Source organism: Chiloscyllium punctatum, chromosome 44, assembly GCF_047496795.1.
Source record: "Chiloscyllium punctatum isolate Juve2018m chromosome 44, sChiPun1.3, whole genome shotgun sequence".
NCBI lineage: Eukaryota > Metazoa > Chordata > Chondrichthyes > Orectolobiformes > Hemiscylliidae > Chiloscyllium > Chiloscyllium punctatum.
Window position 1 is genome coordinate 1,913,466 of NC_092782.1, and position 72,089 is coordinate 1,985,554.

Consider the following 72,089-nt stretch of genomic DNA (forward strand, 5'->3'; position numbering starts at 1 on the left):
TACAGCTGGCTCCACACCAGGTCAGTAATGGCTTTGATCTGTGTACAGCATCAAGATCAAAACCTATTTGTGTTGCCGTAAAATCCAGGTAAAGCTAAGGTGATACTTAATTCTTCATATATAATGCATCCAATCTTAATAACGTGAGTGAGTTGAGAAAATAATAACTTGTATTAAGCTCAATCAGCGTCATAAGGTCTCATGTACATGAGGACAAATGTGGTGACCATGGTTATGGACGCCTGCACAATTATCGGAACTTGTCAAAGGATTTCTCTATTGAAAGGTTGTGTTCTTTATTTTCACAATGTTTCTACTTTGGACCAGTTGCCTGAAGTTATTTCCTGAAAACATAAAAAGTTTTCCACATGTTCACTTTGATATTCTTTTGCAAACATTTTCAAGTTTTTAATTTAACTGCACCAGTTGAGATGCATCCATGATTACTCATTCTGTAGGTTTAATAAAATTCACTGTGTTGGTCTTGCCCAAGCTGAGGGATTTGAAATTGGAAATCAATCACATTGATTCATGTTGTTCCTTCTTCAAAAGTGACAACTTCACCAAAAGAAATGACTACCCCGACAGTTACTACTGAAAGCACCACAACAGGTGAGTGAGATTCTGTATGAATACACACCAGTGCACATTCTCCCAGTTCAGGTTTCCCCCTCAGTTGGGTCTTCTGCATGGTTCTGTTGGATCAGTATGGTTTCTCAGTTCATGACCTCTGAACTGAATACTCTTTAAATAGCATCTGTATCCCAACAAAATAAACAGAAATAGACCTAGATCGTGCTGGGGAAAAAGCTCGTAATAATTGGGGCATTGGAGTATACAAATATAGAGTGGAATACATACAATATGAAAGGCACAGAGGGCAACAGCATTTCTCCTGCATTCAGGAATACATATCCAGCCAGCACGTGACAGCACCAATAAAAACAGCTGCAATTCTGAAGTTTCTTTTGGAACATTAATCTGAGCAGTTGCTTTCAGTCACAGGGAGTAACCATTTTGGACATGGTTGTGATCGTAAAGCTGTAATTGTCTTCAATGTGAAAAGGATGAATTTTGAACAGGAGTAAAACATCCAAACGAGGGATCGGAAAATTTATAAAGCTACAATCAAAGAAAGCAACTTTCACTCCGAAAACTCCAGTTCGATTTCGAGAGATTTGTTGTAAAATTCTGAAAATGCTGGGAAATAACATGCATTGTTTCATTCTTATTCAGAAGTGACATTTTCACCAAAAGGAACAACCACCACAACAGTTATTGCTGAAACCACCACAAAGGGTGAGTGAGATCCTCTATGAATAAACCTCAGTGAGTCTGTTCACTTTCCACCAATTCAGATTTCCATCAACGATCATCTGTTTAGCCATTCTGGAAGACACTGTGTATTGGTTGAATGTTTTCAAACATTGATTCACATTACAATGCAGTGTTCCATTTGAGAAACACACAGTAAAACAGTCTAATGACAAACCACTGCAGTAATAGGTAGATTTTGAAGTGGATGGACAATGTGTTTGATGTTTGCTCTTGTTCTCCCAAAGGACTCACAGCAAAACCAAAACCAAGTACAACCACGTCCAAAACTCAATCCACATCAGGTCAGTGATGGCTTCTTTTGATAACCAATTGTAGAATCATGAACATTAATCAATGTTTCCCAGTTCCCAGACCTCAGTAGGACATGATACTACTGTCCGTAGATAGTTTTCCCAGACCTCGCAGAGACTTGAATTATGCTCGAACAGTGTGCGAGAGAGAGAAGAGGAGAATTGTTATGTTTCATTTTTGTAAATGTCTCTGCTTATATGAGGCTGTGCTCCCTTCCCAAAATTTGTTGTTTAGTTTTGAAACAATGTCCACACATTTAAAACGAATGAACAATGTACATTTCAAGATGCTAATTATCAGAATCTTAAAGATGCAATGTATGTTCTTGTGAAAGAATGATTCTGTTGCCTTTTTGGGTTGGTTTTACATTTCCTGTTGTTGTGTTTGTCATGAAATGTTTTCTTCTTCTTTACTAATGTAATTAAATCCTTACTTTGCTATTCACTTCAATATTCTCTTTCAAAAATGGAACATTGATTTTAATTGCTTTGGTAAAATGTACTTCACCTTACCTAAATCTCCAGATCCATTTAAAGAAACTGTTATTGAAATTCTCACTGCTGCAGCGTTTGAAATCAGAAATCCGTCATTTTGATTATTTCCCTTCTCTTCTTCAGAGGTGACTGCGACACCAAAGGAAACAACAGGCACAACAGTTATTGCTGCAACCACTCCAACAGGTAACTATTGTCTTCTTCCAGTATAATCCAGCAATTCTCTTCACACAACAATATCACCTTCTCTAGAAATACCAGAGAAATGATCCGACTTGAAACTCTTTGACAATAAGATTATGTTATGAGGCATTAATTGGATTTTTTTTAACTTCAGAAAAACTCACTACAACAGTGAAGCCAACACCAACAGGAACCACAACTAGTATCAAACCGGGTGAGTGAAACAATAGAAATTCACAAAAATGAATTAGTCTTTGGATTGTATTGTAGCGAATTTCACGATTCCTCCAATTTTTCATTAGAGCTCACGACAACAGTGAAAGAAATTACAGCTGGCTCCACACCAGGTCAGTAATGGCTTTGATCTGTGTACAGCATCAAGATCAAAACCTATTTTGTTGCCGTAAAATCCAGGCAAAGCTAAGGTGATACTTAATTCCTCATATATAATGCATCCAATCTTAATAACGTGAGTGAGTTGAGAAAATAATAACTTGTATTAAGCTCAATCAGCGTCATAAGGTCTCATGTACATGAGGACAAATGTGGTGACCATGGTTGTGGACGCCAGCACAATTATCGGAACTTGTCAAAGGATTTCTCTATTGAAAGGTTGTGTTCTTTGTTTTCACAATGTTTCTACTTTGGACCAGTTGCCTGAAGTTATTTCCTGAAAACATGAAAAGTTTTCCACATGTTCACTTTGACATTCTTTTGCAAACATTTTCAAGTTTTTAATTTAACTGCACCAGTTGAGATGCATCCTTGATTACTCATTCTGTAGGTGTAATAAAATTCACTGTGTTGGTCTTGCCCAAGCTGAGGGATTTGAAATTGGAAATCAATCACATTGATTCATGTTTTTCCTTCTTCAAAAGTGACAACTTCACCAAAAGAAATGACTACCCCGACAGTTACTACTGAAAGCACCACAACAGGTGAGTGAGATTCTGTATGAATACACACCAGTGCACATTCTCCCAGTTCAGGTTTTCCCCTCAGTTGGGTCTTCTACATGGTTCTGTTGGATCAGTATGGTTTTTCAGTTCATGACCTCTGAACTGAATACTCTTTAAATAGCATCTGTATCCCAACAAATTAAACAAAAATATCACTAAATCGTGGTGGGGAAAAAGCTCGTAATAATTGGGGCATTGGAGTATACAAATATAGAGTGGAATACATACAATATGAAAGGCACAGAGGGCAACAGCATTTCTCCTGCATTCAGGATCCATATCCAGCCAGCATGTGACAGCACCAATAAAAACAGCTATAATTCTGAATTTTCTTTTGAGCAGTTCTTTTCAATCACAATGGGGAACCATTTTGGACATGATTGTGATCATGAAGTTGTAATTGTCTTCAATGTGAAAAGTATCAACTTTGAACTTGCATCAAACTTCGAAATGAGAGATCGGAAAATTTTTCAAGCTACAATCAAAGAAAGCAACTTTCACTCCTGATACTCTAGTTTGATTTAGAGAGATTTGTTGTAAAATTCTGAAAATTTTGGGAAATAACATGCATTGTTTCATTCTTATTCAGAAGTGACATTTTCACCAAAAGGAACAACCACCACAACAGTTATTGCTGAAACCACCACAAAGGGTGAGTGAGATCCTCTATGAATAAACCTCAGTGAGTCTGTTCACTTTCCACCAATTCAGAGTTCCACCAACGATCATCTGTTTAGCCATTCTTGAAGACACTGTCTATTGGTTGGATGTTTTAAAACATTGATCACATTACAATGCAGTGTTCCATTTGAGAAACACACAGTAAAACAGTCTAATGACAAACCACTGCAGTAATAGGTAGATTTTGAAGTGGCCGTGCAATGTGTTTGATGTTTGCTCTTGTTCTCCCAAAGGACTCACAGCAACACCAAAACCAAGTACAACCACATCCACAACCCAATCCACATCAGGTCAGTGATGGCTTCTTTTGATAACCAATTGTAGAATCATGAACATTAATCATTGTTTCCCAGTCCCAGAGCTCAGTAGGACATGATACTACTGTCCGTAGATAGTTTTCCCAGATCTCGCAGAGAGTTGAATTATGCACAAACAGAGTGCAAGCAAGAGGAGAATTGTTATGTTTCATTTTTGGAAATGGCTCTGCTTATTTGAGGCAGTGCTCCCTTCCCAAAATTTGTTGTTTAGTTTTGAAACAATGTCCACACGTTTAAAACAAATGAACAATGTACATTTCAAGATGCTAATTGTCAGAATCTTAAAGATGCAATGCATGTTCTTGTGAAAGAATGATTCTGTTGCCTTTTTGGGTTGATTTTACATTTCCTGTTGTTGTGTTTGTCATGAAATGTTTTCTTCTTCTTTACTAATGTAATTAAACCCTTACTTGGTTAATCACTTCAATATTCTCTTTCAAAAATGGAACATTGATTTTAAATGCTTTGGTAAAATATACTTCACCTTACCTAAATCTCCAGATCCATTAAAACAAACTCTTATTGAATTTCTCAGTGCTGCAGCATTTGAAATCAGAAATCTGTCATTTTGATTATTTCCCTTCTCTTCTTCAGAGGTGACTGCGACACCAAAGGAAACAACAGGCACAACAATTATTGCTGCAACCACTACAACAGGTAACTATTGTCTTCTTCCAGTATCTACCAGCAATTCTCTTCACACAACAATATCACCTTCTCTAGAAATACCAGAGAAATGATCCGACTTGAAACTGTTTGACAACAATATGAGGCATTAATTGGATTTTTTTTTAACTTCAGAAAAACTCACTACAACAGTGAAGCCAACACCAACAGGATCCACAACCAGTATCAAACCGGGTGAGTGAAGCAATAGAAATTCACAAAAATGAATAAGTCTTTAGGTTGTATTGTAGCGAATTTCACGATTCCTCCAATTTTTCATTAGAGCTGACGACCAAAGTGAAAGAAATTTCAGCTGGCTCCACACCAGGTCAGTAATAGGTTTGTTCAGTGTACAGCATCAAGATTCAAAAACTATTTTGTTGCCATAAAATCCAGGCAAAGCTAACGTGATACATAATTCCTCGTACGCGATGCATCCAATCTTAATAACATGAGTGAGTTGAGAAAATAATAACTTGTATAAAGCTCAATCAGCGTCATGAGGTCTCATGTACATGAGGACAAATGTTATGGTTGCCTGCACAATTATCGGAACTTGTCAAAGGATTTCTCTCTTGAAAGGTTGTGTTCTTTGTTTTCACGATGTTTCTACTTCGGACCAGTTGCCTGAAGTTATTTCCTGAAAACATGAAAAGTTTTCCACATGTTCTCTTTGCCATTCTTTTGCAAACATTTTCAATTTTTAATTTCACTGCACCAGTTGAAATTTAACCTTGATTACTCATTCTGTAGGTGTAATAAAATTCACTGTGTTGGTTTTGCCCAAGCTGAGGCATTTGAAATTGGAAATCAATCACATTGATTCATGTTGTTCCTTCTTCAAAAGTGACAACTTCACCAAAAGAAATGACTACCCCGACAGTTACTACTGAAAGCACCACAACAGGTGAGTGAGATTCTGTATGAATACACACCAGTGCACATTCTCCCAGTTCAGGTTTCCCCCTCAGTTGGGTCTTCTGCATGGTTCTGTTGGATCAGTATGGTTTTTCAGTTCATGACCTCTGAACTGAATACTCTTTAAATAGCATCCGTATCCCAACAAAATAAACAGAAATATCACTAAATCGTGGTGGGGGACAAAGCTCGTAATGATTAGGGAATTGGAGTATACAAATACAAAGTGCAAAACATACAATATGAAAGGCACAGAGGGCAACAGCATTTTCCTGCATTTAGGAATACATATCCAGGTAGCATGTGACAGCACCAATAAAAACAGCTGCAATTCTGAAGTTTCTTTTCGAACATTAATCTGAGCAGTTGCTTTCAGTCACAGCGAGTAACCATTTTGGACATGGTTGTGATCATGAAGTTGTATTTGTCTTCAATGTGAAAAGGATGAACTTTGAACAGGAGTAAAACATCCAAACGAGAGATCGGAAAATTTATAAAGCTACAATTAAAGAAAGCAACTTTCACTCCAAAAACTCTAATTCGATTTAGAGAGATTTGTTGTAAAATTCTGAAATTGCTGGGAAATAACATGCATTATTTCATTCTTATTCAGAAGTGACATTTTCACCAAAAGGAACAACCACCACAACAGTTATTGCTGAAACCACCACAAAGGGTGAGTGAGATCCTCTATGAATAAACCTCAGTGAGTCTGTTCACTTTCCACCAATTCAGATTTCCACCAACGATCATCTGTTTAGCCATTCTTGAAGACACTGTGTATTGGTTGAATGTTTTAAAACATTGATCACATTACAATGCAGTGTATCATTTGAGAAACACACAGTAAAACAGTCTAATGACAAACCACTGCAGTAATAGGTAGATTTTGAAGTGGTCGTACAATGTGTTTGATGTTTGCTCTTGGTCTCCCAAAGGACTCACAGCAACACCAAAACCAAGTACAACCACATCCACAACCCAATCCACATCAGGTCAGTGATGGCTTCTTTTGATAACCAATTGAAGAATCATGAACATTAATCATTGTTTCCCAGTTCCCAGAGCTCAGTGGGACATGATACTACTGTCCGCAGATAGTTTTCCCAGACCTCGCAGAGAGTTGAATTATGCTCGAACAGAGTGTAAGCAAGAGGAGAATTGTTTTGTTTCATTTTTGTAAATGTCTCTGCTTATTTGAGGCAATGCTCCCTTCCCAAAATTTGTTGATTAGTTTTGAAACAATGTCCACACATTTAAAACAAATGAACAATGTACATTTCAAGATGCTAATTATCAGAATCTTAAAGATGCAATGTATGTTCTTGTGAAAGAATGATTCTGTTGCCTTTTTGGGTTGATTTTACATTTCCTGTTGTTGTGTTTGTCATGAAATGTTTTCTTCTTCTTTACTAATGTAATTAAACCCTTACTTTGCTATTCACTTCAATATTCACTTTCAAAAATGGAACATATTAATTGCTTTGGTAAAATGTACTTCACCTTACCTAAATCTCCAGATCCATTTAAAGAAACTGTTATTGAAATTCTCACTGCTGCAGCATTTGAAATCAGAAATCCGTCGTTTTGATTATTACCCTTCTCTTCTTCAGAGGTGACTGCGACACCAAAGCAAACAACAGGCACAACAGTTATTGCTGCAACCACTACAACAGGTAACTATTGTCTTCTTCCAGTATAATCCAGCAATTCTCTTCACACAACAATATCACCTTCTCTAGAAATACCAGAGAAATGATCCGACTTGAAACTCTTTGACAATAAGATTATGTTATGAGGCATTAATTGGATTTTTTTTTAACTTCAGAAAAACTCACTACAACAGTGAAGCCAACACCAACAGGATCCACAACCAGTATCAAACCAGGTGAGTGAAACAATAGAAATTCACAAAAATGAATAAGTCTTTAGGTTGTATTGTAGCACATTTCACGATTCCTCCAATTTTTCATTAGAGCTCACGACAACAGTGAAAGAAATTACAGCTGGCTCCACACCAGGTCAGTAATGGCTTTGATCTGTGTACAGCATCAAGATCAAAACCTATTTTGTTGCCATAAAATCCAGGTAAAGCTCAGGTGATACTTAATAGCTCATATATAATGCTTCCAATCTTAATAACGTGAGTGAGTTGAGAAAATAATAACTTGTATTAAGCTCAATCAGCGTCATGAGGTCTCATGTACATGAGGAAAAATGTGGTGACCATGGTTATGGACGCCTGCACAATTATCGGATCTTTTTTTAGATTAGATTAGATTACTTACAGTGTGGAAACAGGCCCTTCGGCCCAACAAGTCCACACCGCCCCGCCGAAGCGTAACCCACCCATACCCCTACATCTACATTTTTTACATTTACCACTTACCTAACACTACGGGTAATTTAACATGGCCAATTCACCTGGCCTTCACATCTTGGACTGTGGGAGGAAACCGGAGCACACGGAGGAAACCGACGCAGACACGGGGAGAACGTGCAAACTCTACACAGTCAGTCGCCTGAGGCGGGAATTGAACCCGGGTCTCAGGCGCTGTGAGGCAACAGTGCTAACCACTGTGCCACCGTGCCGCCCACCCACTGTGACACCGTGCCGCCCACTGTGCCACCGTGCCGCCCACAAAGGATTTCTCTCTTGAAAGGACGTGTTCTTTGTTTTCACAATGTTTCTACTTTGGACCAGTTGCCTGAAGCTATTTCCTGAAAACATGAAAAGTTTTCCACATGTTCACTTTGACATTGTTTTGCAAACTTTTTCAAGTTTTTAATTTTACTGCACCAGTTGAAATGCATCCTTGATTACTCCTTCTGTAGGTGTAATAAAATTCATTTTGTTGGTCTTGCCCAAGCTGAGGGATTTGAAATTGGAAATCAATCACATTGATTCATGTTTTTCCTTCTTCAAAAGTGACAACTTCACCAAAAGAAATGACTACCCCGACAGTTACTACTGAAAGCACCACAACAGGTGAGTGAGATTCTGTATGAATACACACCAGTGCACATTCTCCCAGTTCAGGTTTCCCCCTCAGTTGGGTCTTCTGCATGGTTCTGTTGGATCAGTATGGTTTTTCAGTTCATGACCTCTGAACTGAATACTCTTTAAATAGCATCTGTATCAAAATAAACAAAAATATCACTAAATCGTGGTGGGGGACAAAGCTCGTAATGATTGGGGAATTGGAGTATACAAATACGAAGTGCAAAACATACAATATGAAAGGCACAGAGGGCAAAAGCATTTTCCTGCATTCAGGAATACATATCCAGCCAGCATATGACAGCACCAATAAAAACAGCTGCAATTCTGAAGTTTCTTTTGGAACATTAATCTGAACAGTTGCTTTCAGTCACAGTGGGTAACCATTTTGGACATGGTTGGGATCATGAAGTTCTAATTGTCTTCAATGTGAAAAGGATGAATTTTGAACAGGAGTAAAACATCCAAACGAGAGATCGGAAAATTTATAAAGCTACAATCAAAGAAAGCAACTTTCACTCCTGATACTCTAGTTTGATTTAGAAAGATTTGTTGTAAAATTCTGAAAATACTGGGAAGTAACATGCATTGTTTCATTCTTATTCAGAAGTGACATTTTCACCAAAAGGAACAACCACCACAACAGTTATTGCTGAAACCACCACAAAGGGTGAGTGAGATCCTCTATGAATAAACCTCAGTGAGTCTGTTCACTTTCCACCAATTCAGAGTTCTACCAACGATCATCTGTTTAGCCATTCTTGAAGACACTGTCTATTGGTTGAGTGTTTTAAAACATTGATCACATTACAATGCAGTGTTCCATTTGAGAAACACACAGTAAAACAGTCTAATGACAAACCACTGCAGTAATAGGTAGATTTTGATGTGGCCGTGCAATTTGTTTGATGTTTGCTCTTGTTCTCCCAAAGGACTCACAGCAACACCAAAACCAAGTACAACCACATCCACAACCCAATCCACATCAGGTCAGTGATGGCTTCTTTTGATAACCAATTGAAGAATCATGAACATTAATCATTGTTTCCCAGTTCCCAGAGCTCAGTGGGACATGATACTACTGTCCGCAGATAGTTTTCCCAGACCTCGCAGAGAGTTGAATTATGCTCGAACAGAGTGTAAGCAAGAGGAGAATTGTTATGTTTCATTTTTGTAAATGTCTCTGCTTATTTGAGACAGTGCTCAATTCCCAAAATATGCTGATCAGTTTTGAAACAGTTTTGAAACATTTAAAACAAATGAACAATGTACATTTCAAGATGCTAATTGTCAGAATCTTAAAGATGCAATGTATGTTCTTGTGAAAGAATGATTCTGTTGCCTTTTTGGGTTGATTTTACATTTCCTGTTGTTGTGTTTGTCATGAAATGTTTTCTTCTTCTTTACTAATGTAATTAAACCCTTACTTGGTTATTCACTTGAAGATTCTCTTTCAAAAATGGAACATTGATTTTAATTGCTTTGGTAAAATGTACTTCACCTTACCTAAATCTCCAGATCCATTAAAACAAACTCTTATTGAATTTCTCAGTGCTGCAGCATTTGAAATCAGAAATCTGTCATTTTGATTATTTCCCTTCTCTTCTTCAGAGGTGACTGCGACACCAAAGGAAACAACAGGCACAACAGTTATTGCTGCAACCACTCCAACAGGTAACTATTGTCTTCTTCCAGTGTACACCAGCAATTCTCTTCACACAACAATGTCACCTTCTCTAGAAATATCAGAGAAATAAACCGACTTGAAACTTTCTGACAATAAGACAATTTATATGTTATGAGGCATTAACTGGATTTTTTTTAACTTCAGAAAAATTCACTACAGCAGTGAAGCCAACACCAACAGGATCCACAACCAGTATCAAACCGGGTGAGTGAAATGATAGAAATTTACAAAAATGAAAAAATCTTTATGTTGTATTGTAGCGAATTTCACGATTCCTCCAATTTTTCATTAGAGCTCACGACAACAGTGAAGGAAACTACAGCTGGCTCCACACCAGGTCAGTAATGGCTTTGTTCAGTGTACAGCATCAAGATCAAAAACAATTTTGTTGCCATAAAATCCAGGTAAAGCTCAGGTGATACTTAATTCCTCATATATAATGCATCCAATCTTATTAACATGAGTGAGTTGAGAGAGAAATTACTTGTATAATGCTTAATCAGAGTCATAAGGTCTCATGTACATGAGGACAACTGTGGTGTCCATGTTTATGAACCCCTCCATCATTTCCGTATGTTGTTAAAAGATTTCTCTCTTGACAATGTGTTCTTTGTTTTCATGACATTTCTGCTTTGGATCAGTTGCCTGAAGTTATGTGCTGGAAATATGAAAGGTTTTCCACATGTTCTCTTTGTCATTCTTTTGCAAACTTTTTCAAGTTTTTAATTTTACTGCACCAGTTGAAATGCATCCTTGATTACTCCTTCTGTAGGTGTAATAAAATTCATTTTGTTGGTCTTGCCCAAGCTGAGGGATTTGAAATTGGAAATCAATCACTTTGATTCATGTTTTTCCTTCTTCAAAAGTGACAACTTCACCAAAAGAAATGACTACCCCGACAGTTACTACTGAAAGCACCACAACAGGTGAGTGAGATTCTGTATGAATACACACCAGTGCACATTCTCCCAGTTCAGGTTTTCCCCTCAGTTGGGTCTTCTACATGGTTCTGTTGGATCAGTATGGTTTTTCAGTTCATGACCTCTGAACTGAATACTCTTTAAATAGCATCTGTATCCCAACAAAATAAACAAAAATATCACTAAATCGTGGTGGGGAAAAAGCTCGTAATAATTGGGGCATTGGAGTATACAAATATAGAGTGGAATACATACAAGATGAAAGGCACAGAGGGCAACAGCATTTCTCCTGCATTCAGGAATCCATTTCCAGCCAGCATGTGACAGCACCAATAAAAACAGCTATAATTCTGAATTTTCTTTTGAGCAGTTCTTTTCAATCACAATGGGGAACCATTTTGGACATGATTGTGATCATGAAGTTGTAATTGTCTTCAATGTGAAAAGTATCAACTTTGAACTTGCATCAAACTTCGAAATGAGAGATCGGAAAATTTTTCAAGCTACAATCAAAGAAAGCAACTTTCACTCCTGATACTCTAGTTTGATTTAGAGAGATTTGTTGTAAAATTCTGAAAATTTTGGGAAATAACATGCATTGTTTCATTCTTATTCAGAAGTGACATTTTCACCAAAAGGAACAACCACCACAACAGTTATTGCTGAAACCACCACAAAGGGTGAGTGAGATCCTCTATGAATAAACCTCAGTGAGTCTGTTCACTTTCCACCAATTCAGAGTTCCACCAACGATCATCTGTTTAGCCATTCTTGAAGACACTGTCTATTGGTTGGATGTTTTAAAACATTGATCACATTACAATGCAGTGTTCCATTTGAGAAAAACACAGTAAAACAGTCTAATGACAAACCACTGCAGTAATAGGTAGATTTTGAAGTGGCCGTGCAATGTGTTTGATGTTTACTCTTGTTCTCCCAAAGGACTCACAGCAACACCAAAACCAAGTACAACCACATCCACAACCCAATCCACATCAGGTCAGTGATGGCTTCTTTTGATAACCAATTGAAGAATCATGAACATTAATCATTGTTTCCCAGTCCCAGAGCTCAGTAGGACATGATACTACTGTCCGTAGATAGTTTTCCCAGATCTCGCAGAGAGTTGAATTATGCACAAAGAGTTGAATTATGCACAAACAGAGTGCAAGCAAGAGGAGAATTGTTATGTTTCATTTTTGGAAATGGCTCTGCTTATTTGAGGCAGTGCTCCCTTCCCAAAATTTGTTGTTTAGTTTTGAAACAATGTCCACACGTTTAAAACAAATGAACAATGTACATTTCAAGATGCTAATTGTCAGAATCTTAAAGATGCAATGCATGTTCTTGTGAAAGAATGATTCTGTTGCCTTTTTGGGTTGATTTTACATTTCCTGTTGTTGTGTTTGTCATGAAATGTTTTCTTCTTCTTTACTAATGTAATTAAACCCTTACTTGGTTAATCACTTCAATATTCTCTTTCAAAAATGGAACATTGATTTTAAATGCTTTGGTAAAATATACTTCACCTTACCTAAATCTCCAGATCCATTAAAACAAACTCTTATTGAATTTCTCAGTGCTGCAGCATTTGAAATCAGAAATCTGTCATTTTGATTATTTCCCTTCTCTTCTTCAGAGGTGACTGCGACACCAAAGGAAACAACAGGCACAACAATTATTGCTGCAACCACTACAACAGGTAACTATTGTCTTCTTCCAGTATCTACCAGCAATTCTCTTCACACAACAATATCACCTTCTCTAGAAATACCAGAGAAATGATCCGACTTGAAACTGTTTGACAACAATATGAGGCATTAATTGGATTTTTTTTTAACTTCAGAAAAACTCACTACAACAGTGAAGCCAACACCAACAGGATCCACAACCAGTATCAAACCGGGTGAGTGAAGCAATAGAAATTCACAAAAATGAATAAGTCTTTAGGTTGTATTGTAGCGAATTTCACGATTCCTCCAATTTTTCATTAGAGCTGACGACCAAAGTGAAAGAAATTTCAGCTGGCTCCACACCAGGTCAGTAATAGGTTTGTTCAGTGCACAGCATCAAGATTCAAAAACTATTTTGTTGCCATAAAATCCAGGCAAAGCTAACGTGATACATAATTCCTCGTACGTGATGCATCCAATCTTAATAACATGAGTGAGTTGAGAAAATAATAACTTGTATAAAGCTCAATCAGCGTCATGAGGTCTCATGTACATGAGGACAAATGTTATGGTTGCCTGCACAATTATCGGAACTTGTCAAAGGATTTCTCTCTTGAAAGGTTGTGTTCTTTGTTTTCACGATGTTTCTACTTCGGACCAGTTGCCTGAAGTTATTTCCTGAAAACATGAAAAGTTTTCCACATGTTCTCTTTGCCATTCTTTTGCAAACATTTTCAATTTTTAATTTCACTGCACCAGTTGAAATTTAACCTTGATTACTCATTCTGTAGGTGTAATAAAATTCACTGTGTCGGTTTTGCCCAAGCTGATGCATTTGAAATTGGAAATCAATCACATTGATTCATGTTTTTCCTTCTTCAAAAGTGACAACTTCACCAAAAGAAATGACTACCCCGACAGTTACTACTGAAAGCACCACAACAGGTGAGTGAGATTCTGTATGAATACACACCAGTGCACATTCTCCCAGTTCAGGTTTCCCCCTCAGTTGGGTCTTCTGCATGGTTCTGTTGGATCAGTATGGTTTTTCAGTTCATGACCTCTGAACTGAATACTCTTTAAATAGCATCTGTATCCCAACAAAATAAACAAAAATATCACTAAATCGTGGTGGGGGACAAAGCTCGTAATGATTGGGGAATTGGAGTATACAAATACGAAGTGCAAAACATACAATATGAAAGGCACAGAGGGCAAAAGCATTTTCCTGCATTCAGGAATACATATCCAGCCAGCATGTGACAGCACCAATAAAAACAGCTGCAATTCTGAAGTTTCTTTTGGAACATTAATCTGAGCAGTTGCTTTCAGTCACAGTGGGTAACCATTTTGGACATGGTTGTGATCATGAAGTTGTAATTGTCTTCAATGTGAAAAGGATGAATTTTGAACAGGAGTAAAACATCCAAACGAGAGATCGGAAAATTTATAAAGCTACAATCAAAGAAAGCAACTTTCACTCCAGATACTCTAGTTTGATTTGGAGAGATTTGTTGTAAAATTCTGAAAATGCTGGGAAATAACATGCATTGTTTCATTCTCATTCAGAAGTGACATTTTCACCAAAAGGAACAACCACCACAACAGTTATTGCTGAAACCACCACAAAGGGTGAGTGAGATCCTCTATGAATAAACCTCAGTGAGTCTGTTCACTTTCCACCAATTCAGAGTTCTACCAACGATCATCTGTTTAGCCATTCTTGAAGACACTGTCTCTTGGTTGAATGTTTTAAAACATTGATCACATTACAATGCAGTGTTCCATTTGAGAAACACACAGTAAAACAGTCTAATGACAAACCACTGCAGTAATAGGTAGATTTTGAAGTGGCCGTGCAATGTGTTTGATGTTTGCTCTTGTTCTCCCAAAGGACTCACAGCAACACCAAAACCAAGTACAACCACATCCACAACCCAATCCACATCAGGTCAGTGATGGCTTCTTTTGATAACCAATTGAAGAATCATGAACATTAATCATTGTTTCCCAGTTCCCAGAGCTCAGTGGGACATGATACTACTGTCCGCAGATAGTTTTCCCAGACCTCGCAGAGAGTTGAATTATGCTCGAACAGAGTGTAAGCAAGAGGAGAATTGTTATGTTTCATTTTTGTAAATGTCTCTGCTTATTTGAGACAGTGCTCAATTCCCAAAATATGCTGATCAGTTTTGAAACAGTTTTGAAACATTTAAAACAAATGAACAATGTACATTTCAAGATGCTAATTGTCAGAATCTTAAAGATGCAATGTATGTTCTTGTGCAAGAATGATTCTGTTGCCTTTTTGGGTTGATTTTACATTTCCTGTTGTTGTGTTTGTCATGAAATGTTTTCTGCTTCTTTACTAATGTAATTAAACCCTTACTTGGTTATTCACTTGAAGATTCTCTTTCAAAAATGGAACATTGATTTTAATTGCTTTGGTAAAATGTACTTCACCTTACCTAAATCTCCAGATCCATTAAAACAAACTCTTATTGAATTTCTCAGTGCTGCAGCATTTGAAATCAGAAATCTGTCATTTTGATTATTTCCCTTCCCTTCTTCAGAGGTGACTGCGACACCAAAGGAAACAACAGGCACAACAGTTATTGCTGCAACCACTCCAACAGGTAACTATTGTCTTCTTCCAGTGTACACCAGCAATTCTCTTCACACAACAATGTCACCTTCTCTAGAAATACCAGAGAAATAAACCGACTTGAAACTTTCTGACAATAAGACAATTTATATGTTATGAGGCATTAACTGGATTTTTTTTAACTTCAGAAAAATTCACTACAGCAGTGAAGCCAACACCAACAGGATCCACAACCAGTATCAAACCGGGTGAGTGAAATGATAGAAATTTACAAAAATGAAAAAATCTTTAGGTTGTATTGTAGCGAATTTCACGATTCCTCCAATTTTTCATTAGAGCTCACGACAACAGTGAAGGAAACTACAGCTGGCTCCACACCAGGTCAGTAATGGCTTTGTTCAGTGTACAGCATCAAGATCAAAAACAATTTTGTTGCCATAAAATCCAGGTACAGCTCAGGTGATACATAATTCCTCATATATAATGCATCCAATCTTAATAACATGAGTGAGTTGAGAGAGAAATTACTTGTATAATGCTCAATCAGAGTCATGAGGTCTCATGTACATGAGGACAACTGTGGTGTCCATGTTTATGAACCCCTCCATCGTTTCCGTATGTTGTTAAAAGATTTCTCTCTTGACAATGTGTTCTTTGTTTTCATGACATTTCTGCTTTGGATCAGTTGCCTGAAGTTATGTCCTGGAAATATGAAAAGTTTTCTACATGTTCTCTTTGTCATTCTTTTGCAAACTTTTTCAAGTTTTTAATTTTACTGCACCAGTTGAAATGCATCCTTGATTACTCCTTCTGTAGGTGTAATAAAATTCACTGTGTTGGTCTTGCCCAAGCTGAGGGATTTGAAATTGGAAATCAATCACATTGATTCATGTTTTTCCTTCTTCAAAAGTGAGAACTTCACCAAAAGAAATGACTACCCCGACAGTTACTACTGAAAGCACCACAACAGGTGAGTGAGATTCTGTATGAATACACACCAGTGCACATTCTCCCAGTTCAGGTTTCCCCCTCAGTTGGGTCTTCTGCATGGTTCTGTTGGATCAGTATGGTTTCTCAGTTCATGACCTCTGAACTGAATACTCTTTAAACAACATCCATATCCTGACAAAATAAACAGAAATAAAACTAGATCGTGCTAGGGAAAAAGCTTGTAATAATTGGGGCATTGGAGTATACAAATATAGAGTGGAATACATACAATATGAAAGGCACAGAGGGCAACAGCATTTCTCTTGCATTCAGGAATACATATCCAGCCAGCATGTGACAGCACCAATACAAACAGATGCAATTCTGAATTTTCTTTTGGAACATTAATCTGAGCAGTTGCTTTCAGTCACAGTAGGTAACCATTTTGGACATGGTTGTGATCGTAAAGTTGTAATTGTCTTCAATGTGAAAAGGATCAATTTTGAACAGGAGTAAAACATCCAAACGAGAGATCGGAAAATTTATAAAGCTACAATCAAAGAAAGCAACTTTCACTCCTGATACTCTAGTTTGATTTAGAAAGATTTGTTGTAAAATTCTGAAAATACTGGGAAGTAACATGCATTGTTTCATTCTTATTCAGAAGTGACATTTTCACCAAAAGGAACAACCACCACAACAGTTATTGCTGAAACCACCACAAAGGGTGAGTGAGATCCTCTATGAATAAACCTCAGTGAGTCTGTTCACTTTCCACCAATTCAGAGTTCCACCAACGATCATCTGTTTAGCCATTCTTGAAGACACTGTCGATTGGTTGAATGTTTTAAAACATTGATCACATTACAATGCAGTGATCCATTTGAGAAACAAACAGTAAAACAGTCTAATGACAAACCACTGCAGTCATAGGTAGATTTTGAAGTGGCCGTGCAATTTGTTTGATGTTTGCTCTTGTTCTCCCAAAGGACTCACAGCAACACCAAAACCAAGTACAACCACATCCACAACCCAATCCACATCAGGTCAGTGATGGCTTCTTTTGATAACCAATTGAAGAATCATGAACATTAATCATTGTTTCCCAGTTCCCAGAGCTCAGTGGGACATGATACTACTGTCCGCAGATAGTTTTCCCAGACCTCGCAGAGAGTTGAATTATGCTCGAACAGAGTGTAAGCAAGAGGAGAATTGTTATGTTTCATTTTTTTAAGTGTCTCTGCTTATTTGAGACAGTGCTCAATTCCCAAAATATGCTGATCAGCTTTGAAACAGTTTTGAAACATTTAAAACAAATGAACAATGTACATTTCAAGATGCTAATTGTCAGAATCTTAAAGATGCAATGTATGTTCTTGTGAAAGAATGATTCTGTTGCCTTTTTGGGTTGATTTTACATTTCCTGTCGTTGTGTTTGTCCTGAAATGTTTTCTTCTTCTTTACTAATGTAATTAAACCCTTACTTGGTTATTCACTTGAAGATTCTCTTTCAAAAATGGAACATTGATTTTAATTGCTTTGGTAAAATGTACTTCACCTTACCTAAATCTCCAGATCCATTAAAACAAACTCTTATTGAATTTCTCAGTGCTGCAGCATTTGAAATCAGAAATCTGTCATTTTGATTATTTCCCTTCCCTTCTTCAGAGGTGACTGCGACACCAAAGGAAACAACAGGCACAACAGTTATTGCTGCAACCACTCCAACAGGTAACTATTGTCTTCTTCCAGTGTACACCAGCAATTCTCTTCACACAACAATGTCACCTTCTCTAGAAATACCAGAGAAATAAACCGACTTGAAACTTTCTGACAATAAGACAATTTATATGTTATGAGGCATTAACTGGATTTTTTTAACTTCAGAAAAATTCACTACAGCAGTGAAGCCAACACCAACAGGATCCACAACCAGTATCAAACCGGGTGAGTGAAATGATATAAATTTACAAAAATGAAAAAATCTTTAGGTTGTATTGTAGCGAATTTGACAATTCCTCCAATTTTTCATTAGAGCTCACGACAACAGTGAAAGAAATTACAGCTGGCTCCACACCAGGTCAGTAATGGCTTTGATCTGTGTACAGCATCAAGATCAAAACCTATTTTGTTGCCGTAAAATCCAGGCAAAGCTAAGGTGATACTTAATTCCTCATATATAATGCATCCAATCTTATTAACATGAGTGAGTTGAGAGAGAAATTACTTGTATAATGCTTAATCAGAGTCATAAGGTCTCATGTACATGAGGACAACTGTGGTGTCCATGTTTATGAACCCCTCCATCATTTCCGTATGTTGTTAAAAGATTTCTCTCTTGACAATGTGTTCTTTGTTTTCATGACATTTCTGCTTTGGATCAGTTGCCTGAAGTTATGTGCTGGAAATATGAAAGGTTTTCCACATGTTCTCTTTGTCATTCTTTTGCAAACATTTTCAAGTTTTTAATTTTACTGCACCAGTTGAAATGCATCCTTGATTACTCCTTCTGTAGGTGTAATAAAATTCATTTTGTTGGTCTTGCCCAAGCTGAGGGATTTGAAATTGGAAATCAATCACTTTGATTCATGTTTTTCCTTCTTCAAAAGTGACAACTTCACCAAAAGAAATGACTACCCCGACAGTTACTACTGAAAGCACCACAACAGGTGAGTGAGATTCTGTATGAATACACACCAGTGCACATTCTCCCAGTTCAGGTTTTCCCCTCAGTTGGGTCTTCTACATGGTTCTGTTGGATCAGTATGGTTTTTCAGTTCATGACCTCTGAACTGAATACTCTTTAAATAGCATCTGTATCCCAACAAAATAAACAAAAATATCACTAAATCGTGGTGGGGAAAAAGCTCGTAATAATTGGGGCATTGGAGTATACAAATATAGAGTGGAATACATACAAGATGAAAGGCACAGAGGGCAACAGCATTTCTCCTGCATTCAGGAATCCATTTCCAGCCAGCATGTGACATCACCAATAAAAACAGCTATAATTCTGAATTTTCTTTTGAGCAGTTCTTTTCAATCACAATGGGGAACCATTTTGGACATGATTGTGATCATGAAGTTGTAATTGTCTTCAATGTGAAAAGTATCAACTTTGAACTTGCATCAAACTTCGAAATGAGAGATCGGAAAATTTTTCAAGCTACAATCAAAGAAAGCAACTTTCACTCCTGATACTCTAGTTTGATTTAGAGAGATTTGTTGTAAAATTCTGAAAATTTTGGGAAATAACATGCATTGTTTCATTCTTATTCAGAAGTGACATTTTCACCAAAAGGAACAACCACCACAACAGTTATTGCTGAAACCACCACAAAGGGTGAGTGAGATCCTCTATGAATAAACCTCAGTGAGTCTGTTCACTTTCCACCAATTCAGAGTTCCACCAACGATCATCTGTTTAGCCATTCTTGAAGACACTGTCTATTGGTTGGATGTTTTAAAACATTGATCACATTACAATGCAGTGTTCCATTTGAGAAAAACACAGTAAAACAGTCTAATGACAAACCACTGCAGTAATAGGTAGATTTTGAAGTGGCCGTGCAATGTGTTTGATGTTTACTCTTGTTCTCCCAAAGGACTCACAGCAACACCAAAACCAAGTACAACCACATCCACAACCCAATCCACATCAGGTCAGTGATGGCTTCTTTTGATAACCAATTGAAGAATCATGAACATTAATCATTGTTTCCCAGTCCCAGAGCTCAGTAGGACATGATACTACTGTCCGTAGATAGTTTTCCCAGATCTCGCAGAGAGTTGAATTATGCACAAAGAGTTGAATTATGCACAAACAGAGTGCAAGCAAGAGGAGAATTGTTATGTTTCATTTTTGGAAATGGCTCTGCTTATTTGAGGCAGTGCTCCCTTCCCAAAATTTGTTGTTTAGTTTTGAAACAATGTCCACACGTTTAAAACAAATGAACAATGTACATTTCAAGATGCTAATTGTCAGAATCTTAAAGATGCAATGCATGTTCTTGTGAAAGAATGATTCTGTTGCCTTTTTGGGTTGATTTTACATTTCCTGTTGTTGTGTTTGTCATGAAATGTTTTCTTCTTCTTTACTAATGTAATTAAACCCTTACTTGGTTAATCACTTCAATATTCTCTTTCAAAAATGGAACATTGATTTTAAATGCTTTGGTAAAATATACTTCACCTTACCTAAATCTCCAGATCCATTAAAACAAACTCTTATTGAATTTCTCAGTGCTGCAGCATTTGAAATCAGAAATCTGTCATTTTGATTATTTCCCTTCTCTTCTTCAGAGGTGACTGCGACACCAAAGGAAACAACAGGCACAACAATTATTGCTGCAACCACTACAACAGGTAACTATTGTCTTCTTCCAGTATCTACCAGCAATTCTCTTCACACAACAATATCACCTTCTCTAGAAATACCAGAGAAATGATCCGACTTGAAACTGTTTGACAACAATATGAGGCATTAATTGGATTTTTTTTTAACTTCAGAAAAACTCACTACAACAGTGAAGCCAACACCAACAGGATCCACAACCAGTATCAAACCGGGTGAGTGAAGCAATAGAAATTCACAAAAATGAATAAGTCTTTAGGTTGTATTGTAGCGAATTTCACGATTCCTCCAATTTTTCATTAGAGCTGACGACCAAAGTGAAAGAAATTTCAGCTGGCTCCACACCAGGTCAGTAATAGGTTTGTTCAGTGCACAGCATCAAGATTCAAAAACTATTTTGTTGCCATAAAATCCAGGCAAAGCTAACGTGATACATAATTCCTCGTACGTGATGCATCCAATCTTAATAACATGAGTGAGTTGAGAAAATAATAACTTGTATAAAGCTCAATCAGCGTCATGAGGTCTCATGTACATGAGGACAAATGTTATGGTTGCCTGCACAATTATCGGAACTTGTCAAAGGATTTCTCTCTTGAAAGGTTGTGTTCTTTGTTTTCACGATGTTTCTACTTCGGACCAGTTGCCTGAAGTTATTTCCTGAAAACATGAAAAGTTTTCCACATGTTCTCTTTGCCATTCTTTTGCAAACATTTTCAATTTTTAATTTCACTGCACCAGTTGAAATTTAACCTTGATTACTCATTCTGTAGGTGTAATAAAATTCACTGTGTCGGTTTTGCCCAAGCTGATGCATTTGAAATTGGAAATCAATCACATTGATTCATGTTTTTCCTTCTTCAAAAGTGACAACTTCACCAAAAGAAATGACTACCCCGACAGTTACTACTGAAAGCACCACAACAGGTGAGTGAGATTCTGTATGAATACACACCAGTGCACATTCTCCCAGTTCAGGTTTCCCCCTCAGTTGGGTCTTCTGCATGGTTCTGTTGGATCAGTATGGTTTTTCAGTTCATGACCTCTGAACTGAATACTCTTTAAATAGCATCTGTATCCCAACAAAATAAACAAAAATATCACTAAATCGTGGTGGGGGACAAAGCTCGTAATGATTGGGGAATTGGAGTATACAAATACGAAGTGCAAAACATACAATATGAAAGGCACAGAGGGCAAAAGCATTTTCCTGCATTCAGGAATACATATCCAGCCAGCATGTGACAGCACCAATAAAAACAGCTGCAATTCTGAAGTTTCTTTTGGAACATTAATCTGAGCAATTGCTTTCAGTCACAGTGGGTAACCATTTTGGACATGGTTGTGATCATGAAGTTGTAATTGTCTTCAATGTGAAAAGGATGAATTTTGAACAGGAGTAAAACATCCAAACGAGAGATCGGAAAATTTATAAAGCTACAATCAAAGAAAGCAACTTTCACTCCAGATACTCTAGTTTGATTTGGAGAGATTTGTTGTAAAATTCTGAAAATGCTGGGAAATAACATGCATTGTTTCATTCTTATTCAGAAGTGACATTTTCACCAAAAGGAACAGCCACCACAACAGTTATTGCTGAAACCACCACAAAGGGTGAGTGAGATCCTCTATGAATAAACCTCAGTGAGTCTGTTCACTTTCCACCAATTCAGAGTTCTACCAACGATCATCTGTTTAGCCATTCTTGAAGACACTGTCTATTGGTTGAATGTTTTAAAACATTGATCACATTACAATGCAGTGTTCCATTTGAGAAACACACAGTAAAACAGTCTAATGACAAACCACTGCAGTAATAGGTAGATTTTGAAGTGGCCGTGCAATTTGTTTGATGTTTGCTCTTGTTCTCCCAAAGGACTCACAGCAACACCAAAACCAAGTACAACCACATCCACAACCCAATCCACATCAGGTCAGTGATGGCTTCTTTTGATAACCAATTGAAGAATCATGAACATTAATCATTGTTTCCCAGTTCCCAGAGCTCAGTGGGACATGATACTACTGTCCGCAGATAGTTTTCCCAGACCTCGCAGAGAGTTGAATTATGCTCGAACAGAGTGTAAGCAAGAGGAGAATTGTTATGTTTCATTTTTGTAAATGTCTCTGCTTATTTGAGACAGTGCTCAATTCCCAAAATATGCTGATCAGTTTTGAAACAGTTTTGAAACATTTAAAACAAATGAACAATGTACATTTCAAGATGCTAATTGTCAGAATCTTAAAGATGCAATGTATGTTCTTGTGCAAGAATGATTCTGTTGCCTTTTTGGGTTGATTTTACATTTCCTGTTGTTGTGTTTGTCATGAAATGTTTTCTGCTTCTTTACTAATGTAATTAAACCCTTACTTGGTTATTCACTTGAAGATTCTCTTTCAAAAATGGAACATTGATTTTAATTGCTTTGGTAAAATGTACTTCACCTTACCTAAATCTCCAGATCCATTAAAACAAACTCTTATTGAATTTCTCAGTGCTGCAGCATTTGAAATCAGAAATCTGTCATTTTGATTATTTCCCTTCCCTTCTTCAGAGGTGACTGCGACACCAAAGGAAACAACAGGCACAACAGTTATTGCTGCAACCACTCCAACAGGTAACTATTGTCTTCTTCCAGTGTACACCAGCAATTCTCTTCACACAACAATGTCACCTTCTCTAGAAATACCAGAGAAATAAACCGACTTGAAACTTTCTGACAATAAGACAATTTATATGTTATGAGGCATTAACTGGATTTTTTTTAACTTCAGAAAAATTCACTACAGCAGTGAAGCCAACACCAACAGGATCCACAACCAGTATCAAACCGGGTGAGTGAAATGATAGAAATTTACAAAAATGAAAAAATCTTTAGGTTGTATTGTAGCGAATTTCACGATTCCTCCAATTTTTCATTAGAGCTCACGACAACAGTGAAGGAAACTACAGCTGGCTCCACACCAGGTCAGTAATGGCTTTGTTCAGTGTACAGCATCAAGATCAAAAACAATTTTGTTGCCATAAAATCCAGGTACAGCTCAGGTGATACATAATTCCTCATATATAATGCATCCAATCTTAATAACATGAGTGAGTTGAGAGAGAAATTACTTGTATAATGCTCAATCAGAGTCATGAGGTCTCATGTACATGAGGACAACTGTGGTGTCCATGTTTATGAACCCCTCCATCGTTTCCGTATGTTGTTAAAAGATTTCTCTCTTGACAATGTGTTCTTTGTTTTCATGACATTTCTGCTTTGGATCAGTTGCCTGAAGTTATGTCCTGGAAATATGAAAAGTTTTCTACATGTTCTCTTTGTCATTCTTTTGCAAACTTTTTCAAGTTTTTAATTTTACTGCACCAGTTGAAATGCATCCTTGATTACTCCTTCTGTAGGTGTAATAAAATTCACTGTGTTGGTCTTGCCCAAGCTGAGGGATTTGAAATTGGAAATCAATCACATTGATTCATGTTTTTCCTTCTTCAAAAGTGAGAACTTCACCAAAAGAAATGACTACCCCGACAGTTACTACTGAAAGCACCACAACAGGTGAGTGAGATTCTGTATGAATACACACCAGTGCACATTCTCCCAGTTCAGGTTTCCCCCTCAGTTGGGTCTTCTGCATGGTTCTGTTGGATCAGTATGGTTTCTCAGTTCATAACCTCTGAACTGAATACTCTTTAAACAACATCCATATCCTGACAAAATAAACAGAAATAAAACTAGATCGTGCTAGGGAAAAAGCTTGTAATAATTGGGGCATTGGAGTATACAAATATAGAGTGGAATACATACAATATGAAAGGCACAGAGGGCAACAGCATTTCTCTTGCATTCAGGAATACATATCCAGCCAGCATGTGACAGCACCAATACAAACAGATGCAATTCTGAATTTTCTTTTGGAACATTAATCTGAGCAGTTGCTTTCAGTCACAGTAGGTAACCATTTTGGACATGGTTGTGATCGTAAAGTTGTAATTGTCTTCAATGTGAAAAGGATCAATTTTGAACAGGAGCAAAACATCCAAACGAGAGATCGGAAAATTTATAAAGCTACAATCAAAGAAAGCAACTTTCACTCCTGATACTCTAGTTTGATTTAGAAAGATTTGTTGTAAAATTCTGAAAATACTGGGAAGTAACATGCATTGTTTCATTCTTATTCAGAAGTGACATTTTCACCAAAAGGAACAACCACCACAACAGTTATTGCTGAAACCACCACAAAGGGTGAGTGAGATCCTCTATGAATAAACCTCAGTGAGACTGTTCACTTTCCACCAATTCAGAGTTCCACCAACGATCATCTGTTTAGCCATTCTTGAAGACACTGTCGATTGGTTGAATGTTTTAAAACATTGATCACATTACAATGCAGTGATCCATTTGAGAAACAAACAGTAAAACAGTCTAATGACAAACCACTGCAGTCATAGGTAGATTTTGAAGTGGCCGTGCAATGTGTTTGATGTTTGCTCTTGTTCTCCCAAAGGACTCACAGCAACACCAAAACCAAGTACAACCACATCCACAACCCAATCCACATCAGGTCAGTGATGGCTTCTTTTGATAACCAATTGAAGAATCATGAACATTAATCATTGTTTCCCAGTTCCCAGAGCTCAGTGGGACATGATACTACTGTCCGCAGATAGTTTTCCCAGACCTCGCAGAGAGTTGAATTATGCTCGAACAGAGTGTAAGCAAGAGGAGAATTGTTATGTTTCATTTTTTTAAGTGTCTCTGCTTATTTGAGACAGTGCTCAATTCCCAAAATATGCTGATCAGCTTTGAAACAGTTTTGAAACATTTAAAACAAATGAACAATGTACATTTCAAGATGCTAATTGTCAGAATCTTAAAGATGCAATGTATGTTCTTGTGAAAGAATGATTCTGTTGCCTTTTTGGGTTGATTTTACATTTCCTGTCGTTGTGTTTGTCCTGAAATGTTTTCTTCTTCTTTACTAATGTAATTAAACCCTTACTTGGTTATTCACTTGAAGATTCTCTTTCAAAAATGGAACATTGATTTTAATTGCTTTGGTAAAATGTACTTCACCTTACCTAAATCTCCAGATCCATTAAAACAAACTCTTATTGAATTTCTCAGTGCTGCAGCATTTGAAATCAGAAATCTGTCATTTTGATTATTTCCCTTCCCTTCTTCAGAGGTGACTGCGACACCAAAGGAAACAACAGGCACAACAGTTATTGCTGCAACCACTCCAACAGGTAACTATTGTCTTCTTCCAGTGTACACCAGCAATTCTCTTCACACAACAATGTCACCTTCTCTAGAAATACCAGAGAAATAAACCGACTTGAAACTTTCTGACAATAAGACAATTTATATGTTATGAGGCATTAACTGGATTTTTTTAACTTCAGAAAAATTCACTACAGCAGTGAAGCCAACACCAACAGGATCCACAACCAGTATCAAACCGGGTGAGTGAAATGATATAAATTTACAAAAATGAAAAAATCTTTAGGTTGTATTGTAGCGAATTTGACAATTCCTCCAATTTTTCATTAGAGCTCACGACAACAGTGAAAGAAATTACAGCTGTCTCCACACCAGGTCAGTAATGGCTTTGATCTGTGTACAGCATCAAGATCAAAACCTATTTTGTTGCCGTAAAATCCAGGCAAAGCTAAGGTGATACTTAATTCCTCATATATAATGCATCCAATCTTAATAACGTGAGTGAGTTGAGAAAATAATAACTTGTATTAAGCTCAATCAGCGTCATAAGGTCTCATGTACATGAGGACAAATGTGGTGACCATGGTTGTAGACGCCAGCACAATTATCGGAACTTGTCAAAGGATTTCTCTATTGAAAGGTTGTGTTCTTTGTTTTCACAATGTTTCTACTTTGGACCAGTTGCCTGAAGTTATTTCCTGAAAACATGAAAAGTTTTCCACATGTTCACTTTGACATTCTTTTGCAAACATTTTCAAGTTTTTAATTTAACTGCACCAGTTGAGATGCATCCTTGATTACTCATTCTGTAGGTGTAATAAAATTCACTGTGTTGGTCTTGCCCAAGCTGAGGGATTTGAAATTGGAAATCAATCACATTGATTCATGTTTTTCCTTCTTCAAAAGTGACAACTTCACCAAAAGAAATGACTACCCCGACAGTTACTACTGAAAGCACCACAACAGGTGAGTGAGATTCTGTATGAATACACACCAGTGCACATTCTCCCAGTTCAGGTTTTCCCCTCAGTTGGGTCTTCTGCATGGTTCTGTTGGATCAGTATGGTTTTTCAGTTCATGACCTCTGAACTGAATACTCTTTAAATAGCATCTGTATCCCAACAAATTAAACAAAAATATCACTAAATCGTGGTGGGGAAAAAGCTCGTAATAATTGGGGCATTGGAGTATACAAATATAGAGTGGAATACATACAATATGAAAGGCACAGAGGGCAACAGCATTTCTCCTGCATTCAGGATCCATATCCAGCCAGCATGTGACAGCACCAATAAAAACAGCTATAATTCTGAATTTTCTTTTGAGCAGTTCTTTTCAATCACAATGGGGAACCATTTTGGACATGATTGTGATCATGAAGTTGTAATTGTCTTCAATGTGAAAAGTATCAACTTTGAACTTGCATCAAACTTCGAAATGAGAGATCGGAAAATTTTTCAAGCTACAATCAAAGAAAGCAACTTTCACTCCTGATACTCTAGTTTGATTTAGAGAGATTTGTTGTAAAATTCTGAAAATTTTGGGAAATAACATGCATTGTTTCATTCTTATTCAGAAGTGACATTTTCACCAAAAGGAACAACCACCACAACAGTTATTGCTGAAACCACCACAAAGGGTGAGTGAGATCCTCTATGAATAAACCTCAGTGAGTCTGTTCACTTTCCACCAATTCAGAGTTCCACCAACGATCATCTGTTTAGCCATTCTTGAAGACACTGTCTATTGGTTGGATGTTTTAAAACATTGATCACATTACAATGCAGTGTTCCATTTGAGAAACACACAGTAAAACAGTCTAATGACAAACCACTGCAGTAATAGGTAGATTTTGAAGTGGCCGTGCAATGTGTTTGATGTTTGCTCTTGTTCTCCCAAAGGACTCACAGCAACACCAAAACCAAGTACAACCACATCCACAACCCAATCCACATCAGGTCAGTGATGGCTTCTTTTGATAACCAATTGTAGAATCATGAACATTAATCATTGTTTCCCAGTCCCAGAGCTCAGTAGGACATGATACTACTGTCCGTAGATAGTTTTCCCAGATCTCGCAGAGAGTTGAATTATGCACAAACAGAGTGCAAGCAAGAGGAGAATTGTTATGTTTCATTTTTGGAAATGGCTCTGCTTATTTGAGGCAGTGCTCCCTTCCCAAAATTTGTTGTTTAGTTTTGAAACAATGTCCACACGTTTAAAACAAATGAACAATGTACATTTCAAGATGCTAATTGTCAGAATCTTAAAGATGCAATGCATGTTCTTGTGAAAGAATGATTCTGTTGCCTTTTTGGGTTGATTTTACATTTCCTGTTGTTGTGTTTGTCATGAAATGTTTTCTTCTTCTTTACTAATGTAATTAAACCCTTACTTGGTTAATCACTTCAATATTCTCTTTCAAAAATGGAACATTGATTTTAAATGCTTTGGTAAAATATACTTCACCTTACCTAAATCTCCAGATCCATTAAAACAAACTCTTATTGAATTTCTCAGTGCTGCAGCATTTGAAATCAGAAATCTGTCATTTTGATTATTTCCCTTCTCTTCTTCAGAGGTGACTGCGACACCAAAGGAAACAACAGGCACAACAATTATTGCTGCAACCACTACAACAGGTAACTATTGTCTTCTTCCAGTATCTACCAGCAATTCTCTTCACACAACAATATCACCTTCTCTAGAAATACCAGAGAAATGATCCGACTTGAAACTGTTTGACAACAATATGAGGCATTAATTGGATTTTTTTTTAACTTCAGAAAAACTCACTACAACAGTGAAGCCAACACCAACAGGATCCACAACCAGTATCAAACCGGGTGAGTGAAGCAATAGAAATTCACAAAAATGAATAAGTCTTTAGGTTGTATTGTAGCGAATTTCACGATTCCTCCAATTTTTCATTAGAGCTGACGACCAAAGTGAAAGAAATTTCAGCTGGCTCCACACCAGGTCAGTAATAGGTTTGTTCAGTGTACAGCATCAAGATTCAAAAACTATTTTGTTGCCATAAAATCCAGGCAAAGCTAACGTGATACATAATTCCTCGTACGCGATGCATCCAATCTTAATAACATGAGTGAGTTGAGAAAATAATAACTTGTATAAAGCTCAATCAGCGTCATGAGGTCTCATGTACATGAGGACAAATGTTATGGTTGCCTGCACAATTATCGGAACTTGTCAAAGGATTTCTCTCTTGAAAGGTTGTGTTCTTTGTTTTCACGATGTTTCTACTTCGGACCAGTTGCCTGAAGTTATTTCCTGAAAACATGAAACGTTTTCCACATGTTCTCTTTGCCATTCTTTTGCAAACATTTTCAATTTTTAATTTCACTGCACCAGTTGAAATTTAACCTTGATTACTCATTCTGTAGGTGTAATAAAATTCACTGTGTTGGTTTTGCCCAAGCTGAGGCATTTGAAATTGGAAATCAATCACATTGATTCATGTTTTTCCTTCTTCAAAAGTGACAACTTCACCAAAAGAAATGACTACCCCGACAGTTACTACTGAAAGCACCACAACAGGTGAGTGAGATTCTGTATGAATACACACCAGTGCACATTCTCCCTGTTCAGGTTTTCCCCTCAGTTGGGTCTTCTGCATGGTTCTGTTGGATCAGTATGGTTTTTCAGTTCATGACCTCTGAACTGAATACTCTTTAAATAGCATCCGTATCCCAACAAAATAAACAGAAATATCACTAAATCGTGGTGGGGGACAAAGCTCGTAATGATTAGGGAATTGGAGTATACAAATACAAAGTGCAAAACATACAATATGAAAGGCACAGAGGGCAACAGCATTTTCCTGCATTTAGGAATACATATCCAGGTAGCATGTGACAGCACCAATAAAAACAGCTGCAATTCTGAAGTTTCTTTTCGAACATTAATCTGAGCAGTTGCTTTCAGTCACAGCGAGTAACCATTTTGGACATGGTTGTGATCATGAAGTTGTATTTGTCTTCAATGTGAAAAGGATGAACTTTGAACAGGAGTAAAACATCCAAACGAGAGATCGGAAAATTTATAAAGCTACAATTAAAGAAAGCAACTTTCACTCCAAAAACTCTAATTCGATTTAGAGAGATTTGTTGTAAAATTCTGAAATTGCTGGGAAATACCATGCATTGTTTCATTCTTATTCAGAAGTGACATTTTCACCAAAAGGAACAACCACCACAACAGTTATTGCTGAAACCACCACAAAGGGTGAGTGAGATCCTCTATGAATAAACCTCAGTGAGTCTGTTCACTTTCCACCAATTCAGATTTCCACCAACGATCATCTGTTTAGCCATTCTTGAAGACACTGTGTATTGGTTGAATGTTTTAAAACATTGATCACATTACAATGCAGTGTATCATTTGAGAAACACACAGTAAAACAGTCTAATGACAAACCACTGCAGTAATAGGTAGATTTTGAAGTGGTCGTACAATGTGTTTGATGTTTGCTCTTGGTCTCCCAAAGGACTCACAGCAACACCAAAACCAAGTACAACCACATCCACAACCCAATCCACATCAGGTCAGTGATGGCTTCTTTTGATAACCAATTGAAGAATCATGAACATTAATCATTGTTTCCCAGTTCCCAGAGCTCAGTGGGACATGATACTACTGTCCGCAGATAGTTTTCCCAGACCTCGCAGAGAGTTGAATTATGCTCGAACAGAGTGTAAGCAAGAGGAGAATTGTTTTGTTTCATTTTTGTAAATGTCTCTGCTTATTTGAGGCAATGCTCCCTTCCCAAAATTTGTTGATTAGTTTTGAAACAATGTCCACACATTTAAAACAAATGAACAATGTACATTTCAAGATGCTAATTATCAGAATCTTAAAGATGCAATGTATGTTCTTGTGAAAGAATGATTCTGTTGCCTTTTTGGGTTGATTTTACATTTCCTGTTGTTGTGTTTGTCATGAAATGTTTTCTTCTTCTTTACTAATGTAATTAAACCCTTACTTTGCTATTCACTTCAATATTCACTTTCAAAAATGGAACATATTAATTGCTTTGGTAAAATGTACTTCACCTTACCTAAATCTCCAGATCCATTTAAAGAAACTGTTATTGAAATTCTCACTGCTGCAGCATTTGAAATCAGAAATCCGTCGTTTTGATTATTACCCTTCTCTTCTTCAGAGGTGACTGCGACACCAAAGCAAACAACAGGCACAACAGTTATTGCTGCAACCACTACAACAGGTAACTATTGTCTTCTTCCAGTATAATCCAGCAATTCTCTTCACACAACAATATCACCTTCTCTAGAAATACCAGAGAAATGATCCGACTTGAAACTCTTTGACAATAAGATTATGTTATGAGGCATTAATTGGATTTTTTTTTAACTTCAGAAAAACTCACTACAACAGTGAAGCCAACACCAACAGGATCCACAACCAGTATCAAACCAGGTGAGTGAAACAATAGAAATTCACAAAAATGAATAAGTCTTTAGGTTGTATTGTAGCACATTTCATGATTCCTCCAATTTTTCATTAGAGCTCACGACAACAGTGAAAGAAATTACAGCTGGCTCCACACCAGGTCAGTAATGGCTTTGATCTGTGTACAGCATCAAGATCAAAACCTATTTTGTTGCCATAAAATCCAGGTAAAGCTCAGGTGATACTTAATAGCTCATATATAATGCTTCCAATCTTAATAACGTGAGTGAGTTGAGAAAATAATAACTTGTATTAAGCTCAATCAGCGTCATGAGGTCTCATGTACATGAGGAAAAATGTGGTGACCATGGTTATGGACGCCTGCACAATTATCGGATCTTTTTTTAGATTAGATTAGATTACTTACAGTGTGGAAACAGGCCCTTCGGCCCAACAAGTCCACACCGCCCCGCCGAAGCGTAACCCACCCATACCCCTACATCTACATTTTTTACATTTACCACTTACCTAACACTACGGGTAATTTAACATGGCCAATTCACCTGGCCTTCACATCTTGGACTGTGGGAGGAAACCGGAGCACACGGAGGAAACCGACGCAGACACGGGGAGAACGTGCAAACTCTACACAGTCAGTCGCCTGAGGCGGGAATTGAACCCGGGTCTCAGGCGCTGTGAGGCAACAGTGCTAACCACTGTGCCACCGTGCCGCCCACCCACTGTGACACCGTGCCGCCCACTGTGCCACCGTGCCGCCCACAAAGGATTTCTCTCTTGAAAGGACGTGTTCTTTGTTTTCACAATGTTTCTACTTTGGACCAGTTGCCTGAAGCTATTTCCTGAAAACATGAAAAGTTTTCCACATGTTCACTTTGACATTGTTTTGCAAACTTTTTCAAGTTTTTAATTTTACTGCACCAGTTGAAATGCATCCTTGATTACTCCTTCTGTAGGTGTAATAAAATTCATTTTGTTGGTCTTGCCCAAGCTGAGGGATTTGAAATTGGAAATCAATCACATTGATTCATGTTTTTCCTTCTTCAAAAGTGACAACTTCACCAAAAGAAATGACTACCCCGACAGTTACTACTGAAAGCACCACAACAGGTGAGTGAGATTCTGTATGAATACACACCAGTGCACATTCTCCCAGTTCAGGTTTCCCCCTCAGTTGGGTCTTCTGCATGGTTCTGTTGGATCAGTATGGTTTTTCAGTTCATGACCTCTGAACTGAATACTCTTTAAATAGCATCTGTATCCCAACAAAATAAACAAAAATATCACTAAATCGTGGTGGGGGACAAAGCTCGTAATGATTAGGGAATTGGAGTATACAAATACGAAGTGCAAAACATACAATATGAAAGGCACAGAGGGCAAAAGCATTTTCCTGCATTCAGGAATACATATCCAGCCAGCATGTGACAGCACCAATAAAAACAGCTGCAATTCTGAAGTTTCTTTTGGAACATTAATCTGAGCAGTTGCTTTCAGTCACAGTGGGTAACCATTTTGGACATGGTTGTGATCATGAAGTTGTAATTGTCTTCAATGTGAAAAGGATGAATTTTGAACAGGAGTAAAACATCCAAACGAGAGATCGGAAAATTTATAAAGCTACAATCAAAGAAAGCAACTTTCACTCCAGATACTCTAGTTTGATTTGGAGAGATTTGTTGTAAAATTCTGAAAATGCTGGGAAATAACATGCATTGTTTCATTCCTATTCAGAAGTGACATTTTCACCAAAAGGAACAACCACCACAACAGTTATTGCTGAAACCACCACAAAGGGTGAGTGAGATCCTCTATGAATAAACCTCAGTGAGTCTGTTCACTTTCCACCAATTCAGAGTTCTACCAACGATCATCTGTTTAGCCATTCTTGAAGACACTGTCTATTGGTTGAGTGTTTTAAAACATTGATCACATTACAATGCAGTGTTCCATTTGAGAAACACACAGTAAAACAGTCTAATGACAAACCACTGCAGTAATAGGTAGATTTTGAAGTGGCCGTGCAATTTGTTTGATGTTTGCTCTTGTTCTCCCAAAGGACTCACAGCAACACCAAAACCAAGTACAACCACATCCACAACCCAATCCACATCAGGTCAGTGATGGCTTCTTTTGATAACCAATTGAAGAATCATGAACATTAATCATTGTTTCCCAGTTCCCAGAGCTCAGTGGGACATGATACTACTGTCCGCAGATAGTTTTCCCAGACCTCGCAGAGAGTTGAATTATGCTCGAACAGAGTGTAAGCAAGAGGAGAATTGTTATGTTTCATTTTTGTAAATGTCTCTGCTTATTTGAGACAGTGCTCAATTCCCAAAATATGCTGATCAGTTTTGAAACAGTTTTGAAACATTTAAAACAAATGAACAATGTACATTTCAAGATGCTAATTGTCAGAATCTTAAAGATGCAATGTATGTTCTTGTGAAAGAATGATTCTGTTGCCTTTTTGGGTTGATTTTACATTTCCTGTTGTTGTGTTTGTCATGAAATGTTTTCTTCTTCTTTACTAATGTAATTAAACCCTTACTTGGTTATTCACTTGAAGATTCTCTTTCAAAAATGGAACATTGATTTTAATTGCTTTGGTAAAATGTACTTCACCTTACCTAAATCTCCAGATCCATTAAAACAAACTCTTATTGAATTTCTCAGTGCTGCAGCATTTGAAATCAGAAATCTGTCATTTTGATTATTTCCCTTCTCTTCTTCAGAGGTGACTGCGACACCAAAGGAAACAACAGGCACAACAGTTATTGCTGCAACCACTCCAACAGGTAACTATTGTCTTCTTCCAGTGTACACCAGCAATTCTCTTCACACAACAATGTCACCTTCTCTAGAAATATCAGAGAAATAAACCGACTTGAAACTTTCTGACAATAAGACAATTTATATGTTACGAGGCATTAACTGGATTTTTTTTAACTTCAGAAAAATTCACTACAGCAGTGAAGCCAACACCAACAGGATCCACAACCAGTATCAAACCGGGTGAGTGAAATGATAGAAATTTACAAAAATGAAAAAATCTTTAGGTTGTATTGTAGCGAATTTCACGATTCCTCCAATTTTTCATTAGAGCTCACGACAACAGTGAAGGAAACTACAGCTGGCTCCACACCAGGTCAGTAATGGCTTTGTTCAGTGTACAGCATCAAGATCAAAAACAATTTTGTTGCCATAAAATCCAGGTAAAGCTCAGGTGATACTTAATTCCTCATATATAATGCATCCAATCTTATTAACATGAGTGAGTTGAGAGAGAAATTACTTGTATAATGCTTAATCAGAGTCATAAGGTCTCATGTACATGAGGACAACTGTGGTGTCCATGTTTATGAACCCCTCCATCATTTCTGTATGTTGTTAAAAGATTTCTCTCTTGACAATGTGTTCTTTGTTTTCATGACATGTCTGCTTTGGATCAGTTGCCTGAAGTTATGTCCTGGAAATATGAAAAGTTTTCTACATGTTCTCTTTGTCATTCTTTTGCAAACATTTTCAAGTTTTTAATTTTACTGCACCAGTTGAAATGCATCCTTGATTACTCCTTCTGTAGGTGTAATAAAATTCATTTTGTTGGTCTTGCCCAAGCTGAGGGATTTGAAATTGGAAATCAATCACTTTGATTCATGTTTTTCCTTCTTCAAAAGTGACAACTTCACCAAAAGAAATGACTACCCCGACAGTTACTACTGAAAGCACCACAACAGGTGAGTGAGATTCTGTATGAATACACACCAGTGCACATTCTCCCAGTTCAGGTTTTCCCCTCAGTTGGGTCTTCTACATGGTTCTGTTGGATCAGTATGGTTTTTCAGTTCATGACCTCTGAACTGAATACTCTTTAAATAGCATCTGTATCCCAACAAAATAAACAAAAATATCACTAAATCGTGGTGGGGAAAAAGCTCGTAATAATTGGGGCATTGGAGTATACAAATATAGAGTGGAATACATACAAGATGAAAGGCACAGAGGGCAACAGCATTTCTCCTGCATTCAGGAATCCATTTCCAGCCAGCATGTGACAGCACCAATAAAAACAGCTATAATTCTGAATTTTCTTTTGAGCAGTTCTTTTCAATCACAATGGGGAACCATTTTGGACATGATTGTGATCATGAAGTTGTAATTGTCTTCAATGTGAAAAGTATCAACTTTGAACTTGCATCAAACTTCGAAATGAGAGATCGGAAAATTTTTCAAGCTACAATCAAAGAAAGCAACTTTCACTCCTGATACTCTAGTTTGATTTAGAGAGATTTGTTGTAAAATTCTGAAAATTTTGGGAAATAACATGCATTGTTTCATTCTTATTCAGAAGTGACATTTTCACCAAAAGGAACAACCACCACAACAGTTATTGCTGAAACCACCACAAAGGGTGAGTGAGATCCTCTATGAATAAACCTCAGTGAGACTGTTCACTTTCCACCAATTCAGAGTTCCACCAACGATCATCTGTTTAGCCATTCTTGAAGACACTGTCTATTGGTTGGATGTTTTAAAACATTGATCACATTACAATGCAGTGTTCCATTTGAGAAAAACACAGTAAAACAGTCTAATGACAAACCACTGCAGTAATAGGTAGATTTTGAAGTGGCCGTGCAATGTGTTTGATGTTTACTCTTGTTCTCCCAAAGGACTCACAGCAACACCAAAACCAAGTACAACCACATCCACAACCCAATCCACATCAGGTCAGTGATGGCTTCTTTTGATAACCAATTGAAGAATCATGAACATTAATCATTGTTTCCCAGTCCCAGAGCTCAGTAGGACATGATACTACTGTCCGTAGATAGTTTTCCCAGATCTCGCAGAGAGTTGAATTATGCACAAAGAGTTGAATTATGCACAAACAGAGTGCAAGCAAGAGGAGAATTGTTATGTTTCATTTTTGGAAATGGCTCTGCTTATTTGAGGCAGTGCTCCCTTCCCAAAATTTGTTGTTTAGTTTTGAAACAATGTCCACACGTTTAAAACAAATGAACAATGTACATTTCAAGATGCTAATTGTCAGAATCTTAAAGATGCAATGCATGTTCTTGTGAAAGAATGATTCTGTTGCCTTTTTGGGTTGATTTTACATTTCCTGTTGTTGTGTTTGTCATGAAATGTTTTCTTCTTCTTTACTAATGTAATTAAACCCTTACTTGGTTAATCACTTCAATATTCTCTTTCAAAAATGGAACATTGATTTTAAATGCTTTGGTAAAATATACTTCACCTTACCTAAATCTCCAGATCCATTAAAACAAACTCTTATTGAATTTCTCAGTGCTGCAGCATTTGAAATCAGAAATCTGTCATTTTGATTATTTCCCTTCTCTTCTTCAGAGGTGACTGCGACACCAAAGGAAACAACAGGCACAACAATTATTGCTGCAACCACTACAACAGGTAACTATTGTCTTCTTCCAGTATCTACCAGCAATTCTCTTCACACAACAATATCACCTTCTCTAGAAATACCAGAGAAATGATCCGACTTGAAACTGTTTGACAACAATATGAGGCATTAATTGGATTTTTTTTTAACTTCAGAAAAACTCACTACAACAGTGAAGCCAACACCAACAGGATCCACAACCAGTATCAAACCGGGTGAGTGAAGCAATAGAAATTCACAAAAATGAATAAGTCTTTAGGTTGTATTGTAGCGAATTTCACGATTCCTCCAATTTTTCATTAGAGCTGACGACCAAAGTGAAAGAAATTTCAGCTGGCTCCACACCAGGTCAGTAATAGGTTTGTTCAGTGCACAGCATCAAGATTCAAAAACTATTTTGTTGCCATAAAATCCAGGCAAAGCTAACGTGATACATAATTCCTCGTACGTGATGCATCCAATCTTAATAACATGAGTGAGTTGAGAAAATAATAACTTGTATAAAGCTCAATCAGCGTCATGAGGTCTCATGTACATGAGGACAAATGTTATGGTTGCCTGCACAATTATCGGAACTTGTCAAAGGATTTCTCTCTTGAAAGGTTGTGTTCTTTGTTTTCACGATGTTTCTACTTCGGACCAGTTGCCTGAAGTTATTTCCTGAAAACATGAAAAGTTTTCCACATGTTCTCTTTGCCATTCTTTTGCAAACATTTTCAATTTTTAATTTCACTGCACCAGTTGAAATTTAACCTTGATTACTCATTCTGTAGGTGTAATAAAATTCACTGTGTTGGTCTTGCACAAGCTGAGGGATTTGAAATTGGAAATCAATCACATTGATTCATGTTTTTCCTTCTTCAAAAGTGACAACTTCACCAAAAGAAATGACTACCCCGACAGTTACTACTGAAAGCACCACAACAGGTGAGTGAGATTCTGTATGAATACACACCAGTGCACATTCTCCCAGTTCAGGTTTCCCCCTCAGTTGGGTCTTCTGCATGGTTCTGTTGGATCAGTATGGTTTTTCAGTTCATGACCTCTGAACTGAATACTCTTTAAATAGCATCTGTATCCCAACAAAATAAACAAAAATATCACTAAATCGTGGTGGGGGACAAAGCTCGTAATGATTGGGGAATTGGAGTATACAAATACGAAGTGCAAAACATACAATATGAAAGGCACAGAGGGCAAAAGCATTTTCCTGCATTCAGGAATACATATCCAGCCAGCATGTGACAGCACCAATAAAAACAGCTGCAATTCTGAAGTTTCTTTTGGAACATTAATCTGAGCAGTTGCTTTCAGTCACAGTGGGTAACCATTTTGGACATGGTTGTGATCATGAAGTTGTAATTGTCTTCAATGTGAAAAGGATGAATTTTGAACAGGAGTAAAACATCCAAACGAGAGATCGGAAAATTTATAAAGCTACAATCAAAGAAAGCAACTTTCACTCCAGATACTCTAGTTTGATTTGGAGAGATTTGTTGTAAAATTCTGAAAATGCTGGGAAATAACATGCATTGTTTCATTCTTATTCAGAAGTGACATTTTCACCAAAAGGAACAACCACCACAACAGTTATTGCTGAAACCACCACAAAGGGTGAGTGAGATCCTCTATGAATAAACCTCAGTGAGTCTGTTCACTTTCCACCAATTCAGAGTTCTACCAACAATCATCTGTTTAGCCATTCTTGAAGACACTGTCTCTTGGTTGAATGTTTTAAAACATTGATCACATTACAATGCAGTGTTCCATTTGAGAAACACACAGTAAAACAGTCTAATGACAAACCACTGCAGTAATAGGTAGATTTTGAAGTGGCCGTGCAATTTGTTTGATGTTTGCTCTTGTTCTCCCAAAGGACTCACAGCAACACCAAAACCAAGTACAACCACATCCACAACCCAATCCACATCAGGTCAGTGATGGCTTCTTTTGATAACCAATTGAAGAATCATGAACATTAATCATTGTTTCCCAGTTCCCAGAGCTCAGTGGGACATGATACTACTGTCCGCAGATAGTTTTCCCAGACCTCGCAGAGAGTTGAATTATGCTCGAACAGAGTGTAAGCAAGAGGAGAATTGTTATGTTTCATTTTTGTAAATGTCTCTGCTTATTTGAGACAGTGCTCAATTCCCAAAATATGCTGATCAGTTTTGAAACAGTTTTGAAACATTTAAAACAAATGAACAATGTACATTTCAAGATGCTAATTGTCAGAATCTTAAAGATGCAATGTATGTTCTTGTGCAAGAATGATTCTGTTGCCTTTTTGGGTTGATTTTACATTTCCTGTTGTTGTGTTTGTCATGAAATGTTTTCTGCTTCTTTACTAATGTAATTAAACCCTTACTTGGTTATTCACTTGAAGATTCTCTTTCAAAAATGGAACATTGATTTTAATTGCTTTGGTAAAATGTACTTCACCTTACCTAAATCTCCAGATCCATTAAAACAAACTCTTATTGAATTTCTCAGTGCTGCAGCATTTGAAATCAGAAATCTGTCATTTTGATTATTTCCCTTCCCTTCTTCAGAGGTGACTGCGACACCAAAGGAAACAACAGGCACAACAGTTATTGCTGCAACCACTCCAACAGGTAACTATTGTCTTCTTCCAGTGTACACCAGCAATTCTCTTCACACAACAATGTCACCTTCTCTAGAAATACCAGAGAAATAAACCGACTTGAAACTTTCTGACAATAAGACAATTTATATGTTATGAGGCATTAACTGGATTTTTTTTAACTTCAGAAAAATTCACTACAGCAGTGAAGCCAACACCAACAGGATCCACAACCAGTATCAAACCGGGTGAGTGAAATGATAGAAATTTACAAAAATGAAAAAATCTTTAGGTTGTATTGTAGCGAATTTCACGATTCCTCCAATTTTTCATTAGAGCTCACGACAACAGTGAAGGAAACTACAGCTGGCTCCACACCAGGTCAGTAATGGCTTTGTTCAGTGTACAGCATCAAGATCAAAAACAATTTTGTTGCCATAAAATCCAGGTACAGCTCAGGTGATACATAATTCCTCATATATAATGCATCCAATCTTAATAACATGAGTGAGTTGAGAGAGAAATTACTTGTATAATGCTCAATCAGAGTCATGAGGTCTCATGTACATGAGGACAACTGTGGTGTCCATGTTTATGAACCCCTCCATCGTTTCCGTATGTTGTTAAAAGATTTCTCTCTTGACAATGTGTTCTTTGTTTTCATGACATTTCTGCTTTGGATCAGTTGCCTGAAGTTATGTCCTGGAAATATGAAAAGTTTTCTTCATGTTCTCTTTGTCATTCTTTTGCAAACTTTTTCAAGTTTTTAATTTTACTGCACCAGTTGAAATGCATCCTTGATTACTCCTTCTGTAGGTGTAATAAAATTCACTGTGTTGGTCTTGCCCAAGCTGAGGGATTTGAAATTGGAAATCAATCACATTGATTCATGTTTTTCCTTCTTCAAAAGTGAGAACTTCACCAAAAGAAATGACTACCCCGACAGTTACTACTGAAAGCACCACAACAGGTGAGTGAGATTCTGTATGAATACACACCAGTGCACATTCTCCCAGTTCAGGTTTCCCCCTCAGTTGGGTCTTCTGCATGGTTCTGTTGGATCAGTATGGTTTCTCAGTTCATGACCTCTGAACTGAATACTCTTTAAACAACATCCATATCCTGACAAAATAAACAGAAATAAAACTAGATCGTGCTAGGGAAAAAGCTTGTAATAATTGGGGCATTGGAGAATACAAATATAGAGTGGAATACATACAATATGAAAGTCACAGAGGCCAACAGCATTTCTCTTGCATTCAGGAATACATATCCAGCCAGCATATGACAGCACCAATAAAAACAGCTGCAATTCTGAATTTTCTTTTGGAACATTAATCTGAGCAGTTGCTTTCAGTCACAGTAGGTAACCATTTTGGACATGGTTGTGATCGTAAAGTTGTAATTGTCTTCAATGTGAAAAGGATCAATTTTGAACAGGAGTAAAACATCCAAACGAGAGATCGGAAAATTTATAAAGCTACAATCAAAGAAAGCAACTTTCACTCCTGATACTCTAGTTTGATTTAGAAAGATTTGTTGTAAAATTCTGAAAATACTGGGAAGTAACATGCATTGTTTCATTCTTATTCAGAAGTGACATTTTCACCAAAAGGAACAACCACCACAACAGTTATTGCTGAAACCACCACAAAGGGTGAGTGAGATCCTCTATGAATAAACCTCAGTGAGACTGTTCACTTTCCACCAATTCAGAGTTCCACCAACGATCATCTGTTTAGCCATTCTTGAAGACACTGTCGATTGGTTGAATGTTTTAAAACATTGATCACATTACAATGCAGTGTTCCATTTGAGAAACACACAGTAAAACAGTCTAATGACAAACCACTGCAGTAATAGGTAGATTTTGAAGTGGCCGTGCAATTTGTTTGATGTTTGCTCTTGTTCTCCCAAAGGACTCACAGCAACACCAAAACCAAGTACAACCACATCCACAACCCAATCCACATCAGGTCAGTGATGGCTTCTTTTGATAACCAATTGAAGAATCATGAACATTAATCATTGTTTCCCAGTTCCCAGAGCTCAGTGGGACATGATACTACTGTCCGCAGATAGTTTTCCCAGACCTCGCAGAGAGTTGAATTATGCTCGAACAGAGTGTAAGCAAGAGGAGAATTGTTATGTTTCATTTTTGTAAATGTCTCTGCTTATTTGAGACAGTGCTCAATTCCCAAAATATGCTGATCAGTTTTGAAACAGTTTTGAAACATTTAAAACAAATGAACAATGTACATTTCAAGATGCTAATTGTCAGAATCTTAAAGATGCAATGTATGTTCTTGTGAAAGAATGATTCTGTTGCCTTTTTGGGTTGATTTTACATTTCCTGTTGTTGTGTTTGTCATGAAATGTTTTCTTCTTCTTTACTAATGTAATTAAACCCTTACTTGATTATTCACTTGAAGATTCCCTTTCAAAAATGGAACATTGATTTTAATTGCTTTGGTAAAATGTACTTCACCTTACCTAAATCTCCAGATCCATTAAAACAAACTCTTATTGAATTTCTCAGTGCTGCAGCATTTGAAATCAGAAATCTGTCATTTTGATTATTTCCCTTCTCTTCTTCAGAGGTGACTGCGACACCAAAGGAAACAACAGGCACAACAGTTATTGCTGCAACCACTCCAACAGGTAACTATTGTCTTCTTCCGGTATCCACCAGCAATTCTCTTCACACAACAATATCACCTTCTCTAGAAATACCAGAGAAATGATACGACTTGAAACTGTTTGACAACAATATGAGGCATTAATTGGATTTTTTTTTAACTTCAGAAAAACTCACTACAACAGTGAAGCCAACACCATCGGGATCCACAACCAGTATCAAACCGGGTGAGTGAAGCAATAGAAATTCACAAAAATGAATAAGTGTTTAGGTTGTATTGTAGCGAATTTCATGATTCCTCCAATTTTTCATTAGAGCTGACGACAAAAGTGAAAGAAATTTCAGCTGGCTCCACACCAGGTCAGTAATAGGTTTGTTCAGTGTACAGCATCAAGATCAAAAACTATTTTGTTCCCATAAAATCCAGGCAAATCGAACGTGTTACTTCATTCCTCATATGTAATGCATCCAATCTTAATAATGTGAGTGAGTTGAGAAAATAATAACTTGTATAAAGCTCAATCAGCGTCATGAGGTCTCATGCACATTAGGACAAATGTTATGGATGCCTGCACAATTATTGGAACTTGTCAAAGGATTTCTCTCTTGAAAGGTTGTGTTCTTTGTTTTCACAAGGTTTCTACTTCGGACCAGTTGCCTGAAGTTATTTCCTGAAAACATGAAAAGTTTTCCACATGTTCACTTTGCCATTCTTTTGCAAACATTTTCAAGTTTTTAATTTCACTGCACCAGTTGAAATTTAACCTTGATTACTCATTCTGGAGGTGTAATAAAATTCACTGTGTTGGTCTTGCCCAAGCTGATGCATTTGAAATTGGAAATCAATCACATTCATTCATGTTTTTCCTTCTTGAAAAGTGACAACTTCACCAAAAGAAATGACTACCCCGACAGTTACTACTGAAAGCACCACAACAGGTGAGTGAGATTCTGTATGAATACACACCAGTGCACATTCTCCCAGTTCAGGTTTCCCCCTCAGTTGGGTCTTCTGCATGGTTCTGTTGGATCAGTATCGTTTTTCAGTTCATGACCTCTGAACTGAATACTCTTTAATTGGCATCCGTATCCCAACAAAATAAACAGAAATATCACTAAATCGTGGTGGGGGACAAAGCTCGTAATGATTGGGGCATTGGAGTATACAAATACAAAGTGCAAAACATACAATATGAAAGTCACAGAGGGCAACAGCATTTTCCTGCATTCAGGAATACATATCCAGCCAGCATGTGACAGCACCAATAAAAACAGCTGCAATTCTGAAGTTTCTTTTGGAACATTAATCTGAGCAGTTGCTTTCAGTCACAGTGGGTAACCATTTTGGACATGGTTGTGATCATGAAGTTGTAATTGTCTTCAATGTGAAAAGGATGAATTTTGAACAGGAGTAAAACATCCAAACGAGAGATCGGAAAATTTATAAAGCTACAATCAAAGAAAGCAACTTTCACTCCTGATACTCTAGTTTGATTTGGAGAGATTTGTTGTAAAATTCTGAAAATACTGGGAAATAACATGCATTGTTTCATTCTTATTCAGAAGTGACATTTTCACCAAAAGGAACAACCACCACAACAGTTATTGCTGAAACCACCACAAAGGGTGAGTGAGATCCTCTATGAATAAACCTCAGTGAGTCTGTTCACTTTCCACCAATTCAGATTTCCACCAACGATCATCTGTTTAGCCATTCTTGAAAACACTGTCTATTGGTTGAATGTTTTAAAACATTGATCACATTACAATGCAGTGTTCCATTTGAGAAACACACAGTAAAACAGTCTAATGACAAACCACTGCAGTCATAGGTAGATTTTGAAGTGGTCGTACAATGATGTTTGCTCTTGTTCTCCCAAAGGACTCACAGCAACATCAAAACCAAGTACACCCACATCCACAACCCAATCCACATCAGGTCAGTGATGGCTTCTTTTGATAACCATTTGTAGAATCATGAACATTAATCAATGTTTCCCAGTTCCCAGAGCTCAGTGGGACATGATACTACTGTCCGCAGATAGTTTTCCCAGACCTCGCAGAGAGTTGAATTATGCTCGAACAGAGTGTAAGCAAGAGGAGAATTGTTATGTTTCATTTTTGTAAATGTCTCTGCTTATTTGAGACAGTGCTCAATTCCCAAAATTTGCTGATCAGTTTTGAAACAGTTTTGAAACATTTAAAACAAATGAACAATGTACATTTCAAGATGCTAATTGTCAGAATCTTAAAGATGCAATGTATGTTCTTGTGAAAGAATGATTCTGTTGCCTTTTTGGGTTGCTTTTACATTTCCTGTTGTGTTTGTCATGAAATGTTTTCTTCTTCTTTACTAATGTAATTAAACCCTTACTTGGTTATTCACTTCAATATTCTCTTTCAAAATGGAACATTTTAATTGCTTTTGTAAAATGTCCTTCACCTTACCTAAATCTCCAGATCCATTTAAAGAAACTCTTATTGAATTTCTCAGTGCTGCAGCATTTGAAATCAGGAATCTGTCATTTTGATTATTTCCCTTCTCTTCTTCAGAGGTGACTGCGACACCAAAGGAAACAACAGGCACAACAGTTATTGCTGCAACCACTACAACAGGTAACTATTGTCTTCTTCCAGTATAATCCAGCAATTCTCTTCACACAACAATATCACCTTCTCTAGAAATACCAGAGAAATGATCCGACTTGAAACTCTTTGACAATAAGATTATGTTATGAGGCATTAATTGGATTTTTTTTTTAACTTCAGAAAAACTCACTACAACAGTGAAGCCAACACCAACAGGATCCACAACCAGTATCAAACCGGGTGAGTGAAACAATAGAAATTCACAAAAATGAATAAGTCTTTAGGTTGAATTGTAGCGCATTTCACGATTCCTCCAATTTTTCATTAGAGCTGACGACAACAGTGAAAGAAATTACAGCTGGCTCCACACCAGGTCAGTAATGGCTTTGATCTGTGTACAAAATCAAGATCAAAACCTATTTTGTTGCCATAAAATCCAGGCAAAGCTAAGCTGATACTTAATTCCTCATATATAATGCATCCAATCTTAATAACGTGAGTGAGTTGAGAAAATAATAACTTGTATTAAGCTCAATCAGCGTCATGAGGTCTCATGTACATGAGGACAAATGTGGTGACCATGGTTATGGACGCCTGCACAATTATCGGAACTTGTCAAAGGATTTCTCTATTGAAAGGATGTGTTCTTTGTTTTCACAAGGTTTCTACTTTGGACCAGTTGCCTGAAGTTATTTGCTGAAAACATGAAAAGTTTTCCACGTGTTCACTTTGACATTCTTTTGCAAACATTTTCAAGTTTTTAATTTAACTGCACCAGTTGAGATGCATCCTTGATTACTCATTCTGTAGGTGTAATAAAATTCACTGTGTTGGTCTTGCCCAAGCTGAGGGATTTGAAATTGGAAATCAATCACATTCATTCATGTTTTTCCTTCTTCAAAAGTGACAACTTCACCAAAAGAAATGACTACCCCGACAGTTACTACTGAAAGCACCACAACAGGTGAGTGAGATTCTGTATGAATACACACCAGTGCACATTCTCCCAGTTCAGGTTTTCCCCTCAGTTGTGCCTGTTGTGTCAGTATGGTGTCTCCGTTCATGACCTCTGAACCTACTAGCTTTAAAGAGAATCTATATTAACAAAATTAACAAATATATCACGAAGTCATAGTGTGGGAAAAAAGCTCGTAATAATTGGGGAATTGGAGTACACAAATACGAAGTGGAATACGTACAATATGAATGGCACAGAGGACAAAAGCATTTCTCCTGCATTCAGGAATACATATTCAGCCAGCACGTGACAGAACCAATAGAAACAGCTGCAATTCTGTATTTTCTGTGGATCATGAATCTGAGCAGTTGATTTCAGTCACATTGGGTAAACATTTTTGACATGGTGGTGACCAAAAATTGTAATTCCCTTCAATGTGAAAGGATCAACTTTGAACAGGAGTAAAATTTTCAAATGAGAGATCTTCAAAATTATAATGATACAATCAAAGATAGCAACTTTCACTCTGAATACTACAGTTTGATTGAGAGAGATCTGTTGTAAAATTCTGAAATTGCTGGGAAATAACATGCATTGTTTCATTCTTATTCAGAAGTGACCTTTTCACCAAAAGGAACAACCACCACAACAGTTATTGCTGAAACCACCACAAAGGGTGAGTGAGATCCTCTATGAATAAACCTCAGTGAGACTGTTCACTTTCCACCAATTCAGATTTCCATCAACGAGCATCTGTTTCAACAATCTTGAAGACACTGTCTATTGGTTGAATGTTTTTAAACATTGATCACATTACAATGCAGTGTTCCATTTGTGAAACACACAGTGAAACAGTCTACTGACAAACCACTGCAGTAATACGAAGATTTTAAAGTGGCCGTACAATGTGTTTGATGTTTGCTCTTGTGCTCTCCAAACGACTCACGGCAACACCAAAACCAAGTACAACCACATCCACAACCCAATCCACATCAGGTCAGTGATGGCTGCATTAGATAACCAGTTGTAGAATCATGAACATTAATCATTGTTTCCCAGTTCCCAGAGCTCAGTGGGACATGATACTACTGTCCACAGATAGTTTTCCCAGACCTTGCAAAGAGTTGAATTATGCTCGAACAGAGTGTAAGCAAGAGGAGAATTGTTATGTTTCATTTTTGTAAATGTCTCTGCTTATTTGAGACAGTGCTCAATTCCCAAAATTTGCTGATCAGTTTTGAAACATTTAAAACAAATGAACAATGTACAATTCAAGAAGCGAATTGTCAGAATCTTAAAGATGCAATGTTTGTTCTTGTGAAAGAATGATTCTGTTGCCTTTTTGGGTTGATTTTACATTTCCTGTTGTTGTGTTTGTCATGAAATGTTTTCTTCTTCTTTACTAATGTAATTAAACCCTTACTTGGTTATTCACTTGAAGATTCTCTTTCAAAAATGGAACATTGATTTTAATTGCTTTGGTAAAATGTACTTCACCTTACCTAAATCTCCAGATCCATTAAAACAAACTCTTATTGAATTTCTCAGTGCTGCAGCATTTGAAATCAGGAATCTGTCATTTTGATTATTTCCCTTCTCTTCTTCAGAGGTGACTGCGACACCAAAGGAAACAACAGGCACAACAGTTATTGCTGCAACCACTCCAACAGGTAACTATTGTCTTCTTCCAGTGTACACCAGCAATTCTCTTCAAACGACAGTGTCACCTTCTCTAGAAATTCCAGAGAAATAAACCGACTTGAAACTTTCTGACAATAAGACAATTTATATGTTATGAGGCATTAATTGGATTTTTCTTTAACTTCAGAAAAATTCACTACAGCAGTGAAGCCAACACCAACAGGATCCACAACCAGTATCAAACCGGGTGAGTGAAATGATAGAAATTTACAAAAATGAAAAAATCTTTAGGTTGTCTTGTAGCGAATTTCACGATTCCTCCAATTTTTCATTAGAGCTCACGACAACAGTGAAGGAAACTACAGCTGGCTCCACACCAGGTCAGTAATGGCTTTGTTCAGTGTACAGCATCAAGATCAAAAACGATTTTGTTGCCATAAATTCCAGGTAAAGCTCAGGTAATACTTAATTCCTCATATATAATGCATCCAATCTTAATAACATGAGTGAGTTGAGAGAGAAATTACTTGTATAATGCTCAATCAGAGTCATGAGGTCTCATGTACATGAGGACAACTGTGGTGTCCATGTTTATGAACCCCTCCATCGTTTCCGTATGTTGTTAAAAGATTTCTCTCTTGACAATGTGTTCTTTGTTTTCATCACATTTCTGCTTTCGATCAGTTGCCTGAAGTTATGTCCTGGAAATATGAAAAGTTTTCCACATGTTCTCTTTGTCATTCTTTTGCAAACGTTTTCAAGTTTTTAATTTTACTGCACCAATTGAAATGCATCCTTGATTAACCCTTCTGCAGGTGTAATAAAATTCATTTTGTTGGTCTTGCCCAAGCTGAGGGATTTGAAATTGGAAATCAATCACATTCATTCATGTTTTTCCTTCTTCAAAAGTGACAACTTCACCCAAAGAAATGACTACCCCGACAGTTACTACTGAAAGCACCACAACAGGTGAGTGAGATTCTGTATGAATACACACCAGTGCACATTCTCCCTGTTCAGGTTTTCATCTCAGTTGGGTCTTCTGCATGGTTCTGTTGAATCAGTATGGTTTTTCAGTTCATGACCTCTGAACTGAATACTCTTTAAATAGCATCTGTATCCCAACAAAATAAACAAATATATCACTAAATCGTGGTGGGGGACAAAGCTCGTAATGATTGGGGAATTGGAGTATACAAATACGAAGTGCAAAACATACAATATGAAAGGCACAGAGGGCAAAAGCATTTTCCTGCATTCAGGAATACATATCCAGCCAGCATGTGACAGCACCAATAAAAACAGCTGCAATTCTGAAGTTTCTTTTGGAACATTAATCTGAGCAGTTGCTTTCAGTCACAGCGAGTAACCATTTTGGACATGGTTGTGATCATGAAGTTGTAATTGTCTTCAATGTGAAAAGGATGAATTTTGAACAGGAGTAAAACATCCAAACGAGAGATCGGAAAATTTATAAAGCTACAATCAAAGAAAGCAACTTTCACTCCAGATACTCTAGTTTGATTTGGTGAGATTTGTTGTAAAATTCTGAAAATACTGGGAAATAACATGCATTGTTTCATTCCTATTCAGAAGTGACATTTTCACCAAAAGGAACAACCACCACAACAGTTATTGCTGAAACCACCACAAAGGGTGAGTGAGATCCTCTATGAATAAACCTCAGTGAGTCTGTTCACTTTCCACCAATTCAGAGTTCCACCAACGATCATCTGTTTCGCCATTCTTGAAGACACTGTCTATTGGTTGAATGTTTTAAAACATTGATCACATTACAATGCAGTGTTCCATTTGAGAAACACACAGTAAAACAGTCTAATGACAAACCACTGCAGTAATAGGTAGATTTTGAAGTGGCCGTGCAATGTGTTTGATGTTTGCTCTTGTTCTCCCAAAGGACTCACAGCAACACCAAAATCAAGTACAACCACATCCACAACCCAATCCATATCAGGTCAGTGATGGCTTCTTTTGATAACCAATTGAAGAATCATGAACATTAATTATTGTTTCCCAGTTCCCAGAGCTCAGTGGGACATGATTCTACTGTCCGCAGATAGTTTTCCCAGACCTTGCAAAGAATTGAATTATGATCGAACTGAGTGTAAGCAAGAGGAGAATTGTTATGTTTCATTTATGTAAATGTCTCTGCTTATTTGAGACAGTGCTCAATTCCCAAAATTTGCTGATCAGTTTTGAAACAGTTTTGAAACATTTAAAACAAATGAACAATGTACATTTCAAGATGCTAATTGTCAGAATCTTAAAGGTGCAATGTTTGTTCTTGTGAAAGAATGATTCTGTTGCCTTTTTGGGTTGATTTTACATTTCCTGTTGTTGTGTTTGTCATGAAATGTTTTCTTCTTCTTTACTAATGTAATTAAACCCTTACTTGGTTATTCACTTGAATATTCTCTTTCAAAAATGGAACATTGATTTTAATTGCTTTGGTAAAATGTACTTCACCTTACCTAAATCTCCAGATCCATTAAAACAAACTCTTATTGAATTTCTCAGTGCTGCAGCATTTGAAATCAGGAATCTGTCATTTTGATTATTTCCCTTCTCTTCTTCAGAGGGGCCTGCGACACCAAAGGAAACAACAGGCACAACAGTTATTGCTGCAACCACTACAACAGGTAACTATTGTCTTCTTCCAGTGTACACCAGCAATTCTCTTCACACAACAATATCACCTTCTCTAGAAATACCAGAGAAATGATCCGACTTGAAACTCTTTGACAATAAGATTATGTTATGAGGCATTAATTGGATTTTTCTTTAACTTCAGAAAAACTCACTACAACAGTGAAGCCAACACCAACAGGATCCACAACCAGTATCAAACCGGGTGAGTGAAATGATAGAAATTTACAAAAATGAAAAAATCTTTAGGTTGTCTTGTAGCGAATTTCACGATTCCTCCAATTTTTCATTAGAGCTGACGACAACAGTGAAAGAAATTACAGCTGGCTCCACACCAGGTCAGTAATGGCTTTGATCTGTGTACAAAATCAAGATCAAAACCTATTTTGTTGCCATAAAATCCAGGCAAAGCTAAGCTGATACTTAATTCCTCATATATAATGCATCCAATCTTAATAACGTGAGTGAGTTGAGAAAATAATAACTTGTATTAAGCTCAATCAGCGTCATGAGGTCTCATGTACATGAGGACAAATGTGGTGACCATGGTTATGGACGCCTGCACAATTATCGGAACTTGTCAAAGGATTTCTCTATTGAAAGGATGTGTTCTTTGTTTTCACAAGGTTTCTACTTTGGACCAGTTGCCTGAAGTTATTTGCTGAAAACATGAAAAGTTTTCCACGTGTTCACTTTGACATTCTTTTGCAAACATTTTCAAGTTTTTAATTTAACTGCACCAGTTGAGATGCATCCTTGATTACTCATTCTGTAGGTGTAATAAAATTCACTGTGTTGGTCTTGCCCAAGCTGAGGGATTTGAAATTGGAAATCAATCACATTCATTCATGTTTTTCCTTCTTCAAAAGTGACAACTTCACCAAAAGAAATGACTACCCCGACAGTTACTACTGAAAGCACCACAACAGGTGAGTGAGATTCTGTATGAATACACACCAGTGCACATTCTCCCAGTTCAGGTTTTCCCCTCAGTTGTGCCTGTTGTGTCAGTATGGTGTCTCCGTTCATGACCTCTGAACCTACTAGCTTTAAAGAGAATCTATATTAACAAAATTAACAAATATATCACGAAGTCATAGTGTGGGAAAAAAGCTCGTAATAATTGGGGAATTGGAGTACACAAATACGAAGTGGAATACGTACAATATGAATGGCACAGAGGACAAAAGCATTTCTCCTGCATTCAGGAATACATATTCAGCCAGCACGTGACAGAACCAATAGAAACAGCTGCAATTCTGTATTTTCTGTGGATCATGAATCTGAGCAGTTGATTTCAGTCACATTGGGTAAACATTTTTGACATGGTGGTGACCAAAAATTGTAATTCCCTTCAATGTGAAAGGATCAACTTTGAACAGGAGTAAAATTTTCAAATGAGAGATCTTCAAAATTATAATGATACAATCAAAGATAGCAACTTTCACTCTGAATACTACAGTTTGATTGAGAGAGATCTGTTGTAAAATTCTGAAATTGCTGGGAAATAACATGCATTGTTTCATTCTTATTCAGAAGTGACCTTTTCACCAAAAGGAACAACCACCACAACAGTTATTGCTGAAACCACCACAAAGGGTGAGTGAGATCCTCTATGAATAAACCTCAGTGAGTCTGTTCACTTTCCACCAATTCAGATTTCCATCAACGAGCATCTGTTTCAACAATCTTGAAGACACTGTCTATTGGTTGAATGTTTTTAAACATTGATCACATTACAATGCAGTGTTCCATTTGTGAAACACACAGTGAAACAGTCTACTGACAAACCACTGCAGTAATACGAAGATTTTAAAGTGGCCGTACAATGTGTTTGATGTTTGCTCTTGTGCTCTCCAAACGACTCACGGCAACACCAAAACCAAGTACAACCACATCCACAACCCAATCCACATCAGGTCAGTGATGGCTGCATTAGATAACCAGTTGTAGAATCATGAACATTAATCATTGTTTCCCAGTTCCCAGAGCTCAGTGGGACATGATACTACTGTCCACAGATAGTTTTCCCAGACCTTGCAAAGAGTTGAATTATGCTCGAACAGAGTGTAAGCAAGAGGAGAATTGTTATGTTTCATTTTTGTAAATGTCTCTGCTTATTTGAGACAGTGCTCAATTCCCAAAATTTGCTGATCAGTTTTGAAACATTTAAAACAAATGAACAATGTACAATTCAAGAAGCGAATTGTCAGAATCTTAAAGATGCAATGTTTGTTCTTGTGAAAGAATGATTCTGTTGCCTTTTTGGGTTGATTTTACATTTCCTGTTGTTGTGTTTGTCATGAAATGTTTTCTTCTTCTTTACTAATGTAATTAAACCCTTACTTGGTTATTCACTTGAAGATTCTCTTTCAAAAATGGAACATTGATTTTAATTGCTTTGGTAAAATGTACTTCACCTTACCTAAATCTCCAGATCCATTAAAACAAACTCTTATTGAATTTCTCAGTGCTGCAGCATTTGAAATCAGGAATCTGTCATTTTGATTATTTCCCTTCTCTTCTTCAGAGGTGACTGCGACACCAAAGGAAACAACAGGCACAACAGTTATTGCTGCAACCACTCCAACAGGTAACTATTGTCTTCTTCCAGTGTACACCAGCAATTCTCTTCAAACGACAATGTCACCTTCTCTAGAAATTCCAGAGAAATAAACCGACTTGAAACTTTCTGACAATAAGACAATTTATATGTTATGAGGCATTAATTGGATTTTTCTTTAACTTCAGAAAAATTCACTACAGCAGTGAAGCCAACACCAACAGGATCCACAACCAGTATCAAACCGGGTGAGTGAAATGATAGAAATTTACAAAAATGAAAAAATCTTTAGGTTGTCTTGTAGCGAATTTCACGATTCCTCCAATTTTTCATTAGAGCTCACGACAACAGTGAAGGAAACTACAGCTGGCTCCACACCAGGTCAGTAATGGCTTTGTTCAGTGTACAGCATCAAGATCAAAAACGATTTTGTTGCCATAAATTCCAGGTAAAGCTCAGGTAATACTTAATTCCTCATATATAATGCATCCAATCTTAATAACATGAGTGAGTTGAGAGAGAAATTACTTGTATAATGCTCAATCAGAGTCATGAGGTCTCATGTACATGAGGACAACTGTGGTGTCCATGTTTATGAACCCCTCCATCGTTTCCGTATGTTGTTAAAAGATTTCTCTCTTGACAATGTGTTCTTTGTTTTCATCACATTTCTGCTTTCGATCAGTTGCCTGAAGTTATGTCCTGGAAATATGAAAAGTTTTCCACATGTTCTCTTTGTCATTCTTTTGCAAACGTTTTCAAGTTTTTAATTTTACTGCACCAATTGAAATGCATCCTTGATTAACCCTTCTGCAGGTGTAATAAAATTCATTTTGTTGGTCTTGCCCAAGCTGAGGGATTTGAAATTGGAAATCAATCACATTGATTCATGTTTTTCCTTCTTCAAAAGTGACAACTTCACCCAAAGAAATGACTACCCCGACAGTTACTACTGAAAGCACCACAACAGGTGAGTGAGATTCTGTATGAATACACACCAGTGCACATTCTCCCTGTTCAGGTTTTCATCTCAGTTGGGTCTTCTGCATGGTTCTGTTGAATCAGTATGGTTTTTCAGTTCATGACCTCTGAACTGAATATTCTTTAAATAGCATCTGTATCCCAACAAAATAAACAAATATATCACTAAATCGTGGTGGGGGACAAAGCTCGTAATGATTGGGGAATTGGAGTATACAAATACGAAGTGCAAAACATACAATATGAAAGGCACAGAGGGCAAAAGCATTTTCCTGCATTCAGGAATACATATCCAGCCAGCATGTGACAGCACCAATAAAAACAGCTGCAATTCTGAAGTTTCTTTTGGAACATTAATCTGAGCAGTTGCTTGTCACATTGCTAACCATTTTGGACATGGTTGTGATCATGAAGTTGTAATTGTCTTCAATGTGAAAAGGATGAATTTTGAACAGGAGTAAAACATCCAAACGAGAGATCGGAAAATTTATAAAGCTACAATCAAAGAAAGCAACTTTCACTCCAGATACTCTAGTTTGATTTGGAGAGATTTGTTGTAAAATTCTGAAAATACTGGGAAATAACATGCATTGTTTCATTCCTATTCAGAAGTGACCTTTTCACCAAAAGGAACAACCACCACAACAGTTATTGCTGAAACCACCACAAAGGGTGAGTGAGATCCTCTATGAATAAACCTCAGTGAGTCTGTTCACTTTCCACCAATTCAGAGTTCCACCAACGATCATCTGTTTCGCCATTCTTGAAGACACTGTCTATTGGTTGAATGTTTTAAAACATTGATCACATTACAATGCAGTGTTCCATTTGAGAAACACACAGTAAAACAGTCTAATGACAAACCACTGCAGTAATAGGTAGATTTTGAAGTGGCCGTGCAATGTGTTTGATGTTTGCTCTTGTTCTCCCAAAGGACTCACAGCAACACCAAAATCAAGTACAACCACATCCACAACCCAATCCATATCAGGTCAGTGATGGCTTCTTTTGATAACCAATTGAAGAATCATGAACATTAATTATTGTTTCCCAGTTCCCAGAGCTCAGTGGGACATGATTCTACTGTCCGCAGATAGTTTTCCCAGACCTTGCAAAGAATTGAATTATGATCGAACTGAGTGTAAGCAAGAGGAGAATTGTTATGTTTCATTTATGTAAATGTCTCTGCTTATTTGAGACAGTGCTCAATTCCCAAAATTTGCTGATCAGTTTTGAAACAGTTTTGAAACATTTAAAACAAATGAACAATGTACATTTCAAGATGCTAATTGTCAGAATCTTAAAGGTGCAATGTTTGTTCTTGTGAAAGAATGATTCTGTTGCCTTTTTGGGTTGATTTTACATTTCCTGTTGTTGTGTTTGTCATGAAATGTTTTCTTCTTCTTTACTAATGTAATTAAACCCTTACTTGGTTATTCACTTGAATATTCTCTTTCAAAAATGGAACATTGATTTTAATTGCTTTGGTAAAATGTACTTCACCTTACCTAAATCTCCAGATCCATTAAAACAAACTCTTATTGAATTTCTCAGTGCTGCAGCATTTGAAATCAGGAATCTGTCATTTTGATTATTTCCCTTCTCTTCTTCAGAGGGGCCTGCGACACCAAAGGAAACAACAGGCACAACAGTTATTGCTGCAACCACTACAACAGGTAACTATTGTCTTCTTCCAGTGTACACCAGCAATTCTCTTCACACAACAATATCACCTTCTCTAGAAATACCAGAGAAATGATCCGACTTGAAACTCTTTGACAATAAGATTATGTTATGAGGCATTAATTGGATTTTTCTTTAACTTCAGAAAAACTCACTACAACAGTGAAGCCAACACCAACAGGATCCACAACCAGTATCAAACCGGGTGAGTGAAATGATAGAAATTTACAAAAATGAAAAAATCTTTAGGTTGTCTTGTAGCGAATTTCACGATTCCTCCAATTTTTCATTAGAGCTGACGACAACAGTGAAAGAAATTACAGCTGGCTCCACACCAGGTCAGTAATGGCTTTGATCTGTGTACAAAATCAAGATCAAAACCTATTTTGTTGCCATAAAATCCAGGCAAAGCTAAGCTGATACTTAATTCCTCATATATAATGCATCCAATCTTAATAACGTGAGTGAGTTGAGAAAATAATAACTTGTATTAAGCTCAATCAGCGTCATGAGGTCTCATGTACATGAGGACAAATGTGGTGACCATGGTTATGGACGCCTGCACAATTATCGGAACTTGTCAAAGGATTTCTCTATTGAAAGGATGTGTTCTTTGTTTTCACAAGGTTTCTACTTTGGACCAGTTGCCTGAAGTTATTTGCTGAAAACATGAAAAGTTTTCCACGTGTTCACTTTGACATTCTTTTGCAAACATTTTCAAGTTTTTAATTTAACTGCACCAGTTGAGATGCATCCTTGATTACTCATTCTGTAGGTGTAATAAAATTCACTGTGTTGGTCTTGCCCAAGCTGAGGGATTTGAAATTGGAAATCAATCACATTCATTCATGTTTTTCCTTCTTCAAAAGTGACAACTTCACCAAAAGAAATGACTACCCCGACAGTTACTACTGAAAGCACCACAACAGGTGAGTGAGATTCTGTATGAATACACACCAGTGCACATTCTCCCAGTTCAGGTTTTCCCCTCAGTTGTGCCTGTTGTGTCAGTATGGTGTCTCCGTTCATGACCTCTGAACCTACTAGCTTTAAAGAGAATCTATATTAACAAAATTAACAAATATATCACGAAGTCATAGTGTGGGAAAAAAGCTCGTAATAATTGGGGAATTGGAGTACACAAATACGAAGTGGAATACGTACAATATGAATGGCACAGAGGACAAAAGCATTTCTCCTGCATTCAGGAATACATATTCAGCCAGCACGTGACAGAACCAATAGAAACAGCTGCAATTCTGTATTTTCTGTGGATCATGAATCTGAGCAGTTGATTTCAGTCACATTGGGTAAACATTTTTGACATGGTGGTGACCAAAAATTGTAATTCCCTTCAATGTGAAAGGATCAACTTTGAACAGGAGTAAAATTTTCAAATGAGAGATCTTCAAAATTATAATGATACAATCAAAGATAGCAACTTTCACTCTGAATACTACAGTTTGATTGAGAGAGATCTGTTGTAAAATTCTGAAATTGCTGGGAAATAACATGCATTGTTTCATTCTTATTCAGAAGTGACCTTTTCACCAAAAGGAACAACCACCACAACAGTTATTGCTGAAACCACCACAAAGGGTGAGTGAGATCCTCTATGAATAAACCTCAGTGAGTCTGTTCACTTTCCACCAATTCAGATTTCCATCAACGAGCATCTGTTTCAACAATCTTGAAGACACTGTCTATTGGTTGAATGTTTTTAAACATTGATCACATTACAATGCAGTGTTCCATTTGTGAAACACACAGTGAAACAGTCTACTGACAAACCACTGCAGTAATACGAAGATTTTAAAGTGGCCGTACAATGTGTTTGATGTTTGCTCTTGTGCTCTCCAAACGACTCACGGCAACACCAAAACCAAGTACAACCACATCCACAACCCAATCCACATCAGGTCAGTGATGGCTGCATTAGATAACCAGTTGTAGAATCATGAACATTAATCATTGTTTCCCAGTTCCCAGAGCTCAGTGGGACATGATACTACTGTCCACAGATAGTTTTCCCAGACCTTGCAAAGAGTTGAATTATGCTCGAACAGAGTGTAAGCAAGAGGAGAATTGTTATGTTTCATTTTTGTAAATGTCTCTGCTTATTTGAGACAGTGCTCAATTCCCAAAATTTGCTGATCAGTTTTGAAACATTTAAAACAAATGAACAATGTACAATTCAAGAAGCGAATTGTCAGAATCTTAAAGATGCAATGTTTGTTCTTGTGAAAGAATGATTCTGTTGCCTTTTTGGGTTGATTTTACATTTCCTGTTGTTGTGTTTGTCATGAAATGTTTTCTTCTTCTTTACTAATGTAATTAAACCCTTACTTGGTTATTCACTTGAAGATTCTCTTTCAAAAATGGAACATTGATTTTAATTGCTTTGGTAAAATGTACTTCACCTTACCTAAATCTCCAGATCCATTAAAACAAACTCTTATTGAATTTCTCAGTGCTGCAGCATTTGAAATCAGGAATCTGTCATTTTGATTATTTCCCTTCTCTTCTTCAGAGGTGACTGCGACACCAAAGGAAACAACAGGCACAACAGTTATTGCTGCAACCACTCCAACAGGTAACTATTGTCTTCTTCCAGTGTACACCAGCAATTCTCTTCAAACGACAATGTCACCTTCTCTAGAAATTCCAGAGAAATAAACCGACTTGAAACTTTCTGACAATAAGACAATTTATATGTTATGAGGCATTAATTGGATTTTTCTTTAACTTCAGAAAAATTCACTACAGCAGTGAAGCCAACACCAACAGGATCCACAACCAGTATCAAACCGGGTGAGTGAAATGATAGAAATTTACAAAAATGAAAAAATCTTTAGGTTGTCTTGTAGCGAATTTCACGATTCCTCCAATTTTTCATTAGAGCTCACGACAACAGTGAAGGAAACTACAGCTGGCTCCACACCAGGTCAGTAATGGCTTTGTTCAGTGTACAGCATCAAGATCAAAAACGATTTTGTTGCCATAAATTCCAGGTAAAGCTCAGGTAATACTTAATTCCTCATATATAATGCATCCAATCTTAATAACATGAGTGAGTTGAGAGAGAAATTACTTGTATAATGCTCAATCAGAGTCATGAGGTCTCATGTACATGAGGACAGCTGTGGTGTCCATGTTTATGAACCCCTCCATCGTTTCCGTATGTTGTTAAAAGATTTCTCTCTTGACAATGTGTTCTTTGTTTTCATCACATTTCTGCTTTCGATCAGTTGCCTGAAGTTATGTCCTGGAAATATTAAAAGTTTTCCACATGTTCTCTTTGTCATTCTTTTGCAAACGTTTTCAAGTTTTTAATTTTACTGCACCAATTGAAATGCATCCTTGATTAACCCTTCTGCAGGTGTAATAAAATTCATTTTGTTGGTCTTGCCCAAGCTGAGGGATTTGAAATTGGAAATCAATCACATTGATTCATGTTTTTCCTTCTTCAAAAGTGACAACTTCACCCAAAGAAATGACTACCCCGACAGTTACTACTGAAAGCACCACAACAGGTGAGTGAGATTCTGTATGAATACACACCAGTGCACATTCTCCCTGTTCAGGTTTTCATCTCAGTTGGGTCTTCTGCATGGTTCTGTTGAATCAGTATGGTTTTTCAGTTCATGACCTCTGAACTGAATACTCTTTAAATAGCATCTGTATCCCAACAAAATAAACAAATATATCACTAAATCGTGGTGGGGGACAAAGCTCGTAATGATTGGGGAATTGGAGTATACAAATACGAAGTGCAAAACATACAATATGAAAGGCACAGAGGGCAAAAGCATTTTCCTGCATTCAGGAATACATATCCAGCCAGCATGTGACAGCACCAATAAAAACAGCTGCAATTCTGAAGTTTCTTTTGGAACATTAATCTGAGCAGTTGCTTTCAGTCACATTGCTAACCATTTTGGACATGGTTGTGATCATGAAGTTGTAATTGTCTTCAATGTGAAAAGGATGAATTTTGAACAGGAGTAAAACATCCAAACGAGAGATCGGAAAATTTATAAAGCTACAATCAAAGAAAGCAACTTTCACTCCAGATACTCTAGTTTGATTTGGTGAGATTTGTTGTAAAATTCTGAAAATACTGGGAAATAACATGCATTGTTTCATTCCTATTCAGAAGTGACATTTTCACCAAAAGGAACAACCACCACAACAGTTATTGCTGAAACCACCACAAAGGGTGAGTGAGATCCTCTATGAATAAACCTCAGTGAGTCTGTTCACTTTCCACCAATTCAGAGTTCCACCAACGATCATCTGTTTCGCCATTCTTGAAGACACTGTCTATTGGTTGAATGTTTTAAAACATTGATCACATTACAATGCAGTGTTCCATTTGAGAAACACACAGTAAAACAGTCTAATGACAAACCACTGCAGTAATAGGTAGATTTTGAAGTGGCCGTGCAATGTGTTTGATGTTTGCTCTTGTTCTCCCAAAGGACTCACAGCAACACCAAAATCAAGTACAACCACATCCACAACCCAATCCATATCAGGTCAGTGATGGCTTCTTTTGATAACCAATTGAAGAATCATGAACATTAATTATTGTTTCCCAGTTCCCAGAGCTCAGTGGGACATGATTCTACTGTCCGCAGATAGTTTTCCCAGACCTTGCAAAGAATTGAATTATGATCGAACTGAGTGTAAGCAAGAGGAGAATTGTTATGTTTCATTTATGTAAATGTCTCTGCTTATTTGAGACAGTGCTCAATTCCCAAAATTTGCTGATCAGTTTTGAAACAGTTTTGAAACATTTAAAACAAATGAACAATGTACATTTCAAGATGCTAATTGTCAGAATCTTAAAGGTGCAATGTTTGTTCTTGTGAAAGAATGATTCTGTTGCCTTTTTGGGTTGATTTTACATTTCCTGTTGTTGTGTTTGTCATGAAATGTTTTCTTCTTCTTTACTAATGTAATTAAACCCTTACTTGGTTATTCACTTGAATATTCTCTTTCAAAAATGGAACATTGATTTTAATTGCTTTGGTAAAATGTACTTCACCTTACCTAAATCTCCAGATCCATTAAAACAAACTCTTATTGAATTTCTCAGTGCTGCAGCATTTGAAATCAGGAATCTGTCATTTTGATTATTTCCCTTCTCTTCTTCAGAGGGGCCTGCGACACCAAAGGAAACAACAGGCACAACAGTTATTGCTGCAACCACTACAACAGGTAACTATTGTCTTCTTCCAGTGTACACCAGCAATTCTCTTCACACAACAATATCACCTTCTCTAGAAATACCAGAGAAATGATCCGACTTGAAACTCTTTGACAATAAGATTATGTTATGAGGCATTAATTGGATTTTTCTTTAACTTCAGAAAAACTCACTACAACAGTGAAGCCAACACCAACAGGATCCACAACCAGTATCAAACCGGGTGAGTGAAATAATAGAAATTCACAAAAATGAATAAGTCTTTAGGTTGTATTGTAGCGAATTTCACGATTCCTCCAATTTTTCATTAGAGCTCACGACAACAGTGAAAGAAATTACAGCTGGCTCCACACCAGGTCAGTAATAAGTTTGTTCAGTGTACAGCATCAAGATCAAAAACTATTTTGTTCCCATAAAATCCAGGCAAAGCTAAGCTGATACTTAATTCCTCATATATAATGCATCCAATCTTAATAACGTGAGTGAGTTGAGAAAATAATAACTTGTATTAAGCTCAATCAGCGTCATGAGGTCTCATGTACATGAGGACAAATGTGGTGACCATGGTTATGGACGCCTGCTAAATTATCGGAACTTGTCAAAGGATTTCTCTATTGAAAGGTTGTGTTCTTTGTTTTCATAAGGTTTCTACTATGGACCAGTTGCCTGAAGTTATTTGCTGAAAACATGAAAAGTTTTCCACATGTTTCACTTTGACATTCTTTTGCAAACATTTTCAAGTTTTTAATTTAACTGAATCAGTTGAGATGCATCCTTGATTACTCATTCTGTAGGGGTAATAAAATTCACTGAGTTGGTCTTGCCCAAGCTGAGGGATTTGAAATTGGAAATCAATCACATTCATTCATGTTTTTCCTTCTTCAAAAGTGACAACTTCACCCAAAGAAATGACTACCCCGACAGTTACTACTGAAAGCACCACAACAGGTGAGTGAGATTCTGTATGAATACACACCAGTGCACATTCTCCCAGTTCAGGTTTTCCCCTCAGTTGTGCCTGTTGGATCAGTATGGTGTCTCCGTTCATGACCTCTGAACCTACTACTCTTTAAAGAGAATCTATATCAACAAAATTAACAAATATATCACGAAGTCACAGTGTGGGAAAAAAGTTCGTAATAATTGGGGAATTGGAGTACACAAATACGAAGTGGAATACGTACAATATGAATGGCACAGAGGACAAAAGCATTTCTCCTGCATTCAGGAATACATATTCAGCCAGCACGTGACAGAACCAATAGAAACAGCTGCAATTCTGTATTTTCTGTGGATCATGAATCTGAGCAGTTGCTTTCAGTCACATTGGGTAAACATTTTTGACACGGTGGTGACCAAAAATTGTAATTCCCTTCAATGTGAAAGGATCAACTTTGAACAGGAGTAAAACTTTCAAATGAGAGATCTTCAAAATTATAATGATACAATCAAAGATAGCAACTTTCACTCTGAATACTACAGTTTGATTTAGAGAGATTTGTTGTAAAATTCTGAAATTGCTGGGAAATAACATGCATTGTTTCATTCTTATTCAGAAGTGACCTTTTCACCAAAAGGAACAACCACCACAACAGTTATTGCTGAATCCACCACAAAGGGTGAGTGAGATCCTCTATGAATAAACCTCAGTGAGTCTGTTCACTTTCCACCAATTCAGATTTCCATCAACGAGCATCTGTTTCAACAATCTTGAAGACACTGTCTCTTGGTAGAATGTTTTTAAACATTGATCACATTACAATGCAGTGTTCCATTTGTGAAACACACAGTGAAACAGTCTAATGATAAACCACTGCAGTCATACGTAGATTTTAAAGTGGCCGTACAATGTGTTTGATGTTTGCTCTTGTGCTCTCCAAAGGACTCACGGCAACACCAAAACCAAGTACAACCACATCCACAACCCAATCCACATCAGGTCAGTGATGGCTGCATTAGATAACCAGTTGTAGAATCATGAACATTAATCATCGTTTCCCAGTTCCCAGAGTTCAGTGGGACATGATACTACTGTCCGCAGATAGTTTTCCCAGACCTTGCAAAGAGTTGAATTATGCTCGAACAGAGTGTAAGCAAGAGGAGAATTGTTATGTTTCATTTTTGTAAATGTCTCTGTTTATTTGAGACAGTACTCAATTCACAAAATTTGCTGATCAGTTTTGAAACAGTTTTGAAAGATTTGAAACAAATGAACAATGTACAATTCAAGAAGCAAATTGTCAGAATCTTAAAGATGCAATGTTTGTTCTTGTGAAAGAATGATTCTGTTGCCTTTTTGGGTTGATTTTACATTTCCTGTTGTTGTGTTTGTCATGAAATGTTTTCTTCTTCTTTACTAATGTAATTAAACCCTTACTTGGTTATTCACTTGAATATTCTCTTTCAAAAATGGAACATTGATTTTAATTGCTTTGGTAAAATGTACTTCACCTTACCTAAATCTCCAGATCCATTAAAACAAACTCTTATTGAATTTCTCAGTGCTGCAGCATTTGAAATCAGAAATCTGTCATTTTGATTATTTCCCTTCTCTTCTTCAGAGGTGACTGCGAAACCAAAGGAAACAACAGGCACAACAGTTATTGCTGCAACCACTCCAACAGGTAACTATTGTCTTCTTCCAGTATACACCAGCAATTCTCTTCACACAACAATGTCACCTTCTCTAGAAATACCAGAGTAATAAACCGACTTGAAACTTTCTGACAATAAGACAATTTATATGTTATGAGGCATTAATTGGATTTTTCTTTAACTTCAGAAAAATTCACTACAGCAGTGAAGCCAACACCAACAGGATCCACAACCAGTATCAAACCGGGTGAGTGAAATGATAGAAATTTACAAAAATGAAAAAATCTTTAGGTTGTCTTGTAGCGAATTTCACGATTCCTCCAATTTTTCATTAGAGCTCACGACAACAGTGAAGGAAACTACAGCTGGCTCCACACCAGGTCAGTAATGGCTTTGTTCAGTGTACAGCATCCAGATCAAAAACGATTTTGTTGCCATGAAATCCAGGCAAAGCTCAGGTGATACTTAATTCCTCATATATAATGCATCCAATCTTAATAACATGAGTGAGTTGAGAGAGAAATTACTTGTATAATGCTCAATCAGAGTCATGAGGTCTCATGTACATGAGGACAACTGTGGTGTCCATGTTTATGAACCCCTCCATCGTTTCCGTATGTTGTTAAAAGATTTCTCTCTTGACAATGTGTTCTTTGTTTTCATGACATTTCTGCTTTGGATCAGTTGCCTGAAGTTATGTCCTGGAAATATGAAAAGTTTTCCACATGTTCTCTTTGTCATTCTTTTGCAAACTTTTTCAAGTTTTTAATTTTACTGCACCAGTTGAAATGCATCCTTGATTAACCCTTCTGTAGGTGTAATAAAATTCACTGTGTTGGTCTTGCCCAAGCTGAGGGATTTTAAATTGGAAATCAATCACATTGATTCATGTTTTTCCTTCTTCAAAAGTGACAACTTCACCAAAAGAAATGACTACCCCGACAGTTACTACTGAAAGCACCACAACAGGTGAGTGAGATTCTGTATGAATACACACCAGTGCACATTCTCCCAGTTCAGGTTTCCCCCTCAGTTGGGTCTTCTGCCTGTTTCTGTTGGAACAGTATGGTTTTTCAGTTCATGACCTCTGAACTGAATACTCTTTAAATAGCATCTGTATCCCAACAAAATAAACAAAAATATCACTAAATCGTGGTGGGGAAGAAGCTCGTAATAATTGGGGCATTGGAGTATACAAATACGAAGTGGAATACGTACAATATGAAAGGCACAGAGGGCAACAGCATTTCTCCTGCATTCAGGAATCCATATCCAGCCAGCATGTGACAGCACCAATAAAAACAGCTACAATTCTGAATTTTCATTTGAAACATTAATCTGAGCAGTTCTTTTCAATCACAATGGGGGACCATTTTGGACATGATTGTGATCATGAAGTTGTAATTGTCTTCAATGTGAAAAGTATCAACTTTGAACTTGCATCAAACTTCCAAATGAGAGATCGGAAAATTTAAAAAGCTACAATCAAAGAAAGCAACTTTCTCTCCTGATACTCTAGTTTGATTTAGAGAGATTTGTTGTAAAATTCTGAAAATTTTGGGAAATACCATGCATTGTTTCATTCTCATTCAGAAGTGACATTTTCACCAAAAGGAACAACCACCACAACAGTTATTGCTGAAACCACCACAAAGGGTGAGTGAGATCCTCTATGAATAAACCTCAGTGAGTCTGTTCACTTTCCACCAATTCAGAGTTCCACCAACGATCATCTGTTTAGCCATTCTTGAAGACACTGTCTATTGGTTGGATGTTTTAAAACATTGATCACATTACAATGCAGTGTTCCATTTGAGAAACACACAGTAAAACAGTCTAATGACAAACCACTGCAGTAATAGGTAGATTTTGAAGTGGCCGTGCAATGTGTTTGATGTTTGCTCTTGTTCTCCCAAAGGACTCACAGCAACACCAAAACCAAGTACAACCACATCCACAACCCAATCCACATCAGGTCAGTGATGGCTTCTTTTGATAACCAATTGTAGAATCATGAACATTAATCATTGTTTCCCAGTTCCCAGAGCTCAGTGGGACATTATACTACTGTCCGCAGATAGTTTTCCCAGACCTCGCAGAGAGTTGAATTATGCTCGAACTTAGTGTAAGCAAGAGGAGAATTGTTATGTTTCATTTTTGTAAATGTCTCTGCATATTTGAGGCAGTGCTCAATTCCCAAAATTTGTTGTTTAGTTTTGAAACAATGTCCACACATTTAAAACAAATGAACAATGTACATTTCAAGATGCTAATTGTCAGAATCTTAAAGATGCAATGTATGTTCTTGTGAAAGAATGATTCTGTTGCCTTTTTGGGTTGATTTTACATTTCCTGTTGTTGTGTTTGTCATGAAATGTTTTCTTCTTCTTTACTAATGTAATTAAACCCTTACTTTGCTATTCACTTGAATATTCTCTTTCAAAAATGGAATATTGATTTTTATTGCTTTGGTAAAATGTACTTCACCTTACCTAAATCGCCAGATCCATTAAAACAAACTCTTATTGAAATTCTCACTGCTGCAGCATTTGAAATCAGAAATCTGTCATTTTGATTATTTCCCTTCTCTTCTTCAGAGGTGACTGCAACACCAAAGGAAACAACAGGCACAACAGTTATCGCTGCAACCACTCCAACAGGTAACTATTGTCTTCTTCCAGTGTACACCAGCAATTCTCTTCACACAACAATATCACCTTCTCTAGAAATACCTGAGAAATGATCCGACTTGAAACTCTTTGACAACAATATGAGGCATTAATTGGATTTTTTTTTAACTTCAGAAAAACTCACGACAACAGTGAAGACAACACCAACAGGATCCACAACCAGTTTCAAGCCAGGTGAGTGAAGCAATAGAAATTCACAAAAATGAATAAATCTTTTGGTTGTCTTGTAGCAAATTTCACGAATCCTCCAATTTTTCATTAGAGCTCACGACAGAAGTGAAAGAAATTAAAGCTGGCTCCACACCAGGTCAGTAATGGCTTTGATCTGTGTACAGCATCAAGATCAAAAACTATTGTGTTGCAATAAAATCCAGGCAAAGCTAAGGTGATACTTAATTCCTCATATATAATGCATCCAATCTTAATAACGTGAGTGAGTTGAGAAAATAATAACTTGTATAAAGCTCAATCAGCGTCATGAGGTCTCATGTACATGAGGACAAATGTGATGACCATGGTTATGGACGCCTGCATAGTTATCGGAACTTGTCAAAGGATTTCTCTCTTGAAAGGTTGTGTTCTTTGTTTTTATGATATTTCTACTCTGGACCAGTTGCCTGAAGTTATTTCCTGAACACATGAAAAGTTTTCCACATGTTCCCTTTGCCATTCTTTTGCAAACATTTTCAAGTTTTTAATTTAACTGCACTAGTTGAGATGCATCCTTGATTACTCATTCTGTCGGTGTAAACAAATTTACGGTGTTGGTCTTGCCCAAGCTGAGGGATTTGAAATTGGAAATCAATCACATTCATTCATGTTTTTCCTTCTTCAAAAGTGACAACTTCACCAAAAGAAATGACTACCCCGACAGTTACTACTGAAAGCACCACAACAGGTGAGTGAGATTCTGTATGAATACACACCAGTGCACATTCTCCCAGTTCAGGTTTTCCCCTCAGTTGTGCCTTTTGGATCAGTATGGTGTCTCCGTTCATGACCTCTGAACCTACTACTCTTTAAAGAGAATCTATTTGTCAACAAAATTATCAAATATATCACGAAGTCATAGTGTGGGAAAAAAGCTCGTAATAATTGGGGAATTGGAGTACACAAATACGAAGTGGAATACGTACAATATAAATGGCACAGAGGGCAAAAGCATTCATAAATCCTGCATTCAGGAATACATATCCAGCCAGCACGTGACAGAACCAATAAAAACAGCTGCAATTCTGTATTTTCTTTTGGATCATGAATCTGAGCAGTTGCTTTCAGTCACATTGGGTAAACATTTTTGACACGGTGGTGACCAAAAATTGTAATTCCCTTCAATGTGAAAGGATCAACATTGAACAGGAGTAAAACTTTCAAATGAGAGATCTTCAAAATTATAATGATACCATCAAAGATAGCAACTTTCACTCTGAATACGACAGTTTGATTTAGAGAGATTTGTTGTAAAATTCTGAAATTGCTGGGAAATAACATGCATTGTTTCATTCTTATTCAGAAGTGACCTTTTCACCAAAAGGAACAACCACCACAACAGTTATTGCTGAAACCACCACAAAGGGTGAGTGAGATCCTCTATGAATAAACCTCAGTGAGTCTGTTCACTTTCCACCAATTCAGATTTCCACCAACGATCATCTGTTTAGCCATTCTTGAAGACACTGTCTATTGGTTGAATGTTTTAAAACATTGATCACATTACAATGCAGTGATCCATTTGAGAAACACACAGTAAAACAGTCGAATGACAAACCACTGCAGTAATAGGTAGATTTTAAAGTGGCCGTACAATGTGTTTGATGTTTGCTCTTGTGCTCTCCAAAGGACTCATGGCAACACCAAAACCAAGTACAACCACATCCACAACCCAATCCACATCAGGTCAGTGATGGCTGCATTAGATAACCAGTTGTAGAATCATGAACATTAATCAATGTTTCCCAGTTCCCAGAGCTCAGTGGGACATGATACTACTGTCCGCAGATAGTTTTCCGAGACCTTGCAAAGAGTTGAATTATGCTCGAACAGAGTGTAAGCAAGAGGAGAATTGTTATGTTTCATTTTTGTAAATGTCTCTGCTTATTTGTGACAGTGCTCAATTGCCAAAATTTGCTGATCAGTTTTGAAACACTTTTGAAACATTTAAAACAAATGAACAATGTACATTTCAAGATGCTAATTGTCAGAATCTTAAAGATGCAATGTTTGTTCTTGTGAAAGAATGATTCTGTTGCCAAGTTAGGTTTCTTTTACGTTTCCTGTTGTTGTGTTTGTCATGAAATGTTTTCTTCTTCTTTACTAATGTAATTAAACCCTTACTTGGTTATTCACTTGAATATTCTCTTTCAAAAATGGAACATTGATTTTAATTGCTTTGGTAAAATGTACTTCACCTTACCTAAATCTCCAGATCCATTAAAACAAACTCTTATTGAATTTCTCAGTGCTGCAGCATTTGAAATCAGAAATCTGTCATTTTGATAATTTCCCTTCTCTTCTTCAGAGGTGACTGCAACACCAAAGGAAACAACAGGCACAACAGTTATTGCTGCAACCACTACAACAGCTAACTATTGTCTTCAAACATAGAATATAGAACATCGAACATAGAAAAATACAGCGCAGTACAGGCCCTTTGGCCCTTGATGTTGCGCCGATCCAAGCCCACCTCACCTACACTAGCCCACTATCCTCCATATGCCTATCCAATGCCCGTTTAAATACCCATAAAGAGGGAGAGTCTACCACTGCTACTGGCAGGGCATTCCATGAACTCACGACTCGCTGAGTAAAGAATCTACCCCGAACATCTGTCCTATACCTACCACCCCTTAATTTAAAGCTATGCCCCCTCATAATAGCTGACTCCATATGTGGAAAAAAGGTTCTCAAGATCAACCCTATCGAAACCCCTAATCATCTTGTACACCTCTATCAAGTCACCCCTAAACCTTCTTTTCTTCAATGAAAACAGCCCCAAGTGCCTCAGCCTTTCATCATACGATCTTCCTACCATACCAGGCAACATCCTGGTAAACCTCCTCTGCACCCATTCCAGTGCCTCCACATCCTTCCTATAGTATGGCAACCAAAACTGCACACATTACACCAGATACGGCCGCACCAGAGTCTTATACAACTGCATCATGACCTCAGGACTCCAGAACTCAATTCCTCTACCAATAAAAGCCAGTACGCCATATGCCTTCTTCACCGCACTATTTACCTGGGTGGCAACTTTCAGAGATCTGTGTACATGGACAACAAGATCCCTCTGCTCATCCACACTACCAAGTATCCGACCGTTAGCCCAGTACCCCATCGTTTTGTTACTCATACCAAAGTGAATCACCTCACACTTACGCACATTGAACTCCATTTGCCACCTTTCTGCCCAGCTCTGCAGCTTATCTATATCCCGCTGTAACCTGACACATCCTTCATCACTATCAACAACTCCACCGACTTTTGTATCATCCGCTAACTTGCTCACCCAACCTTCTAGCCCCTCCTCCAGGTCATTTATAAAAATGACAAACAGCAATGGTCCCAAAACAGATCCTTGCGGAACACCGCTAGTAACTGCACTCCAAGATGAACCTTTACCATCAACTACTACCCTCTGTCTTCTTCCAGCCAGCCAATTCCTAATCCAAACCTCCAACTCACCCTCAATGCCATACCTCCATATTTTTTGCAGTAGCCGACCGTGGGGAACCTTATCAAACTAAAATCCATATACACCACATCTACCGCTTTACCCTCATCCACCTCCTTAGTCACCTTCTCAAAGAATTCAATAAGGTTTGTGAGGCATGATCTGCCCTTCACAAAACCATGCTGACTATCCTTGATCACATTATTCCTATCCAGATGTTCATAAATCCTATCCCTTACAATTCTCTCTAAGACTTTGCCCACAACAGAAGTGAGGCTCACCGGCCTATAGTTACTAGGGTTATCCCTACTCCCCTTCTTGAACAAGTGAACCACATTTGCTATCCTCCAGTCTTCTGGCACTATTCCTGTAGACAACGAGGACATAAAAATCAATCTCCTCCCTTGCTTCCCAGAGAATCCTAGGATAAATGCCATCAGGCCCAGGGGACTTATCTATTTTCACCCTTTCCAGAATTTCCAACACCTCTTCCCTACATACCTCAAAGCCGTCCATTCTAATTAATTGCGACTCAGTATTCACATCGGCAACAATGTCCTGTTCCTGAGTGAATACTGACGAAAAGTATTCATTCAGTGTCTCCCCAATCTCTTTAGCCTCCACACGCAACTTACCACTACTATCCTTGACTGGACCTATTCCTACCCTAGTCATTCTTTTATTCCTGACATACCTATAGAAATCCTTTGGGTTTTCCCTAATCCTACCAACTAAGGACTTTTCATGTCCCCTCCTTGCTGCTCTTAGCTCTCTCTTGAGATCCTTCCTGGCTACCTCATAATTCTCAATCGCCCCAATTGAACCTTCACGGCTCATCTTTACATAGGCCGCCCTCTTCCCTTTAACAAGGGATTCCAATTCCTTATTAAACCACGGCTTCCTCACACGACCCTTTCCTCCCTGCCTGACAGGTACATACTTATCAAGGACACTCAATAGTTGCTCCTTGAACAAGCTCCACATATCAATTGCACCCTTGCCTTGAAGCCTACTTTTCCAAGCCACGCATCCTAAGTCATGCCTCACCGCGTCATAATTTCCCTACCCCCCAGCTATAACTCTTGCCCTGCAATGCACACTTATCCCTCTCCATCACGAGAGTAAAAGTCACCGAATTGTGGTCACTGTCCCCAAAGTGCTCACCTACCTCCAATTCTAACACCTGGCCTGGTTCGTTCCCCAGAACCAAATTCAGTATGGCCTCACCTCTTGTTGGCCTGTCTACATATTGTGTCAGGAAACCCTCCTGCACACATTTGACTATCTAACGAACTTGAGCAATAGCTTGCCCAGTCAATATCAGGAAACTTAAAGTCCCCCATAACAACCACCCTATTACTTTCACTCTTCTCCTGAATCATCCTTGCAATACTTTCTTCTACATCTCTCGGACTATTAGGAGGCCTGTAGAAAACTCCTAACAGGGTGACCTCACCTTTCCTATTCCTAACCTCAGCCCAAACTACCTCAGATGGCGAGTCTTCATCCATCGTCCTTTCCACCGCTGTAATACTATCTTTGACAAGCAATGCCACACCTCCCCCTCTTTTACCCCCACCTCTGACCCTACTAAAACATTTAAATCCTGGAACCTGCAACAGCCGTTCCTGTCCCTGTTCTACCCATGTCTCCGTAGTAGCCACAACATCGAAGTCCCAGGTACCAACCCATGCTGCAAGTTCACCTTCCTTATTTCGTATACTTCTTGCATTGAAGTATACACACTTCAAGCCACTTTCCTGTTTACACGCACCCTCTTTTGAAATTTATGCCATGTTCCTAACCTCCCTACACTCCAGATCCTGCACCCTAAAGCTACAGTCTAGGTTCCCATGCCCCTGCAGAGTTATTTTAAACACCCCCCCCAAGAGCACTAGCAAACCTCCCCCCAAGGATACTGGTGCCCCTCAGGTTCAGGTGTAGACCATCCTGTTTATAGAGGTCCCACCTTCCCCAGAAAGAACCCCAGTTATCCAGATACCAGAATCCCTCCCTCCTGCACCATCCCTATAGCCACGCATTTAACTGTTCTCTCTCCCTATTCCTTGACTGTCTGTCACGTGGCACGGGTAACAAACCAGAGACAACAACTCTGTTTGTTCTAACTCTGAGCTTCCAACCTAGCTCCCTGAAAGCCTGCCTAACATCCTCAGCACTCCTCCTACCTATGTCGTTGGTGCCAATGTGGACCACGACTTCGGGCTGCTCCCCCTCTCCCTTAACAACCTGGAAAACACGATCAGAGACGTCACGTACACTTGCACCTGGGAGGCAACATACCAAACGTGAGTCTCTCTCGCCCCCACAAAACCGCCTATCTGTGCCCCAAACTATCAAGTCCCCAATAACTATTGCTTTGCTCTTCTCCATCCTTTCCTTCTGAGCAACGGAGACAGGCTCCATGCCAGAGGCCGGAACCCCATTGCTTACCCCTGGTAAGTCGTCCCCCCCACAAGTATCCAAAACGGTATACTTGTTC

General features: G+C 37.6%; 8 long non-coding RNA genes across 8 annotated transcripts; all 8 read left to right on the forward strand.

Moving 5' to 3' along the window:
* Positions 1–3,851: 3,851 nt before the first annotated feature.
* On the forward strand, positions 3,852–4,889 carry LOC140466662 (uncharacterized). Its single transcript, XR_011955252.1, has 3 exons — positions 3,852–3,917; positions 4,180–4,236; positions 4,858–4,889. It is a non-coding gene; the product is annotated as an uncharacterized lncRNA (long non-coding RNA).
* Positions 4,890–19,940: 15,051 nt separating this feature from the next.
* On the forward strand, positions 19,941–20,997 carry LOC140466663 (uncharacterized). Its single transcript, XR_011955253.1, has 3 exons — positions 19,941–20,006; positions 20,269–20,325; positions 20,966–20,997. It is a non-coding gene; the product is annotated as an uncharacterized lncRNA (long non-coding RNA).
* A 1,892-nt stretch (positions 20,998–22,889) lies between these two features.
* LOC140466657 (uncharacterized) lies at positions 22,890–23,978 on the forward strand. Its single transcript, XR_011955247.1, has 4 exons — positions 22,890–22,950; positions 23,573–23,635; positions 23,793–23,852; positions 23,941–23,978. It is a non-coding gene; the product is annotated as an uncharacterized lncRNA (long non-coding RNA).
* Positions 23,979–27,812: 3,834 nt separating this feature from the next.
* Positions 27,813–28,850, forward strand: LOC140466664 (uncharacterized). Its single transcript, XR_011955254.1, has 3 exons — positions 27,813–27,878; positions 28,141–28,197; positions 28,819–28,850. It is a non-coding gene; the product is annotated as an uncharacterized lncRNA (long non-coding RNA).
* A 17,981-nt stretch (positions 28,851–46,831) lies between these two features.
* Positions 46,832–47,898, forward strand: LOC140466658 (uncharacterized). The gene is made up of 4 exons (XR_011955248.1): positions 46,832–46,880; positions 47,492–47,554; positions 47,713–47,772; positions 47,861–47,898. It is a non-coding gene; the product is annotated as an uncharacterized lncRNA (long non-coding RNA).
* Positions 47,899–52,062: 4,164 nt separating this feature from the next.
* Positions 52,063–53,129, forward strand: LOC140466659 (uncharacterized). Its single transcript, XR_011955249.1, has 4 exons — positions 52,063–52,111; positions 52,723–52,785; positions 52,944–53,003; positions 53,092–53,129. It is a non-coding gene; the product is annotated as an uncharacterized lncRNA (long non-coding RNA).
* Positions 53,130–57,289: 4,160 nt separating this feature from the next.
* LOC140466660 (uncharacterized) lies at positions 57,290–58,356 on the forward strand. The gene is made up of 4 exons (XR_011955250.1): positions 57,290–57,338; positions 57,950–58,012; positions 58,171–58,230; positions 58,319–58,356. It is a non-coding gene; the product is annotated as an uncharacterized lncRNA (long non-coding RNA).
* Positions 58,357–63,214: 4,858 nt separating this feature from the next.
* On the forward strand, positions 63,215–64,194 carry LOC140466661 (uncharacterized). The gene is made up of 4 exons (XR_011955251.1): positions 63,215–63,255; positions 63,414–63,473; positions 63,562–63,606; positions 64,136–64,194. It is a non-coding gene; the product is annotated as an uncharacterized lncRNA (long non-coding RNA).
* Positions 64,195–72,089: the final 7,895 nt, after the last annotated feature.